Source organism: Sardina pilchardus, chromosome 14, assembly GCF_963854185.1.
Source record: "Sardina pilchardus chromosome 14, fSarPil1.1, whole genome shotgun sequence".
Taxonomy (NCBI): Eukaryota; Metazoa; Chordata; class Actinopteri; order Clupeiformes; family Clupeidae; genus Sardina; species Sardina pilchardus.
In genome coordinates this window covers 12,274,498-12,346,586 of record NC_085007.1, presented here as the reverse complement: position 1 = coordinate 12,346,586, position 72,089 = coordinate 12,274,498, and the positions used below count along the sequence as shown (strand labels likewise).

General features: G+C 40.1%; 2 protein-coding genes across 2 annotated transcripts; both read right to left on the bottom strand.

The window, feature by feature from the left end:
• Positions 1-16,395: 16,395 nt before the first annotated feature.
• Positions 16,396-32,758, bottom strand: LOC134100445 (myosin heavy chain, fast skeletal muscle-like). The gene is made up of 40 exons (XM_062553638.1): positions 32,731-32,758; positions 32,510-32,556; positions 30,159-30,374; positions 29,925-30,068; positions 29,688-29,844; positions 29,560-29,587; positions 29,307-29,427; positions 29,115-29,207; positions 28,777-28,840; positions 28,583-28,681; positions 28,397-28,500; positions 28,181-28,319; positions 26,747-26,865; positions 26,433-26,582; positions 26,182-26,352; positions 25,796-26,096; positions 25,627-25,694; positions 24,951-25,038; positions 24,745-24,862; positions 24,518-24,641; positions 24,277-24,413; positions 21,913-22,168; positions 21,559-21,801; positions 21,289-21,465; positions 21,060-21,205; positions 20,865-20,955; positions 20,396-20,785; positions 20,058-20,303; positions 19,761-19,957; positions 19,486-19,669; positions 19,235-19,400; positions 18,685-18,809; positions 18,283-18,591; positions 17,967-18,170; positions 17,750-17,875; positions 17,481-17,651; positions 17,291-17,395; positions 17,118-17,213; positions 16,738-16,869; positions 16,396-16,620 (listed from the first exon to the last, which is right to left on the bottom strand). The coding sequence occupies exons 3-40, from the start codon at positions 30,360-30,362 to the stop codon at positions 16,597-16,599; spliced, it is 5,817 nt and encodes a 1,938-aa protein (XP_062409622.1). The 5' UTR covers positions 30,363-30,374; positions 32,510-32,556; positions 32,731-32,758; the 3' UTR covers positions 16,396-16,596.
• A 15,616-nt stretch (positions 32,759-48,374) lies between these two features.
• Positions 48,375-62,536, bottom strand: LOC134100441 (myosin heavy chain, fast skeletal muscle-like). Its single transcript, XM_062553635.1, has 40 exons — positions 62,488-62,536; positions 62,308-62,354; positions 60,926-61,141; positions 60,671-60,814; positions 60,427-60,583; positions 60,286-60,313; positions 60,016-60,139; positions 59,835-59,927; positions 59,514-59,577; positions 59,320-59,418; positions 59,135-59,238; positions 58,874-59,012; positions 58,448-58,566; positions 58,110-58,259; positions 57,859-58,029; positions 57,473-57,773; positions 57,295-57,365; positions 57,122-57,209; positions 56,911-57,028; positions 56,703-56,826; positions 56,422-56,558; positions 55,738-55,993; positions 55,386-55,628; positions 55,131-55,307; positions 54,901-55,046; positions 54,707-54,797; positions 54,238-54,627; positions 53,896-54,141; positions 53,605-53,801; positions 53,324-53,507; positions 53,073-53,238; positions 52,849-52,973; positions 52,447-52,755; positions 52,130-52,333; positions 51,918-52,043; positions 51,638-51,808; positions 51,449-51,553; positions 51,271-51,366; positions 48,561-48,692; positions 48,375-48,473 (listed from the first exon to the last, which is right to left on the bottom strand). The coding sequence occupies exons 3-40, from the start codon at positions 61,127-61,129 to the stop codon at positions 48,453-48,455; spliced, it is 5,820 nt and encodes a 1,939-aa protein (XP_062409619.1). The 5' UTR covers positions 61,130-61,141; positions 62,308-62,354; positions 62,488-62,536; the 3' UTR covers positions 48,375-48,452.
• Positions 62,537-72,089: the final 9,553 nt, after the last annotated feature.

Below are 72,089 nucleotides of genomic sequence, written 5' to 3'. Positions count from 1 at the left end.
CCGACTGCGCTAAATTTTGACACATGTCTTGCTAATGCCATGTGTGAGTGCAGTGCTAAGTTTGGTCGTTTTTGGACTAAAAATTATTAAAGATATCGTTAAATTAAGCAATATAAAACTCTACCGCAATCCCACAATTCCCCCGCTCTCCACACGCTATCCACTCCCCACACTCTGGTTTACTCCAGCATAGAAAAAAAGCCCATTTCGCTGACAAACTCACCAACGGACCGTTTCAAGATGTTCATGTTGGATGCTGAGTCCAACACGCATGCACCCATGTTGGTAAGCATGCTGTTACGGTACGGCCAGATCTTTCCGACACTTCACTTTGTCGTGTCGCAACCCGCTATTTCCCTATGGGTGACGTCAAGCGACTTTAACGGACCCGCAAAGCATTCCGGGAAGGCAGCGCTGCATTTGAAAACCTGTCGCGCGACAGAAAAGCTGGCCGATCCCCAGCTCTATGCAAATGAGTCCGTTGAACGCGAGCCGTCTGTCCAATGAAAGCACGAGGAGTAGGTTCGTCGTTGTAGTACAACAGTGCCCGTGAAACTTGGTTCCGTATACAAGTCAAATTCATGTTTAAACGAACTCTTCCACGACCAGCTAGTTGTCCATAAAATAAACGAAACTTGGATTTGGAGAAATACATTGACTGTTGGTGTTTCTGGTGAGGATTTGAGATTGCATTGAGTAGGCTAGTTTAAATAAAACAAGATTTCAAAATGGCTTGCATAGTTTGTGTAGGCTATTAATATTTTCGTATGCTGTTAAATACACGCCTAAAATGGTGTATATTTGTGAGAAACACTTTAGACAAGTTAAAACGAACTGCTTATGAACTGCTAACTGACAATTCAAACGAAACGCCCACTCACGACAAACGAGGGAAAGACGTGCGACACCTTCCGACACATGTAGTGCAAATGTGTCCACACCGTAACGGTACGGCCAGATCTTTCCGACACTTCACTTTGTCGTGTCGCAACCCGCTATTTCCCTATGGGTGACGTCAAGCGACTTTAACGGACCCGCAAAGCATTCCGGGAAGGCAGCGCTGCATTTGAAAACCTGTCGCGCGACAGAAAAGCTGGCCGATCCCCAGCTCTATGCAAATGAGTCCGTTGAACGCGAGCCGTCTGTCCAATGAAAGCACGAGGTAGTAGGTTCGTCGTTGTAGTACAACAGTGCCCGTGAAACTTGGTTCCGTATACAAGTCAAATTCATGTTTAAACGAACTCTTCCACGACCAGCTAGTTGTCCATAAAATAAACAAAACTTGGATTTGGAGAAATACATTGACTGTTGGTGTTTCTGGTGAGGATTTGAGATTGCATTGAGTAGTTTAAAAATAAAACAAGATTTCAAAATGGCTTGCATAGTTTGTGTAGGCTATTAATATTTTCGTATGCTGTTAAATACACGCCTAAAATGGTGTATATTTGTGAGAAACACTTTAGACAAGTTAAAACGAACTGCTTATGAACTGCTAACTGACAATTCAAACGAAACGCCCACTCACGACAAACGAGGGGAAGACGTGCGACACCTTCCGACACATATGTAGTGCAAATGTGTCCACACCGTTACAGTCACGTTGCATAGGCTAGGCCAGAGGGCTAGGCTACTCATCAACAACCGCGGTTGCCTAGCGCTTCTGTTGCCTGATCAGGCCGACACACCAACCTAATCTCACAGCTCATCGTAATAAATCATACCGTCACTATCGTTTAATTTTTTACGATCCAATCGTAAAAATAGTGCTATGGTAGGCCACCAGTGGGATAGGCACTGTCCCGAAGAAGGAGCTCGAGCCGCGGCATCACGCTGTTGCATCATGAGGTACGTAAAGAAACGTGATTACGTTTACGTTAGTCAATTCACCCCATGCGAACCGGTAAGTCTACCGCTTGCGAAAGGGTAATGTTGATAATTACGTGAATAGCCTATGCTGGCAGTTTGTGTTATTTGTGTATTATTTGATTGGAACATATATGCAGTATGTTTTATTCGTCAGTAGATGCATTATTATTTAAGATGTTTCAGGATTGTGCCTGATCATGTGGTGAGCTAACGTTACCTATGCTAGTCTGCCTCATGCCTCAGACCTCTGTCAAGCTAAGCAGTTAGGTAGTTTCATGAATGCATTATAATGCAAGCTGAATGGCATTTTTAGTTTGACAAAAATACATGTCATTTGCATGATTATCATCTTGAGAAAGCTACTCCAAGCAGGTCCAATGCTATGAATAGTCAAGTTAGGCTTTACTAAGACGTAACCTTGGCTAAGTTACCAAGAATTGGTATGTGATTTGCTCTTCAGCTAAAATTCCGTGTCTTGATTATTTACTTTTCCTCAAACTGAAACTTAAGTGTGCGTGCGCTTCCTTTGCACATAACTGTCTATGTGGTTATGTTGACAACTGACGTTGATGAGGTAGCATGTTGCGGTGAAGGTCATGAAGTGTTTAATCTAGGGCTGGGCACGTTAACGCTAATATCGCGTTAACTCATCAATCAATTAACGCCGATAATTATTTTATCGTACATTAACACAGTTTTTATTATTTATTTTATACTGTAAAAGTCTGTTGCTCACAGGCTGGTCACAGGCGTCTCTTCACGAACGAAGAACGAAGAACGAAGTAAGCATTGGGGGGGACAATAATGAGGTCTGTTGCGCGCGCAGAGCGCGCACCGAAATTTTTTTATATTAATAAATAAAGGGGGGCGAATTATAAGTCACACAAGAGATAAAAACCTATTGCTGAAGTTTTAATGGCCCTTTGTAAGATGCCGCTTTGAAAATATGTATTTCAGTCTTTTTCTTAACCTATTTTTGGAACTGGGAAGAACATCTGCACATACAGTACAGTAGGCTATTCAGAACACATTTCTTCCCTGAAAACGCACACAGCTATGTCTGTAGGACAACGTAAACTGACTCCCCCAATGCTTCCCTTTACATGGTTGCATAAACGTTGCTTAAATGAAAATATGTTTCTTCTTCTTGACTTTTCATATGCCATCTAAGTAAATGTTATGTCAGCTGACAGATGGATGCGCGTTTTGGGCACAATGAATGGGTTTGCCTTTATATTAGTTTAAATGGAGACGCAGGGAGAGCGCGCTGTGGCTATTGTTACCTGTATGCAGCCAGCTCAACAAAGTTACGTGGTTAGAAGAGTCCTGTATGCTGCATTGCCGTGACCATTTCCTTGTGGATTTTTTTCACTGGAATACAGCTCACGAACGCGAAAGCTGAGATTGCATTGCACATCAGTGTTGAAACGACTAGGCTACTCAACAAACTGTGAGATAAACATTGTTTTTCGTGTCTGGGAGATCTCGTTGTCGTTTTGGACTGTCAGATTCTTATGGTTATTGTTTGGACTTATGGACACTGAACGTTTTGGGGGGGGGGGGTCGTTTGTGCATTATGAAGCTTTGTGTTAATTAGTATGTCGGGGCTTCATCTCAGCGCGAAAGTTGCGCGCTAGGTGGCCACAAACTCATTGCTTAATTTGTGACACAATACAGTGTGTAGCCTATTCATAATTAATTTGTGTTTTTTCATCTGTTAGATTACTGCATGTGTGACGTAGTTTGTAAACAGGCATTCTGCCCGTTTATCTTAAGTCAACCGAGGCCTTCAATGCGGTTGCTCATATCCGCCCGTAACCTTATGCTATATGTGCGTCGTGACAGTGTCTAGATTATAATAAGAGGCACATTGTTATACATAACAAAGACATAACAAAGACACACCCTTCCCTCTAGATTGACACATTATATGACACAGGAGGGAGAGGGAGACACAAACACACATATACGGGAACACATGCAAGAGACACAGAACCTACAGAACAGTACAACAAGGGGGCTAATAGCCTCAGCGCTACAATGCCATTTGGATGTAGCTATTGGTTAAATTCAGTCTCTCTTCCACATAGTCATCAACAAGTTTTGGTAGCATATGCCTATAGTAAAAGGTTCGTAGCCTTTGCATGATTGAGGTGACAAAGTCTTTGTCATAAGGCACATCCAACTCTAGGTGCTGTGCTGGAGTCCAGGGGCCGGTTTCCCGAAGCCTTCTTAACGCTACCTAGTTCGTAACCTCTATCTTAAGCTCTATCTTAAAGGGATATTCCGCCATTTTTGGAAATACGCTCATTTTCCACCTCCCCTCGAGCAAAACAATCGATATTTACCTTGCTCCCGTTCATCCAGCCATTCTGTGAGTCTGGCGATACAACTTTTAGCTTCAGCCTAGCATAGATCATTGAATCGGATTAGACCGTTAGCTTCTCGCCTGCTAGCTTCATGTTTAAAAGTGACTAAGATTTCTGGTAATTTTCCCATTTAAAATGTGTCTCCTCTCAAGTTAGAAAGTGCAATAAGACCAACTGAAAATGAAACCTGGCGTTTTTCTAGGCTGATTTGACATGGAACTACACTCTCATCTGGCGTAATAATCAAGGCAACTTGCAAACTACTGGCACTACTACTGCTTGTTGTCTATGGGGACTATTTTCAGATGCTGCGTACGGTTTTTAAAGAGCACTTCTACTTCTACTCAAGTCACTTTTTTGATAGAGCACTTGTACTTCTACTCAAGTCTGGATCTCTGGTACTTTATACATCACTGCTTATGCTCAAGAGTTAATACAAATAAACTAGGAAGAACATTAGGGCCTGCAGTGCATTTCCATGCACTGTAATAATACATGCAGTGACAGCTGGTTGAGCCAATGCGATATTTCAACTCACGCATGCGATCTAACCTAACACACATCCACAAAAGGGCTCAGTGTTGCCAGATTGTTTTTACATCGTTCTGTGTGGGAAAAAAATAAGCTGAAGGCGGGCAAATAACATTTTGAGTTCTCTATGAGAAACGTCATTGGGCATTTTTTTTTCTGCTGAAGACGGCGGGGTGATTGGGCGGAAATCAGTCAACCCAATCTGGCAACACTGCAGACTCTGACAATGTCGAAAGTTCAAATAGTTTCAGTTGCGCTGGACGCTAGCCACGCCACTTTCTTGACTGGAAATTATCCAACTTTAGCCAAACGTATCATAACTGTCGCTGCCAGCTACGTTTTGGAGTCACACCAACTGGACTCGTTCAATTCACAGCGTGGATTAACTGCGTGAAACGAGATAATACATCGGGATTGTAACGTTTTCTGAGTGGGCTGGAGCCCTCAAGGTGGGAGGTAGGCTAGTGTTTTCAATTTGCTAGCGGCTAGCTAGCCAGTTATTTACTTTGTGAATGGTAAAAGATTAATCCGAGGAGCTATTATTTGTCGGGCTGGGTATGAATTTTTTTTTAATCCCACCTCCACCCCCCCACATTGGGGGACTTCTTTTCATTCTTTCCATCTTTTTTTTTTCTTTTTTTTTCTTTTTTTGTACATGAGTTTTTTGTGTTTTAATTATCTGCTGAAGCTTGAAAGAGATACAGAATAGCCATTACTAAATGGAATAAAATAAACAAAGAAACAAATAAGCAAACGAAAAGTGAAAAGAAAAGTCCTTCCATCCAAACCAAGCCCTACCCCAACCACATCCTCCCAACCGCCCACAATCCCACCTCTACTCCCACCACACACACACACAAACATCACGCCCCACCCCAATCTCCAAGAGACAACAGATTCCTGAATTAACACTAGGTTTTACGAGTATTCATTCGCTTCTACCTGTTCCATCCTTCCACTTGCTTTATTTTACTCCATCTTTCTGCATATTGCACTTCGTTGGTTTCATGTATCATACATTCGGTTTCGCAATAAGCTTTAATATAGTTTTTTAGTTTCCCTATACTCAATTCATGTATGTCTATTGTTTTAAAAATTAAGATTTTCCCTAACAAAATAATGATGTTCTGAATAGCGTGAGCTTCCGCTGAGAGATCACCCAGAAGTACTGTGAAAAGATCCAAACGCAATTTTACATCATACTTCAATAACCACCTTTCCACTTCAATCCAAAGCAAAGCAACTGGTGAGCAATACCAAAGTAAATGATCTGTGGTCTCCTCCTCCTCCTTACAGAATCGACAATTTGGTGACGACTCTTTCCCCCAAATCCATAAAAAAAAATTTGTAGCAAAGTACTTATAAATTAACTTATATTGAAAATATCTTGCTTTTGTATCTATTGTTGTTCCATACAATGTTTTGAAGACTTGATTCCATGATATTGGTATGTCTAACATTCTTTCCCAACTGTCAAAAATGTTATATGGTATTGCGACCAGTTTTTTAGCTTGTAGATAAAAATTATACAGTTCTTTATTAACCTTTGTTTTTTTGTTTAACCACTTGGTTTGTTTTATATCTGGTCTACACACTGAGCATGAACCTGCAATTGCGTTAACTTTTCTTTTCCATTGTTGTGGTAGGGCTCCAATTAATTGATTGTATTGTTGCAGAGTACATACTCGCCCATATACTTGCATTATTTGTGAGTATGACATAATACCCCCTCTACTTTTAAAATATCTTTTACGAACACTATACCTTTTCCAAACATATGCTCCAAGAACATTGTGGCTCCTCCACTCAGTATATTACAGTTAAGCCATAGCATTTGTTGTAAAATGTGGTCATTATTCTCTGGAGGGTGGTACTGAAAGTGCAGCCAGCTTTGCAGTGCCTCTGTCAAAAAGGAAGACAGTTCAGAAAAAACATCCTTCATTATAAAAAACTGTGACAGTTGTATTTGTATAAATGGAAATAGGTTTTTTTTAAACAAAGGGTGAGCCTTTCTTAATAATCTACTAGAGAACCATTCCTCATTGAAGTAAAATTTGGGTATAAGGGAGGCCTTTAATGATAGGTTCATAGCTCTCAAGTTCAGCAATTTTGTTCCACCTACATTATAATCATTATATAGATATGTGCGTTTGACTTTATCTTTCTTTCCATTCCATATGAATTTGAATATTTGATGTTCGTATTCTTTATAAAACGTTTCAGCTGGTGTTGGTAGAGCTAGCATCAGGTAAGTAAACTGTGACACAATCAGTGTATTTACTAGTGTTGTTTTACCACATATGGTTAGTTTGTTTCCATGCCAGGGCTGTACAATTTTAGAGAGCTTTTTCAATTTGATATTAAAGTTAAGGTTGGCTATTTCTTTCATATTCTCTGGTATATGAATACCTAATACATCAATGGCTCCATCCGTCCATTTCACTGGCATTTCACATGGTAATGTAAAGTTTGTATGTTTTAATGAACCTAATGTCATTATATGGCATTTTCCATAGTTAGGCTTCAATCCAGATATTTTTGTAAAGTGATCCGTATCATTTATGAGGTTTTGCAAGGATGTTATGTCTGGTCTAATCATAAAGGTCGTATCATCTGCATACATTAATAGTTTTGAATTTATACCATTTAATTGCAAACCTCTAATATTTCCATTAGATCGTATTTTCTCTGCCAATATTTCAATGGCTATAATGAATAAATACGGAGATAGAGGACACCCTTGTTTCACTCCTCTCTCCAGAGTGATAGATTTTGAAAGGTATCCATTATTAATCACTTTACTAGTAGCTCCCTTATACATTACCTTGACCCATGTTATTATAGAATCTCCAAAGCCAAAATATCTTAAACATCTATTAATAAATTCCCATTTCACTTTATCAAATGCTTTCTCAAAGTCAGCAAAGAAAACAAGACCTGCCTTTTCTTCTATATCGTAATGTTCTATTATTTCCAGTAACTGCCTTATACTGTTTGATATGTTCCTTCCCTCCCCCTGGGTATGAATATTTAACTATCTTCTTTACTGTTCTTTGCATATTGCATACCGTTTTACAGCAGGAACATCATTTGTCTCTTGATTTGTGCTATGCGTGGGGTACCGCTGCAACCTGGTAACTTGTTGGGGGGGGTGTGTGAGGGGGTGTGGTAATCGAGCTTTCAGATACAGGCAGACAGTAGTATCTTGTATTGTAAAGCAATCAAAGGCACCAGCTGCCACTGACATACATCAAAGTGTTAACTCAGAGTTACATACCCTGCCATACACATACAGTGGCCACTTAGCACTTCTCCTGACTCCCTAGCAATAATCCAGGCTTGGTACTCTTTTGTCAGTGTCTGGCTGGACTCAATTACTCCGTACACCACACACATTTCTCCATTTGTGTAATTTAACACACTTCTAACTTTGCCGGAGTGGAAATAGTTGTATGCGTCCAAGCTTCGGTAGGCTTTGAACGACTCCCGTGTGTATACACATTCACTCTCCACCAGGTATTGGTATATATTTACCTGGCTTACATCTGGTAGTTTTGTAAGATCATTTGAGAAATACTGGCGTCTCAGGACACAATCAAATGGGTCGGGTATTTGTATGTTGTTATTCGTCAGTTTTGCGGCATATCTGCGCTTTTCGTCTGTTGGTAAACCTAGAAAGTATTGGCTGGACATGTCTCTGTCGTTGTTGTTGTCTCTCCGTTGTAGTCTATGTTGACCGGAAGTTCAGTTTGGGCCATAGAACGTTGGTCGATTGTTTATGTTGTTACCGTTAAAACAGTCTATACACAGCGGCAGAAGATGTTCTTAAAAGCATCCCAATCCCAATTCCTGTACATGTAATTATATTTTTGGGTTGGCTGGTCAGTGGGTGACATGTCTGAAGAGTTGGCACAGCTGATCGTTGTCATCTGTATTGTAGGAGAAGAAAAAGAAGAAAAGAAAGGCAGCAACCTTTACGATAAGGAGTAGAAATGAGTATGGACACCTTATACCAAAGCGTGTCAGAAAGGTGTCCTCAGCTTGTAAGTCCTCAACCGTTGTGTCAATTTCTTTATGCTTTACTGAATGCCCCATAGTGTTTCAGGTTCATGCCTGCTGTCTATGTCATTTTCAGTTCCAAAATCCAGTGCACGGCACCATTCCCGTGAAAGATCTCATAAGTGTCTTTTAATTAAAGTAATAGTGAAAAAAACAACACGGCACACGTATTCTTTGAAGTAATCTCCAAATTTCTATTACAGAAAATGTGGTAATTCCAGATCTGCCTATGCCATGCAGTTCAGTTGATGAAGATATTGGTATGTACCTCTACCAGTGATATGCCTGAACACATTCATTGAACGAGTTTATGTTTTGGGTCAATGTTTACTGAATGTACCGTATTCCTGCCTGATGAATATTACTGTGAACTTGTTCATTCTGGTGCCTGTGAATGGCGCGCTCTCTCATTTTAACTTTGTTCAATAGAGTGCCAGATTTCTATAGTCTTTCAGGTGAAAACTCGGGTAAAACACACCGTAAACGGATGTTTACCTAATATATATCATAAACGGGTGTTGACCTAATATGTAGCGTTTTTTTACACCCAATCTGGCAACACCAGCCACCGGTGTCGCACCGCCACCTGTGTCATCAAAACAAAAAGCTTGCCTACTGCCCTAGCGGTTCGGTTGCCTGATCAGGTATGCCGACACACACATGTCGGTAGCATTCTGTTAAAATTTGCATTTAAAACAGCGGCTCTTGGCTCCATCTGGACATCGACTACGGGCATAACATTCATTCAAACATCACTCCGAGTTCATAGCACTGGCATATGGCCATAGTCATGCGGTTAACTTTAGGCTAATTTCCCAACTACAGCAAAAATGCACGGGTATGTAAATGTGTCTAATATTGCCATTAGCTGCAACTCAAATGCCTTTCCCCTTCATTTTTTTACTTTGGAAAGACAGTAAAAAGCTCCAACTGCACGGGCCTGATTCTACATCATCGCCAATCTAACATGATCTACCTGCATCAACGTCATTGGGTAACATGTTTCTTGGAAAACATTGTTTGCACTGCCCTGTCTATTTTAAAAGCGATAAGAACTGTGTGTGGCAGAAGTGCCCTTCGCCCTATTAAGAGTAGGCCTATGTGCAACTGAAATGATTTTATAAATGTTATTTTAAGATAAAAAAAAAAAAAACCTCTGACCCAGACCAGTAGTGAGAGTATCATTTGCCAGGCATAGTGGGGAAAATTTGTTTCAGTGCTGAACTGTTACATAGAGCATATGATCAGAATAATTATCAGGGTGATGATGCAGTTGACCTTGGTGATTTTGCAGTCTCGTCTGCATATATTCCTCCGCTTTTCCAGTTTCCCTTCAGAACACTCTTGGGACATTTTGTGGATCTGTTTGGAAAATGCTTACTTATCTAAAACTACAGGACATCAGCAGGGGAAATATCCAAGTGCACACCTTTGTGGTCAGCAGACATGGTGCTTAGTTTCAGACCAATGCTGAGCTCATTTATAAATACTCTCAAAACATTTCCTTTAGGCTTAAGTGATATAGCCTGGAATGCCAACCCCAACTTAAAGGGATAGTTCGGATTTTAAGACACGAAGTTGTATTGGTTCCCCGTCAGCAACGTAGTGCATCAGCACTGACTTACCCCCGACAGCGTCCTGTGAGCCGAGATCCAGCCGGTTTTTGATCGTTTTTGATGCCGGACTATTTTCTTCAGCAAGTTTCTGGGGTCACGAAAGTAAAGTGTTTTTCTTCTCAAAACCATATGCGTTCAACAGAGTGATATATTTGCTCCACAAAAATGTTGTCCAGCTGTCAGTAGCGCGCAGTGATAGGAATCGCGAAAAATAAGTAAGTGATAACGAGGTTTGAATTTTTCCTGGACAACGTTTTTGTGGTGCAAATATATCACTCTGTTGAACGCATATGGTTTTGAGAAGAAAAACACTTTACTTTCGTGACCCCAGAAACTTGCCGGACTACTTTCTTCAGCATCAAAAACGATCTAAAACCGGCTGGACCTCGGCTCGCAGGACGCTGTCGGGGGTAAGTCAGTGCTGATGCACTACGTTGCTGACAGGGAACCCATACAACTTCGTGTCTTAAAATCCGAACTATCCCTTTAATACCGCCCACAAAATTTGAGGTTGAGAAGTTCGGTCTGGACTTGTCCATTGAGAAATAATAGTTATGCCCGAACGAGAGCAGTTTGTACCAGTCACACTGTATGGATGAGCTTTTTCGATGATTGACAGATGAGCAATGGTGCCTTGTCTACCATGTCACCTGAGCATACTTCAGTTGATTTTGTTTACGCAAAAAAAGGTGTTGTTGCTAGAGAAGCTTTAGCCTACATTTAGATGTCACTGTCAAGTCTGTTGCTACAATATAGACTGTCAATTGACTTTGAAAAATGATCGAAAGCTAAATAAAGCTAAATCAAGTTTGTCCCAATGTCTTGTGATATAAAGTTTCAAAGTCCTCAACATTTTAGATGCTGCATTGGTGCCATATTCATCTCAAACTTTTTGAAATTCCGTTCATGAGGGTGATGAGTGCAGGTAACCAAGCTAAATTGATTAAAATCAGTCCTTGGTGAAATCCAGTACCTTGGGATGCAATTGTGTGATCCTGTAGTGGATATGAGTGAGTGATTGAGTGAGTGTGATGTTCCTTTGAATTTTTGTACAAAACTTTTGTACATGTTGAATTCATATGCACACCAACAATTTGGGAAATAAGTATTCAATATGAATAAGTAAATTAACATTGGAATGTGTCAGGAAGTGACAGGGGGTTTTCAAGCTCAAGTTTATTGTCATATACTCATACACAAACATTTATCAGTAATGAAGAAGTTATAAAGTAGAAAACAAGATTAAAGACTAAAGTAAAAACACTGAGGAGGTATGAGAATTTAACACATTGTGAGGAAGTGTAGTGACAGTTCAGCATCTTGGCTTGTGGATAGAAACTGAATCTGCTGGAAGTGGAACAGGTCTGAATTCTCTTGTGCCTTCGACCAGATGGCAGGAGGATGAAGAGACTGTGGCTGACCAGACTTTTGTGTTATTTAAAAGCAATCAAAAGATAAAGCAACCAGAATGTTGTAATTTATCAAAGGTTTGATGTAATATAATGGTTAAATTATCCAATACAGAAACAGTTTGTTACATTGTACAACACCTTAATTAGTTGTTGTTAATGTTGTGATTAAGATATGTATAATTTAATGAATAATATAATATCACTCAGTCACTGGTTCAGTCATTAGAACATGTGCACCATAAAAACCAAAATTAATATATGGTATAATGGTAGCAATAATTGCTATTGTTTAGATTATTTGATGTCTAATTATGATAGACGTCAAAGGGCCCCTATAAATATCCCTGGATAGCATTCACTCTCCTTGACATGTTGTCGATACTTTGTCAGCAGCCTGTTAAGACTTCTCCAAATGAATTGTTTGTTGCCAGTGTTACAGCCAGCTTTCAACCCTCCCCCTGAGCATACTACTGGCAGTGTCATGTTCCCAAGTAAGTCATTATAAATAGAGCCTACAGTATGTTTCTAATATAATCTTCCCCTCTGGACCAGTCATAAATGTTTTACATAAACTGAGCTGTGTCAATGTGGCGATAATGTTTCCTATGCATCTGACCAAACCAAATCATTGTTTATTGTTATAGTGTTATATGTTATGGGTCAAACAAAACACATTTACAGAGGAGCATCTAAATGGTGGCCTGAAAATACAAGAATACTGGCCTGTTAAAATACAGGAAAATACAAGAAATACTGTGCTGTTAAAACATAACATTGATATTAAGAAACAAACATCTACCATCGAGCTTTTCATTAAACATGCCAATATTAATATCGGCTAGTTGCCATGTTTAATTGAAGGCTTTTTCTGACATCACTCTCCCTCTGAGCCATTTTGTTAATAATTTGATATTCTGCAAACATGGATACTAAGATTGCAAAGTTATTAATCTGAAACAAGGCTTCATCATATAAACCCCATTACTGGATTAGATCAATTCAATTACATATTTTCAACGTGTAGCAACCTTTACACAAGTACTTATTGAAATATCTCTCAGACTGCCAAATTATTTCACTATGAATAATTTAAGGTATTTCAAAAGACATTTACTTACCCCTTGGATTGTAGAGCTGTTCTGTCATGACACTGCAGTGGCTGCCGGAGGCCTCCTAGCCAAATTGTAACTATATCACTAAGTCCCATATAAGGTAATATGGGGTGTGTCATGGTCCAGTTACACACACACACACACACACACACACACACACACACACACACACACACACACACACACACACACACACACACACACACACACACACACACACATGCTGACAGCTTTCATGACAACAACATTTTTGCTGTGGCTGCTGTATTTATTTATGGCAGCTGCAACAGTTGCAAAATCAGTGGCTGGGCTATCAGAATATAAATCTGGGTGAGACTCAATGTTATTACCTTAATAGGGCCATTGCAATGACCTGATCCTGTGTCCATACAGATTTTTAATACTTCAACTTTTTAAAATGCTCCTTTAATTATTGTATACCGCCATCTTTGTGAATTAGAATGTGTCTTTTTTATATTTCGAAATATGATTATTTCAGTTGCATGATGATACGTTTGAGAAGGTATGAGGACTTAAGTCTGTTGTGCTTGGAGTGTTTTGACTTAGTGCCTTGTTTAAAGGTCATATACAGTGGGGAGAACATGTATTTGATATCATGCTAAAGTTGCCTAAAAAGAAGATTATAAAATCATCATTTGACAATTGATCTTAAAGGGACACTAAACCGATTAGCATTAAGCTTTGTATCTTTAGAAAACCAGTCATGTTTTTGAATGGTCGTGCATCATTCCCTCAGTTTGCCTTAAGATGGGAGAAATACGGATTTAAATGAAACTCATGACTAGGACTTCCTGCTTTCAATGATATAAAAGGATTATTTTTACATCATTGAAAGCAGGAAGTCCAACGTTGAAATCTGTATTTCTCCCATCTCAAGGCAAACTGAGGGAATGATGCACGATTCAAAAACATGACTGGTTTTCTAAAGATACAAAGCTTAATGCTAATCGGGGAAGTGTCCCTTTAATGCCTTAATTAAAAAATGAGTAAAAATCAGACCGCTAAGGACACCACAAATGTATCATAAATAAATACATGTTCTTCCTTAAATGCTAGGGGGAAGGAAGTATTTGACCCCCTGTGTAACCCTATGGGAATTTCACGAGTTTTATTTTTAAAGGCCAGCTATTTCATGGATCCAGGATATTATGTATCCTGATAAAGTTCCCTTGGCCGTTGGAATTAAAATAGCCCCACATCATCACATAACCTTCACCATAGCTAGAGATTGGCATGGTGTTTTTTCCAGTAGGCCTATTTGCCTGTTTGATTTGCATTGAGCTCAATGAGCATCAATGTGACATTCCAGGGCTGTTGTATTTGAGAGGATGGGCTCAAATCCATTGACCGTGATAGTGGGGAGGGGTACTCACAGGTGTGCTAACGGATTTCAATGTTGGACTTCCTGCTAAGTGCTAATTTGTGGCTGAGCCGCTTTTGTGTGATTACAGTTTTTTTCAATTGCTTATTAACATTTTCAAAGCTCTATCTGTTTTTTTTTTCAAAGCTCTACATACAAATTCATTGCTCAAGTGAAATGCAAAAAGTGCCCCCTATCTTGCAAAATTAAACACAGCATTCAAAATATTGTAAACATATCTCAAAACATTTGTCTCACATCATAAACACATTTTCCATAGTATTATAAACGTATAAATGTTTACATCAACCAAATAAAGAGATTTACAGTAATGCATGACAAGTGTGTGTGTGTGTGTGTGTGTGTGTGTGTGTGTGTGTGTGTGTGAGAGTGAGTATTTAGCGCCTACCACATCTCAAATAAGACGTGGTCTGGCAAACAGACGTTAATTTTCTCGTATTTGAAAAAAATACCCAGATCCGTTCATTGGGCCCCACGGATGTCTATCAAATGCGTCTGTGCATAGCCTATCATGGTCTTTCTTTCTCCCCTGTTCTGTGATTGGTCACCAACATCAGGTGAAAATTTGAGTGTTAGTGTCCAGACTGCCTTAGCAGCGTGAATGAAATCACCGCGCAAGGCAGGATGGGAACACCCAGGCTACCTCCAGGCTGGCTCTGGCCACAATATTTCATCTACATCACATGATATACTGTAGGCTTATATAGGCATACATGAGGACAGAGTCTGTGGCACTGATGACTAAGTGTGGCATTTTCATTGGTTGTGTTTGAAATAGGAAATCAAGTTACTTCCTGATAATTTTTTATGAGTTATTCATACATTCGTGCATGAAATCACTAAGCATAAGTTGTTCTAATGCACCAGTACAGTGCCCACAATGTGCAGTTAGGAGTAGGCATGGTTGAATGCTTTGTGGTATAATGCAGTATACAAAATTACCTTAAAGAGGAACTATGCAGGATTGGCGATTTCATCTCTGGTTTCGGTTTTGTTTTTCATTTTCGCTCGTGTTATGCTTGCATTTCTCTACAGAGATTGTTTTACAGCTTTAGGGTGTATATTTATACATACTGTATATAGGCTATATAAAAATACATAAATTGCAAGCGTGGTTTGTCTTGTTCCTTGCGCGTCTCAGACTTCCAGATGTAAACAAGGAGCGATCGCCTCCTGCAGAAACTGCAAGGTTGCAATAGCGGATAGGGACACTGGGGGTGGGAGAAAATATTACTGTTTTCGATGAAACTGGTCAGTCAAGCAAAACAACGATTTCTGAGCGATTTTATGACTATGAAAAAGTTGCATAGGGTCTCTTTAATGAAACTAGATGCACCAGATAGCGGTACTAGCCTACAACTTCAAAAATCAAAGGAGAAACTTTTTCCAACAGTGTTATCAAGCATTGATTTAGGCTACCTATTCGCTAGTTTCAAAGAATTTATGAAAATTATGCAACTTAAAATGTTTCAACTTGACATGTGTGTGGTCCAAGAAATCTTGCTGCTATGTGTAATTTGTGTGTCCAGTGGTGTCATGTGCAGCGTGACGGGTGAGTGTTCTCGGGTTCGGTTCCCATGCGATGAATTTACAGTTAACATATGATTATATATATATTAATGGCATGTTTAGTTCTCTCTAATGAAAAGCATGTCCACTATGTTAAAGGGTCATGCACATTTAGTAGCTTGTTCAGTGACAGTAGGCTATGTCAGTGGGCTGTATCTGATGCAAGCCAGCCTATGGCCTAATTCTGTAGCCTTTATAGGTTACTATTACAGTTCTTTTCAATTGTTTACACACAATTTTTTAAACCGGGTTATTTTTAGCAAAATATAAGCACAGCTATCCAAACTCAACACTCAGTTTGCATAATTCCTAGATTGTTTGCAAAATTATACATTTCTATCAAAATATACACACCCAGGAAATCTTAAAGTGATGATAAATGCAAATAGGGAGGTCTAAACATGTTACAAATTCTGATCACAATCATTTCTGATTCTGATTAACAACAGTATACTCATATATTTTGAAGAGACTTTTATTATGTAGGGGTTACAGAATGGTCACAGTAATCAGGATATTAACACCCTGGAGTCTTATTAACCCCCTGGGGATCTAAAAAACTGTTCCAAACACACATCTGAATCTCTGTGGGATTTTGTCCTAGAAACATTAGTGACAACATTATTCCAAATGAATGACGGGTCAGAAGATTTCACAGGATTACTCTGCTGCAGCCTCCTTGCCCTTAGAAAGAGACATTGAGGAATGAAATGAAATGTGTGCAATTGAATGGAATGAAACGAGTGTGAACATATGATGTCATATGATACATTGAAATATGGCAAATTATACAGTACTTACCTTCCCAGAATCACGGCTCTTTGCTCTCAGCTTGTTGACCTGGGATTCAGCAATGTCAGCACGCTCCTCAGCCTCCTCCAGCTCATGCTGAACCTTCCTGAACTTGGACAGGTGGGAGTTGGATTGCTCCTCCTAATAATGAGCAAATATATTTAATAAGTGCTTCTGTTATGAAGCAAACCAATATTTTCTTTTATGTGTATGAAGATTAATTTAGAGTCCAGGTGATACAAACATTTTTTAGTGTTCATCCTTCTGTGGCATTCATTACAAATGTTCTTTTATTGAATTTTGTCCAGTGTTCTCAAATTATGCTATCATTTTTATTAATCCGAAAGGCAATACATTTGACCATATAAGCAACACAAGAAACTACTTACAGCTTCCTCAGCCTGTCTCTTGTAGGATTTGACCTTCAGCTGCAGCTTGTCAACTAGGTCCTGCAGTCTGCGAACATTTTTCTTGTCCTCCTCAGTCTGAAAAGAAAAACAACATGTCAGTCATTGTCCTCAAGATGAATTCTGTTCTGTTCATGGTTAAAGAAACTTCATACCTGGTAGGTGAGCTCCTTCACTCTCCTCTCATATTTACGGACCCCCTTGACAGCGTCAACACCACGTCGTTGTTCATTCTCAACCTCAGTTTCCAGCTCACGAACCTTTACATAAGCAAGAGTTTCATTTCGCAATGTCTTCATTTTATTTATTAGTTTTTGAATATCTTACACAAGTTTAGTCACTTACTCTGGACTCCAGTTTCTGGAGTTGTTTCTTGCCACCCTTCATAGCCAGATTCTCAGCCTCATCCAGGCGGTGCTGCAGATCCTTCACAGTGACCTCCAGGTTCTTCTTCATCCTCTCCAGATGAGAACTGGTGTCCTGCTCCTTCTTCAGCTCCTCTGCCATCATGGCAGCCTAAAATAATGGGACATTGTGTTTTAGATCACACTAGCTACATACAGTATTTAGCTCATCATTTACAATACTAAAGTTCAAAACAAAACATTGCTTACATCAGTGATGGCTTTCTTGGCCTTGTCCTCAGCATTTCTAGCCTCCTGGACAATATCATCAACCTCGCCTTGGACCTGAACCAAGTCACCCTCAAGCTTCTTCTTGGTGTTAATCAGACTTGTGTTCTAAAATTCACAAACCAGATCAGGTCAGGTCAGTTATAAACTGAAGGTGTACATTTCAAGTGCATTCATTTTTGAACACCCTTCCCTTTACCTGGGAGTGCAGGAGGCCAACACGCTCACTGGCATCAACCAGCTCTTGTTCAGCCACTTTGCGGCCTCTCTCTGTTTGCTCCAGGGCAGCTCTGAGCTCCTCAATCTCAGCCACCATCAGGGTGTTCCTGCGTTCCACCATGGCAACCTGCTCCTTCATGTCTTCCTGTCCTCTGACAGCATCATCAAGGTGCAGTTGGGCATCCTGATAAAATAACATGGAAGAATAAAGTGTGTGTCATACTACTTAATCGTATTGTATTTATGGTAATATAAGATCAGGCAGGATCCTTGTACTATATTATTGCATAATTAACCTTGAGTTGACCCTGCACATTTCGCAGTTGTTTCTGGGACTCAGACGCCTGGCGGTTAGCATGGCTCAGCTGAATCTCCATCTCATTGAGGTCTCCCTCCATCTTCTTCTTGACTCTCAGGGCATCATTTCTGCTTCTGACCTCAGAGTCCAGAGTGCTCTGCATGGAGTCAGTAATCCTCTGGGCGTTCCTCTTGATCTGCTCCATCTCCTCATCCTTTTCTGCGAGCTTCCTGTCAACCTCACCCTTAATCTGGTTGAGTTCAAGTTGGACACGAAGAATCTTGGACTCCTCATGCTCAAGAGTTCCCTAAACAAGAAAATTAAGAAATTTAAAATATAAACAACATCACCATTTCCATTCCTCACTATGTAAGAAAGCCTGTCTGAATGTCTACTGTACCTCAGCCTCCTCCAGGGCTGTTTGGATCTCAGATTTTTCAGTCTCAACAGTCTTCTTGGCCTTCTCCAGCTCATGGATGCTCTTTCCAGTCTCACCAAGCTGCTCAGTCAGGTCAGATATCTCCTCTGCAAAAATGCAGTTATATTACAGTTATGATATTATCTGGAAGTATTAAAAAAAAAAGGCAGATACTATTTGCACCTGGGTGCAAATAATCAACATTACTATTTACACCCGATGTCTAACATCCATGTACCCTGTCAATAGGCCTGGGAGAGCAGAGAGCAGAGCAATAGGCCAGCTCTACAGTAGGCTAGGCCTGACTTAGTTTTTAACAGTTTTAGCTGTTTTGCCATGTCTGGGTTACTTGGAAGTCATTATACAAATATTAGGCTAATGAGTGGTCATGTGGTAGCTTGATCAAAGGCAAGCTAGTTCAAAGAATTGTTTTCTGAGTTGTCTTCCAGGCAGCGCTGCCACTGTTGACTTAAAGGCAATCCTACTCCTAATGTAAGCGGGATACTGTATGCATTGGGTTATTTTGACTCACGTTGCAAATTCTTGTTCTCCCTCTTCAGGGTCTCCAGGTGGTCAAGAGACTCTTCATAGGAGTTCTTCATCTTAAACAGCTCTGTGCTGAGAGAACGTGCCTCTTTCTGGGCACCCTCCAACTCTGCCTGACCCTCCTCATACTTCTGCTTCCATTCTGCTAAGACCTTTGAGAAGCAGGTAGTCACTTCAGGTGAATTTCAGATTTGTGAACAGAAGTACTTTGGAATTACAAATATTGAACTGTATTACCTTGTCAAAGTTCCTTTGCTTCTTGTCAAGGTTGGCAGCTAGAGCATTGGCTCTCTCCACATCAATCATGAGATCCTCAACCTCACCCTGGAGTCTCTGCTTGGTCTTCTCTAGAGAGGCACATTTTGAGTTGACAGCCTCAATTTGCTCCTCAGCCTCCTGGAGACGCTGGGCAAGCTTTTTTCTGAAGGAAAAAGCATCACATTTAATGTTTTAGAGGGTTTTAATGGACAAAATAAATTTCCAAATTCCATTTCTGCATCTTTAACACATACTTTGACTCTTCAAGCTCCTCAGTGCGCTGGATGGCATCAGTTTCATACTTGGTCCTCCACTGAGCAACCTCGCTGTTGGCCTTGGACATGCCACGTTGAAGCTCAGCCTTTGCTTCCTGCTCCTCCTCAAACTGCTCCCTTAGAAGGTCGCAGTCATGACGAGCTGACTGAACAGCATGAGCCAGGGCATTCTTGGCCTGTTTGTTAACAAGTAAGGATGTTTAATTAATATAAAGCATTTCCATGATTGTGATTTATGTTATCCAATTTCTTCATTTCATGCATTGGTATTAGTACCTTGACTTCCTCTTCATTCAGTCTCTTCAGCTCCTCAACTTGCTGAGTGAAGGCCTGCTTGCTTCTGGTCAGCTGAGACACAAGAGCATCTTTCTCCTCCACCTGGCGGGCAAGCTCACCATTTTCAGTCTGAAGTCTTGCTCTCTGAGCGCTGAGGTCATTGACCTGTCGGACACCCTCATCACTCTTGGCCTTGGTTTCACTGAGTTGGTCTTCAAGGGTTCGGCACATCTTCTCCAGATTTGTCTGTTTATGATCATATCCATTAGTTATTAAATGTTAATTAAATTATTGTAAGTTTCTTTGTTGCTTTTATAGCATAAGGGTAAACATCTCACCTTAGATTTAGCAACAGCCTCCATATTGCTGGAGAGATCATCAATCTCCATCTTGTATTCACTCTTCTCCTTCTCAAGCTTCTGCTTAACACGTTGAAGGTTATCAATCTGCTCTCCCAGCTCAGCCACGCTGTCAGCCTGCTTCTTGCGGAGAGCTGATGCAGTGGCTTCATGCTGCAGGGTGGACTCCTCAAGGTCACGACGCAACTTCTGGAACTCAGCCTCACGCTTTTTGTTCATCTCAATTTGAGCAGCAGTGGCACCACCAGCTTCCTCAAGCCTTTCACTAATCTCTTCAAGTTCCCTGGAGAGGTCCGCTCTCTGCTTCTCAACCTTGGCACGAGCTGCACGCTCGGCCTCAATCTCCTCCTCTAGTTCCTCAATGCGGGCCTATTGCAAAAATATTATGTTAGTGAGGCAGAAAACTTCAAAAACGTGCAGAGTTTGAGTTGGTGGTGAATAATTAAACCTGAAGCTCCTTGATCTTCTTCTGCAGCTGAGCACCAAGTGATTGTTCATCTTCAATCTTACTCAGAAGTTGACTTGTTTCAAAGTCCTTCCTGATTAAAAAAAGATTGAAGAATAGGAAAGGAAGAATAATTTCTGTAGTTTTGCAGTATACATGGAATTGAACAGTGATATTTTGTAATAGATAACGCTTTACTTCTTTATCTTCTCTTCAGACTGCTGCTTGTCATTTTCCAGATCCATGATGTTTTCCTGGGCAAGCTTCAGGTCACCTTCAAGCTTTCTCTTGGCTCTCTCAAGGTCCATACGGAGCTTCTTTTCTTGCTCCAGGGAACCCTCAAGCTGCCAATTTGTGGGGTGAGTATGTGGTAAATGGTCATATTTCAAAGTAATAAGTTGTCAAATGTGTTTTTTTTTTTACTTACATCATCCACTTGCTGTTCAAGCTTAGTCTTGGATTTGGTCAGAGTGTTGACTTTGTCTTCCTCTGCTTGAAGATCATCAAGAGTCTGCTGGTGGGCCTCTTGGAGGGCTTTCTTCTCCTTTGTCAGCTTAGCAATGGACTCATCCTGAGAGGCCATCTCTTCAGTTAGGTTCTTGACCTGTACAGAGAACGTTTTACATTAGTAAAACTAAAAAAGTACGATATTTTATTTTACACAGACTACGTTGATCAGCCCTTCATAAATCCCAACCTTGTTCTCAGTGGCATGTTTCTCCTTCTCCACTTTAGCCAAGGTCAGCTCCAGATCATCAATGTCCTTCTTGAGCTCAGAGCACTCATCCTCCAGTTTCCTCTTCTTGGCAGTCAGCTCAGCATTGATTTCCTCTTCATCCTCCAGTCTCTCAGTTGTTTCTTTGAGCTTGGCCTCAAGCTGGATCTTACTTTTGATGAGACCCTCACACCTCTCCTCAGCATCATTGAGACCCTCATTTCCCTATTGTAAATATAAGATGGAAAGATGACAGATCATTTATATTGAAAACACAGTGCTGAGACTGGGTAGTGGCATGATTGAGAATATTGAAATGGTACAGTATACACTTACAGATGCCACTTGCAGTGCCAGGTCATTCCTCTCTTGCACCAGAGCCACCATTTTCTCCTCTAGCTCCTTCTTCCTGGCTGTTGTCTTTTCATGCTCCACTTTGAGTTTCTCATAGTTCTCCTTCAAGTTGGCTAGCTCCTTCTCAGTTTCAGCACTCTTGAGTAGGGGCTTGATCTTGTAGTAAACCTTCATCCAAGGCCATGTCTTGACATTCATGAATGAGCGTATATTGTACTGGATGGTGTAGATAGCCTCCCTACACAAGAAAGGTGGTGAAACATATCCTTAAATATTCTATGTAGAATTATGATTACATAAGATGAGCAGAAAGTATGGATGCAACCACATAAAACATCTCATAATACGATAATACCTTGGTAACAAGTCCACAACACGGTATTCATTGCAATATTGTTGGGATGTAATAATATTAATCTCTCAATGCAATGATACAGTATCAAGTCAATACTAGGTCATTAGGTGACATAATATGGATGCTGAGTTGGAAACTTGCTAGACAGAAAGTAGCCTAATGATGCGTTCATATAGGCTGGCCATCACCAGACCAAGCTCAATCTTTTAAGATAGAACATGGGGAGTCTGTGCAGAGGAAGAGGCATGACCAATGGGCATAGTTCAAATGGATAATTTTTTAAGCAATCAGACCAACGATCCGGGTGTCCCTGGTGGATAAGCTAGTTTGTGATTGGTTCCAGCTAACGTGGACAGGAAGCAGGAGAGATTAATGTGAGGTTTCCAGCCTGAACTTCAGGGCAAAATCCAATCGCCGGCAGATTGGGCTGGGTTTACCCAGCCTAGAGGGAAAACACATTATTGGAGGATAGGGTTGGGCGATGTCCCCTTAATTGGCATATGACGATGTGTACAGTAAAACATCGCAATGGACGATGATATATATTATTTTATAGGCTATATAAATATTATATAGGCTATATGGCCTGGTGAAAGTGGACAGCTAAGAGACATATACTGACTGGGCTACTGTGTGGAAGATCTGCTCCAAGAAAATCCTAGTAAGAGACCGACAGACAGCCAATCTAAACACCTGCTTACACCAACCAGCGGTATATTACGCATTCGCTGGGCCTCGCAAAAAACCTCGCGGTCACTCATCTAAAATCTTGAATAGCCCAGTCTGTACCTAACTCATATGTTACGCATCCCACGTTATTAGGCTACCGGCTTGCCGACTATGAGGGCAGCAGAAAGTGAAAGTAGGCTGCGATCGCGCAGTCAAGTCTTAAATAACAGTTGAAGTAGGCTAAACAACTTTTACAAATAGCCTAACGAATGGCCCGATTGCCACTCCGCTGCTGGGGCTTTTGCTAAAGGCAAATGCGTGAAATACAAGCATTACAGTGAAAGACGTAGGCTATAGCTCATCAAACTCTTCAGCAGACATGAGAAAGTACTTGTGGTGCTTCTCCTCATCTAACAGCTGCATCTTTTGTGTATTTAAGTGTGGAACACTCCCTGGCTCTTCCTTAGTTCAGTGGTCGCACATCCTATCACAGTTAATTTGTAGTGCGCCGGCGCTAATCTAAGATGGCGCGCATTCAGGACACAGACATTGGAGTATGCCTCTTATATGCGTCTAAAATTACGCACGTCAAATGTCCAGTGCCGCGTGCGCGTGACGTAGACGGAGGAGTGTGCTAGAGCCTTAAAAGTTTCTCTAATTGATGCATTTAACCGCAAGTTTTCCAACACAAAATAGACATGCGCTGTTTTCATATGGAGGCATACCTAATCAATAGCTAATAACACTTCTACTCCCCTGTGCTTGTGCGATACACCCACTTATAGCTGACCCTCCTATGAATGCATAGTTGCATACGCATGACAAGGAAAAACGCAAATAGCCGTTCTCAGCTCCCACGACAGGCAGCCTGCGCTTTTCCCTCAGTCCGGCCTACTGTAGATACCTCGCCATGTTTTTACGTGCACGTTACAAATCAAATACACCTGAAATGGGCGCAAAAACGTTAGCACATCTGGCACTCAGTCCGCTGGATCAGATGTTATTTTAATTCATGTGTCGGTCTGTTTATGACTTATGTTTGTCCGCTGGATCAGATGTTATTTTAATTCATGTGTCGGTCTGTTTATGACTTTGGTTTGAATCCATGATCTTCCGTGTCAAAAAAGAAAGGTATTATTAAAGATATCCGCAAAAGAACAAATTCGCGTCTGACCTGCCAAGTCTCTTTTCCCCACTAGTGAGGCCTGCCCCACACTTGGAGAACCACTGATTTAGAGGGACGCAAAGGCAGACTATACAGTTAATGCTACTCATACTACAGCAGTCTTTCAGACTTTTGAGTTCTTTTGATACACATTTACCTCCTTTCCATCATCTTTACAAACTCCCTCCTCATCAGGTATGCACGGCAGAGAGCCTGAGTCATTGTGACCAGGTTAGCCAGTTTCTCATCTCGCAACTCCTCAAGGGTACCAAGCAGACCAGCTTTGAAGAACACCTGAGGGAAAAAGGAAAATATAAGCGTGAATACTAGTACTGAATATAAGCATTGACACAGAAAACTGTGCATGAGAAACAAATGATAGATTGCATGAAACGTACCTTTGTGTGTCCAAACTTGTATTGTGTGTGATCAACATCAATGGACCCCAAGAGCTTCTCAGAGGCCTTCTTGTTATCAATGAACTGACCATCAGGGATGACACTGGCATTCAGCACTTTGTATCTGAACAGAATAAATAAATATATGTGAAGGATATTACTTTTTCCTCTTTGAAGACAGTATTGAATATGTGTAATACTTTACTGTATTGGCTGTCTCAGTTCACCTCTGCTTGAAGTCACCATAGAGAATTCTGCTTGGGAAACCCTTTCTGCAGATTCTGATACCCTCCAGCACACCATTGCACCTGAGCTGATGGATGACCAGGAAGTTCTGCATATAACCTGCATGACAAATACAAGTCATGAGATCTCATATTCCCAATGTGATAAATAATACCAATATCTTCATTGGCTACCAAACACCCTTTACCTGGTTTCTTAATTTCATTTGGAATCAGACAACGCACAAAGTGAGGATGGGTGCTCCTCAAGTTGGTCATCAGTTTGCCCAAGTTCTCCTGTTGAGATAAGAATGCAGTCAAAACATCCTCTCACCTTTCTTTAGATTGATTTGTTTGCTATTGGTTTAACACAACATGGGATCACATCATGTTATACTAATAACATTGCACAGACATTGCACTGTGCATACTTCAGAGGGCACTGTTCCTACCCATTTTGGCCTACCATCAAATGCTTGTTTCAAATAATCGCAATAATTGTGGCACGGAGTGACAGACGTAGAATACTGCTTCTTTCTTTCTGCCGGATCACAAGCGTCTCTGTATTGACCACATTTCAGCCCTCTAGGTCACTTGATATAGCTTAGAAACACAACTGAGCCATAGTACCAGGTCTTGTGAATCTGTGCAAAATACTGTGTAGATCTTGCATTTTGTAAAATACCCATAGGACTTTTAGTTGCCCAAAATGGATACTGACAATACAAGGTTTACTGTGTGGCAACCTCTCGGTGTAGAAGCATAATCCTGTTGTCAAATGAAAGGTTACACTGAAGTTTCGTGTAGACTATTTTGAAAATATAGGGGAATATTTACACAAGATGTGCCATGGAAGGCACACTGTCACATAATTAATATACATACCCTGAACTGTGATGACACAGTCTGCATGGAGCCACCCTTCTTCTTCTTCTTACCACCACCACTAGTGTCTGTTGACACACAAATTATTCAATAATTGAGATGCATATATATAAATGTATTCATGGGATAGTTTTGTATTAACTTAGACTTATAGAATGTTTTTTGTTACCCTCAACAACTGGAGGGTACAAAACAGGCAGGAGTTTTACTCCCGACTTCTGATACAGCTGCACAACAGAATCGTTCAGTGGATCCTTGTTCTTGTCCAGCCACCCAGCGACGTTGTAGTCCACAGTGCCAGCATAGTGCACCAGGGAGAAATGGGCCTCAGCGTGGCCTTTTTTGGGCTTGGGCTTCTCAAAGGCCTTAGTTTTGCCAAGATGCTGATCATACAGCTTGTTCTTGAAAGTGGTGTCAGACGCCTTGGGGAACATGCACTCCTCTTCAAGGATGGCAAAGATTCCCATTGGCTGTGAAGTGAGCATATTGTTAAAAGTGGGAATTATAAAATGATACGAATCTAGAGCATGGCTCATTTGACTGATTGAAACTGACCTTCTCAATGAGCTCAATGCAAGCAGCTAAGTCCATGCCGAAGTCAATGAACTCCCATTCAATGCCCTCTTTCTTGTACTCCTCTTGCTCCAGAACGAACATGTGGTGGTTGAAGAACTGTTGCAGTTTCTCATTGGTAAAGTTGATGCACAGCTGCTCCATGCTGTTGAACTGTGTTGGGGAAAATTTGTATATTAATTGCGAATGGAACTGTGAGAAATTAATAATGTTGGCGAAAGTTTTGTCCTCACATCAAAAATCTCAAAGCCAGCAATATCCAGCACACCAATGAAGAACTGCCTTGGCTGTTTAGTGTCCAACATCTGGTTGATGCGGATGACCATCCACAAGAACATCCTCTCATAGATTGACTTGGACAAGGCTGAAACTGAGTTATGGACCTAAAACAGAATATTAAAGCAATGAGTATGCTATGTTCAGACACCAAAAAGTCAAATGCTGGTCGTTTGCAATTCATTTCAGTTTTACTACAAGGAATTCTGTCCAGACGCTGCCAAATGGTTTGTCATCTTCAGTAAACCTGTTTTAGTGAATGAAATAATACCTGTGGCACAGTCTGACCCTTGGTGACAAACTCATTTCCAACTTTCACTCTTGGGTAGCACAAAGCCTTTAGCATGTCAGCAGAGTTCAGGCCCAGGAGGTAAGCGACTTTGTCAGCATCTAAAAAAATGGCCAAGGTGCAGCATTTCGGTGATTTGAGATGTACAGTAACACAAATGTTATACTACACACAAAACAAATTTGGGACAGCATTTGCAAGAAGTTTGTTTACCTCGATCTCCTCTCTCGAAATCAAAACAGTTGTCCAAGATAGTGCTAGGTTAAAGGCTATGTCTCACAAAAATGTTAGTCTAATGATAGACACTATCTCTTTGCTTTTTAAATATGAATATGAGTATATGTTGATATAATCACATGGCGATGTATCATTTTTTGGGCCTGGTGTAGCAGTGTTTGAGATTCAGTCAGAAATGTATAATTAAAGGAGAATTCCGGTGTGAAATTGAGCTTAACTGTACCGAAACATGTTAAGGTGTACTCACACGTGTTTTAGACGCACTTTCACTCACCCCCAGCATTCCGAACTCCTCCGTTTTCAGCCTAGCTTACAGTAGGCTTGAATCTATTAGATTGGGCATTACGTAGCCTATGCAGCTAAATCGCTATTTTTAAACCATTAAAAAGGTTCCAAGTAACTCCACACTGCATTGGTAGACTTGTGAGGGTCCTGACATTTAAAACGAGACACTGAGAACTTTGGAAATGCACAGGAAGTTTATTAAAAAAAGACTGTTTACAAGCAGTGCCTTCATAGAATCTCTCCGCTGGGCGCCATCTTGGAATCAAGTCGCGATAAGCCGACTGACGAGCACGAACGAACAGGAAGGACAGGGGAACATATTGCTAAAGTAATTCCATAGGAATTATATAGTTATACTGTCTACATGAGCATGATGAGTAACAAAGCTCAAAATGTTTGCAATATGACCCCCTGTCTTTCCTGTTCGTTTGTGCTCGTCAGTCGACTTATCGCGACTTCACCACAAGATGGCGCCCAGCGGAGAGATTCTATGAAGGCACTGCTTGAATAAACAGTCTTTTTTAATAAACTTCCTGTGCACTTCCAATGTTTTAAGTATCTCGTTTTAAATGTCAGGACCCTCAGAAGTCAACCACTGCAGTGTGGAGTTACTTGGAACCTTTTTAATGGTTTAAAAATAGCGATTTAGCTGCATAGGCTACGTAATGCCCAATCTAATAGATTCAAGCCTACTGTAAGCTAGGCTGAAAACGGAGGAGTTCGGAATGCTGGGGGTGAGTGAAAGTGCGTCTAAAACACGTGTGAGTACACCTTAACATGTTTCGGTACAGTTAAGCTCAATTTCACACCGGAATTCTCCTTTAATGAATCAATGCATCAATAGTACATTTTAGTTGTTACTAGAACTGACTGTTCCATTAGAGTGTAACCTACCCTCAGTGCCATCAGGCTCAGCCTGCTCCTCACGCTGCTTCTGTTTGAATTTCATGTTTCCATGATGGAGCACAGCACCAGTCAGCTTGTAAATGGTCATTTTCTCCTCATTACTGAAACCCAGGATATCAATGGCATCCTAGAATGATAAATTTGATTATTTTGGAGCTTTTTTAAAGTCATCAAAGAGAGAAAATACACTAGTGGAAGACATACATCAGTGGCATCCAGCTCCTCTTTGTCATCAATGCTGGCCACAGTGATCTGACCCTGACTGCACATCGGGAAGTCATAGGGGTTGGTTGTGATGAGGGACATTTCTGTAGGGATTAAAAAAAATGATTTTACAAATCGTATCACATGTATTGATTTTTGAAGGTTGGTTGAACATATTAACATTACCTATCAGCTCAGGCTTGTGGTTGGTCATCATCTGGTAGAAGATGTGGTAGCCTCTCTCATCAGGAAGCTGGAACGTCACTCTAGACTTCTCCAGCAGGTCTTTTATGCAGGAAAGGACACATTATCATTTGATACATTTAAGGTAATAATTAAACATTTCTTTCAACACAGATTCATTACTTTATAATACTTACAAGTCTCAATATCAGCACTAGCCAGTTTTCCAGTTGTGCCAAAGTGAATTCTGATGAATTTACCCTGTTTGAGATTACATTTTGATATTACATGTATTTATTTAGCAGATGCTGTTAGCCAAAGCAGGTTACATGTTACAAATGAAGAAAAATATACAAGTATTCAATACATATGAAAATATTCAGTAATAGATCTGAGAGTAACACTACATACTGCCTTTACTAATACAAAAAGTAAAAGATGATAGTTTACAGGTTTAAGTAGAAAATCAGTTGATTACAGAAGTTGATTACTATCTAAAACAGAGGTAAACGTTTAAATAAGAGACTAAACTTACGAAACGTGAAGAGTTGTCATTCCTCACAGTCTTGGCATTACCATAAGCCTCCAGCAGTGGGTTGGCAGCAATAATCTGGTCTTCAAGAGAGCCCTGCAGATCCATAGATACATATGTTGTTATCGTACATGTTCATATTAAGTTTATGACTGTTGCTATGTGATAATTGGCCTATAAATATGCTACAGATACCTTTATTTTTCCTGAGGTGGCGGCAGGCTCTTGCTTCTTCTTGTCACCGGACACTGCAATTGTTGCAAAGTACTGGATGACACGCTTGGTGTTCACAGTCTTACCAGCACCAGATTCTCCGCTGTATTAAACAGAAGACATTGCAGTTTACTACATCATAATTACAAACTGTGCCATAAGAGTATAATGTAGTCCTTTAGGAAAGATTTAGCCCTTTATGAAACCTGGAAAAAGTTGTAAGGGTGACACTTACGTGATCAAGACAGACTGATTCTCCCTGTCTGTGGGGCAAAATAGATATTGATATGAATGGTTTATTTATATAAATTAATCAAATATGCAATGTATTTTTCAGTGTTGGCTTTAAAATTGAAAGCATACCTTGGAGCATGAACTGATAGGCATTGTCAGAGACAGAGAAGATGTGGGGTGGGGCCTCCACGCGCTTCTTGCCTCTGTAGGCATTCACCACCTCTTGGTCATACACTGGGAGCCACTTGTAGGGGTTCACAGTGACACAAAAAAGTCCAGAGTAGGTCTAGAATGAAGGAAAGATTAGTTGTTAGTTATTCAAATGTTCTTTTTTCCCCTTAATTTGGTCAAAAGTGCAATGCTTACGTAGATCATCCATGCTGCATAACGCTCTTTGAGGTTATACAGGACAGAGGCTTCATTGAGGTGGGTCATCATGGCCATGTCCTCAATTTTGTCGAACTTGGGAGGATTCATGGGGAAGACTTCATCTTCTTTCACTGTCCTTTCCTAAAATCAATGTAGAAAACAGCTTTCAGAAAGAGATGTATTCAAGAAACTTTCTATGAAAATGTCATTTTAACAGCCTTTCCAAAGTACCTCCTTGGTTTCAAGCGTTTCAACAGTGGCTTTGCCACCTTCCTTCTTTTTGATTGTACCCTTAACGTACAAGTCCTCTTTGTCAACCACATAGCAAGCACTCTTTGCATCAAAGGGCTTGGTTTGGGCTTCAAGTCTCTCCTTCTCAGGCTTACGAAGGTAGATGGCAGCAGCGCCAAACGCAGCCATTTCACCGTCTCCCATGGTTGCTGGTTACTGCATTAATCATAAACATGAAGAACAGACTGTGTCAACATCATTTTTTTTTTTTTTTTTTTTTTAAATAATCAGACATGTATAGACACAGTCAAGCAAATAAAGCGGTTAACATTCAGGACAAACCCACAGTTGTTTTGATATCTAAATAATAATGGAACCAATTTATTTACTGCACTGAATATCAACCTTGTGCCGCATGAATTATGACAACCTGAGTCAAGATTATTTTTGCATGTGTTTTATATAGTTAAACATTGCCATAATATCCCAGCAACAAAATAGCAAAATTATTGTCTATAAACAGTAATTTTAAGATCAAAGTCAGTGTAACAATTAATGAAATATGATGAAAATGGGCAAAGAAAAGCTAAACACAGACATACAGTTTCTCGCAAAATGGAACTAATCACAAAAATATATATATATTTTAAATAGCCTGATCAATGTCGAAAGACAATGTCATTTTTAAAGGAAGGTTATTAACCATTCTTCTATTTTAGACCACTTAGATGAGAGGCCTTGGACTACTGGAACAGAAATGAAAAAAGTAATGTTTTTAATCATATTTCTCTTATAACTGCATAGTCGTAGAATAAGAGAATTGAGCTTGATGGTGTTTTGGGCCCCCAACGCCGTCTTCCAGGCAAGGCACCTAATCCTAAACAGCAACATTGGGGGCCCAAAACACCAAGAAACGAGAATTGACCAGCGATTAGTTTAGTTTAGTTAAGTTTATTTGTTAAGCACAAATTGAAGTATCTGTGCAAGGTGGGAACGAAGCCTAGAAGGCTTGTACAGAGTTCCACACCTATTGCCACATTAGGATTCACTTGTAACATGCAAACTAAACATTACACATGTTCCCTCAAAAAAAGGAAACATTGAACGCAAAATAGTTACTTTGATCAAATCAAAGCTAGGATCAAGACAAAAGAAGAAAAAGACAAATCTCAAAAATAGATATTGAGAGAGAAGAAAGGACACAGGCAAACATTGCTTCATATTACCAGTAAGTGTGTCTTCAACTGCTTTTTAAAAGCAGTGGAGGAAGAAATTGATCTAAGCTGTGGACTTAATTCACTCCACAGCTTTGGGCCTCTAAATGAAATGTTAAACTGGTGCCTAGATGTATGAGTGCGTGGAAGCAGTAGGTTGTTGTTCCTAGATCTTGTATGATATGTATGGGTGTCAGCTGTGGTAATAAATATGTTCTGGAGATTCCTGCTAAGGTCAACATGTTTGGACTTTTTTTGGTCAACTTGATTTTTGGTGTTACAATTACAACTGCTCACCACTGGGAGGAAGCGTGGTGTTAAGCAGTAGTGAAGTAGCTACTGAAGTGACTGATGTGCAGTTGCACTAGCCTGGAAATCTAGACTCGAAAATGGCCCAATTCGAGGGGCGGCACCAAGCGTGCATTTGAAAATACCACTGCACACAATTGGATAACACTACCACCAATGTTAACTGACTGATTCTGAACTTCGATGTTACCGCACTGTCATCATCTGTTTAGCTTGCTTCTGGCCCGCCGCCCGCCTATATCAGATACACTGATGTGATTATGCAGATCAGCTCCAAGGTAGTGAGCATCATTACTGATTGTCAGAGGGAGCAAATCAGCATTCACTGAGCAAATCTAAACTGTGCTCTCGCGAGAACTCTGGATATCCAGAGTGCAGTTACACCACTGCAACCCATGCATTTAAAGGAAAATGGCTTTTGAATAGCCGTCTACTTTAGTGACCACCATGTGGCACAGTGTTAATTAACTCTGATGATGACGTAACTTTCCCAAGTTTTACATTTCCCTTTTGAAGCTTTTTAGGCAGTCAGATATTAATGAATTACGGTGGAGGGTGGGGATGTTTAAGCGTCAGTTTACGTTCAAGATTCGCGAAGACACTAGTCACAGCCTAATTTGTGACATTATAGGCAATTATGGTGTAAGTATATTGCACATTGTCTGCAAAGATTGTATATGTTTATACAAGTAAGACTGTGGAAGGAACAACATTGTGCCATAGCAATAATCTGTAAATGTCCTTCGACATATTTACTTTACCAGAATGCAAGTAGCTTGTTTTTTAATTGTTGAGCTGTTGAAATAAATCCAATGTATGCTACCTTACCTTTCCCTGCCAAAGGAAGATGAAATTCCCACAGCTGTTATGAGTATCTAAAAATGATGAAAACATACAAAGACAAGTATTTTAGGATATCAATAGCCTACATGTGACGTAGTAATCTTAAATTCATTAGTTGCTTTACAGATGAAAAGATGCAGTTTGCCATGACACATTCTCTAACAGGAGCCATCTCCTATCCGTGTCAGTGTCTGTGGAAGACTTACTGTGCACTGGATCCCCCTAACCTCTTCTACAGCCCTCCCCCCCAGCCAGTCCTTATATATTGACCTTTTTCTGTCAACTAAGCAGAACTCTAATAAGGCAAGATGTGTTTGATTTATGTGGATATATTTAAACTTTACCTTTACCTCGACCTCACTGTCACTTACAAGGGCAAAATAGATGGTTTACCTCAAAGTTTGGGTCATAATTAAAATGTGCTATTTGGAGATGTTCATTATGATAAAAAATAAAAAAAATTGAAGAAAAATGTGGAATACAAAGTTAATGGATGGGGCACAATGAGCAATGTTGCTAATGAATATGTTTTCTTTTCACTATTAACATAAAATAGTTCAGTTGTCATATACTTTGATGGCAGTATTGAAAAACTGCAAATGTAAGCTGTTATCATATATTACAGTAAAATTATAGTGCAATGTCTGCCACACACATCAGTTTGTCAGTGTGTTTCTGCTTTTATGGCCAAGGGCTTGCTCATCTGTATTTAGATGTGTCTGGCAGTTGTGCGAGATTTCAGTGGTTTGTAAATATCAGTTTACTAAAGTTGAGTCCCATTGATTTGTAGGCTCCCTCTCCCTGAAATAAATTACTTGTAATTAATATCTCCATCAAATATTAATGTGCTGCATTTCATATGCCTACCATGCATTTCTAGCATGTGTCATTAGTTTTGTTTTGGCAGAGGTAAGTTTGGTGATTGAAATAGTAAAGTTTAGGGCAATGTTCCAAAAGTGAAGAGCAGAGCAGTTTTATATCTGGTGTTAAGTGACAGACTTCTTCTAAGCTCCCCAGATGCCTGGACATACTGCACTACCAAATGTGCAAAAGGGATGACACAGTTAAGAAATTAAACTTGAAATTAGGCATCACAAATAAGTAAGTATTTGTGTTTTATTTATTTAAATAATATAAGTATTAAACTTTAGTGTGACACGGCAGTCATGGACTAGATACAACCAGGAGGAAAATCGGACTTTTCTTTTGTTGGAGATAGAGAGCGTGGATTTCGGGCAACATCGGATCTTCACATCTTCCGTGACGTTCGTGGCTTGCGTTCGTGGCCTGGTCAACTTTGGTCTCATCCCAGCTGCCAGGCCTGCATCCATCCTGCCGTCTCCACCCGAACTCCCGTAAGTCTGTATTCTTCCCCCTCTATACACCTCCATTCATTCACTGATAGGCTAGGCAATAATTGTTCGTAATTGTCCATGGCAAAGTGGTAAAAGAGTCATTTGTGCGCACCAATGGAAAGTCTGTGTTAGGAATAGTAGGCCTATAGCCTACTATAATCACACGTCACCCTAGGTAGGCACGGCAATCAGTGATTCAATTAGGAAAACACAGCAAAAAGTACATAGCAATATAAACCAAATCACACACACAGTGAATCACAGCAATCCAAACAATATGCTATTCTTTACAGTCCCAACTGGCTGACATTACCACTGGCTCCTTCTTTGGAATACTAACTAGCATACCCAATTGGCCATAACTGTATGCTAGAACGCTTGAAGAGTGGAAGGCCATCAATGCTGATCTGAAGTGGTAGACAGCAACCGTCAACCAACTTGTCCTTCCACTGAGACAGTGTGTTTCTAAAGGCTTCAACAATACCAAAGTAATGATATAGACCATTGCAGCGCCCTATGACACAATATACTGTTCTGGTATATGAAAGCGTCCTGGCATCCTTAGGCAGATCTGTATGATGCACAGTTACAGTAAGATGGCCAAGAGAGCAGTGAGGGCAATATGTGAAATGTCATAAGTCAATGGCAATGCCCAGTTGGAAAGGCAACTTGTGAGGTTTTCAGATTCCTCACAGTCAGACATTTCTTCCATGATTGTCACCCTCATCGTCATCATGATCATTATCATAATAACCCATTTCCCCTGACACAGACCCAGCTGTTTCTCCCATATTTATATCGGCAGGTTCAACAACATCCTCAAGGTACTTGAGAGGAGGTGTCACCACACATACCCTCTTCAATTTCCCTTAACCTTTTGTTCAGGTTCACCCTGGCTCTCCTCCTCAATGCTGAATTGGAAACAAGTTGGTTGCATCTATTCATGTTTAAAGTAGATTGAGTGTAAAGATAAAAGATTGTGAAATTGAAATTAAGGAGTAGAAATAATGTCAATCACAAATATGTGTTATACCTTCATCTAACCAGTATAGTTGTGTAGTATAGGGCACTTCCGCCATGGACTGGTCGGGAATTGAACTGACAACTCTCTGGTTACAAGCTCGAAGCCCTAACCAGTAGGCCATGGCTTCCCCACAGGTATCATGTGTGCAGTATCTGAAAAAGAAATGGAATATGTGTTAGTGTACAATTCACAAAGCAACATTTGGAATATGGCTGGCAATCAAATTGTGTTTTCATGGTGCTAATAGTATTTATTTGTTGCCATTTACATCACTGAAGTCTTTGGTCTGAAAAGTCGAATTCTTTATGTATGCCTAAATGTTTGCTTATTTTTGGTAGTTATGTCAGTTGAATAATTCAATTTTAAGGTTTTCTCAGGAATGCTTTCACAGCTAACCTCTGACTACCCATAGTAGTTAGCACTGGATTATGACATTGAAAAGTGTGCATTTATCAGTGCAAAATACACTTGTTGTGAAGGGTAACAAGACTTTTGACCGTGTCAGTTTAACAATATTACACTTCCCGCAGCATTTTGGTTATATGTTCTGTCCTGGGGCCCCTACTCTTCATCATCTACCTCCTTCCCCTTGGCAATATCTTCCGCAAATGTAATATTAATTTCCACTGTTATGCGGATGACACCCAGCTCTACCTCTCCAGCAAACCTTCGTCCACTCTCCCACCCACCTCCCTTACTGATTGCATCTCTGAGATAAAAACCTGGTTCACCCAAAACTTCCTTAAACTAAACAGTAACAAAACTGAGGTCCTCCTCATTGGTACTAAATCCACTCTATCTAAAACCGACAGCTTTTCTCTTACTATTGATAACTCCTCTGTTTCACCCTCCCCTCAGGTTAAGAGTCTGGGTGTCATCCTTGACAGCACACTATCCTTTCAATCCCACATCATTTAACATCACTCGGTCTGCTTATTTCCCCCTAACATCAATCACCTCCGCCCCTCCCTAACCCCCCACACTGCCGCCATCCTTGTCCACAGTCTCGTCACTTCCCATCTGGAGTGTATGTGTTGATGCACTTTGCTGGAGTGGCTCTATGAATCTCTGGAGTCTAATCTAATCCCTGGGGATTTGAAAAACTGTTCCAAACATACATCTCAATCTCTGCTAGTTTTTGTCCTAGAAACATATATGTGACACCATTAGAAACCTTTAATCAACTAGTTTCCAAATATATATGTTTTAAAAGAGAATGTATCAATGGCACTTGTAAAAACAATAAAAGAAAATCCTAGGATTTCAGTCCTCTCACCTGCAGCAGGCCCATTCAAAAGGCCCATTCAACTTAATTTGCATTTGAAAGAGACACTCACTAAGTGACCCATTTAGTCTGACTTTTTTCCAATTAGTAGTAAAACTACATAACATTCTTTAATGTTCTTTTTACTTATACAGAGCCACCACCGTTGTTTTCAAGGTTTAAACTTCAAAAGTCTTAGCTCAATACATTTATAGTGTGTTTTTTACCTTTGAACTTTGACCTTTGAAAATCGTTTTTTTAAATAGCTGTGTTTATACTGAATTATAACAAAACGTAATTTCATTACATCCACTTTACTCTCTTACAATTATTGTGGAGGATCTCTGGAATATAACCATATGTGCCACTTTTGCATAGACGTTTTTAGTAGATGAAAAACGTACAAATCTCAAGCCTCAAAGTGCCTGAAAAGGCCCCCGGACCTCCAAGTGTTATATGCAATGAGTGCGTAAGTGTGATGTCACTTTTCCTTAGCAACTGAAATTTCTGTTCTGTTCTTTTTGTAGGCGAACTTAGACCTCTGAAGTTCGCCTACAAAAAGGATCCAAAGCTGCTATCTTTGCCCATATAAGGAGATCCGGGACTTAATTGAAGCTAACTGCCTATGGCAAGTTGCATGGTAAGTTAGCTCTGGGGTAGCAAAGATCAAAGTGTGCCGTCTTCACCTACCGAAGATCACAGTATCCACTAGACGACAGTGGACAAAACTGTGTAGTGAAAAACGTCTGCATTTCCAATGTCATCATCCCCGCAAGAGTTTAACAGGTGCGATAATTGAAAATCCCCATGTTATTTTCCCATAGAAAAAATCTCAAGATACCGGATCTCCTTATTTGGGCAAAGATGGTGGCTTTTTTGTAGGCGAACTTCAGAGGTCTATAGAGATCGCTAAGACATGTGACCAATGTCATCAAAACACAAAGAATTATGGGTAGGTTTGGCTCGCCTGATGCCAGCCCATGTAAACTAGTGTTCTGGGTCTATGATCTGACCAAAGCCATCGATATCTCAAAGTTGCGACAGCCGTTGACTTCCATGTTAAAGCCAGATTAGAGCGGTCACGTGGTTAGTGGGTAGACTCAGTAGTTCCCTCGGTCCCTGGTTTACCACGGGATTGACAGCAGCGATCGCATTAATATTTACGGTAAATACTCGATGAAAATTACTATAAACTGCATTTCCACATACCGGTACATATATTACTCAATGAAAATGCATTATTATGCACACGACTATAAGTCATGTAAAAAAGTCTTATTAGATATTCATTCATTCTCAATGGAATAGTTCCCGGATGTGCCGCCATTGTTTGTACACGGCACACGGGAGTCAATGGTAGTGTCGCAACTTTGAGATATCGATGGCTTTGGATCTGGCATGATAATAATGAAACCTAAGCGTGAAAAAATTGTGTGAAAAACAGAACATAATCTTGCGCTTCCTCACCGCTGTCCATGCCATTCCTCGCCTTTTTGTCAACTCTGAAACATGGCGTGTAGGCCTACTATTATATTATTTTTCCACACTGGAAAACGATAAAAGATAAGCTTCATGTTACTCTATAGAATTTTATAATAACACAGCAGGTAAACGGCATTTCAACAACTGCACTTCGTTATTCCCGCACGTCAGTAAAACAACTTAAGTTTTGGGCCACCTATACTGCGTTCATGCACCTCGGACCTTCGGAAATTTCTGACCTCCGATAGCGGAAAAATGACATGAACGCTAGGTCGGGTTGGATTTTTTGCTCGGAGACTCGTGCGGAAGTTTTGTGCCCCGAGGTGTCCGACTTGACGTCACTATCATATTCTCCAACCACGACGGCCTCCCTTGCAACAACACAAGAGGTGAATTTCACTGTCATTACGAATAGGCAGGGTAATATGTCACTAAATTAACAGCACAGATAGAAACACTCGCCCAAGACATTTTCCTTCTTGCTCAACCATACTAAGCAGTTGTAATAACGTATTTATGCGTTTCCTGTATTTATTTTCCGAACTGATCTCATGAACACAATTTTTTCGGAGGTCGGGACTTTTTAAAGGCAGGTCCTCCGAGGTTCCGAGCTGCATGAACGCAATACTATTCCCAAATGCGTTGCGTTTTACGTCACGTTCTCAATCTCTATTGAATGATCTGCTGACCTCATCATGTTTTGTTCATCTGATATAGGCTAACTAGTGCAGTGCCCTGCTGACCCCATCATGTTTTGTTCATCTGATATAACTAGTGCAGTGCCCGTTCAAACCAGGGGGTCAGGATTTGACTGATTAGCTTCGCCGATTAGCAAGGCACTTCCTCGTCGCCATTTTCCAGAAATACATCATGTCCGGTGCCGTTTTCCCTGCGTTTTCCTCATGCTGATTGGTGGCTGTTCCACTCTCAACTCATGCACGAGCTTAGTGTGGGCACAAGCTCTCCTTTTGTACCTTACGTCAATCAGTAACCTGGCACTTAATTGGCTAAGTAAAACGGCACCGGAAACAAGCCCTTTGAAACACCATGTTGAAGCCTGAAAAAATCGTTCAATTTTGGTAATTTTCACTAGCCTAGCATTCCCATTGAAATGAATGGGGGCGGGACTTGTTCACTTTCTCCAGTTCTTATAATACCTCCATGGTTCAAACAATGTTTAAGAAACGTGTTGCACAATGACGTTGATGCATGTAGATCATGATAGATTGGCGATGATGTAGCCTAGAATCAGACCCGCAGTTAGTAGCAGTTCTTACTGACTTTGCAATGTGAGAAAGTGAAGGGGAAAGGCGTTTGAGTTGCAGCTAATGGCAATATTAGACACGTTACATAGCCTACCCGTGCGTTTTTGCTGTTGTTGGGAAATTAAAGCTACGACATGGCCATGCCAGTGCTATTAACTCGGAAGTGATGTTTGAATGAATGTTATACCCATAGCCGATGTCCTCCAGATAGAGTCAAGAACGGCTGTTTTAAATGCAAATTTTAACAGAATGCTACCGACGTGTGTGTGTCGGCATACCATCAGGCAACCGAACCGCTACGGCAGTAGGCAAGCGCGGTTGTTGATGTAGTAGGCCTAGGCTAGCCTATGCAACGTTACATGACTTTAACAGCCTTCTTACCAACATGGGTGCATGTGTGTCGGACCCAGCATATGTTTATCCAAGATCAACAATCTTGACGGTCCGTTGTTTAAGTGAGACATCGTCATTTCCATGAATGGCAACAGGTGAGTTTGTCAGAGAAATGGGCTTTTTTTGTTTCTATGCTGGAGTGAGAGTGAGATGAGAAGGGGAGTGGCTAGTGCGGAGAGCGGTAGAATTGTGGGATTGCGGTAGAAGTGTATTTTGCTTAATTTAACAATATCTTTGTCATTTGTTGTCCGAACACTACCAAACTTTGCACTGCACGCACGCATGTCATTAGCAATACATGTGCCAAATGTTAGGGCAGTCGGATGAGTGGTTCGAGAGTTATGTGTGCCACAGACAGACAGAGTGACACACAGACAGACGTTCCTTGCATAATATAGATAATAATAATAATAATAGATAGATAGATAGATAGATAGATAGATAGATAGATAGATGCAAAGGACATATGCTGAGATAAATACAGCTTTTTGAAACGGGTTCCCTATTCAATTGCTCTTCATCATATTATTTACCATCTGTTATATCTACTGTATCTATAGGCATAAGAGCAGTGTAGGCCTAAAGGTGTAAAAAGAAATCACATTTGCAGGTGATTAGAATGTCGCCAATTAAAGGTTCCATATGACTGTTATAATGAACTCAAGCTAGCTGTTTGAATGGCAGTCAATGTAAGTTCTAGATCTCCACTAGAATCCGTATTTCTCCCATCTCAAGGCAAACTGAGGGAATGATGCACGACCATTCAAAAACATGACTGGTTTTCTAAAGATACAAAGCTTAATGCTAATCGGTAGTGTCCCTTTAAATAACTGTTGGGGTGTCCTTTTTTACCTGGTGTACCTGTCTGTATGGACACATACCCATAAATCCAGTGGCACTACGCTTAATATGGCAATAACATTTAATCTCATTGAGATTTAAATTCCGGGGGCCCAGATTTGGAACTGTTGCAGCTGCCATAAATAAATGTAGCAGCCACAGCAAAAATGTTGTTGTCAAAGCTGCCATGTTCAGCTATTACCTTGTATGGAACAGGGTCTTAGTGATAGTTACAATTTGGCTCTGAGCTGCTGGCAGCCAATGTAATGTCAAAAGGGGACAGCTTTACGATCCAAGGGGTAAGGAAATGTGTTTTGAAATATCATTGATTATATACTTGCATGCACACTATGGTGAAAAAATGGGCAGTCTGTAGGACATTTCAGTACTTTACAGTGTAAAAATTGCTACACGTTGAAAATTGATCTAATCCAGTAATGGGGTTTATATGATGAAGTCTTGTATCAGATTATTAACTTTCAAACTTTGCAGTTTTACTAACTTAATGTTTGCAGATTAAATTATTATGACCGCCGCGCAGCAAATAGCATAGACAGGTCATTTGCTCAACTTTTTGGGCCTAGTTTTCTGTCAAAGTTTTCTCAATGGATTCCTGGTCAGAACCCCTATTGAAACAGATTAAGACTTGGGGCATGTTAAATTTTGTCCAAAAATTCAAGATGGCCGCCGTACGGGCAATTCCATATCAGTTGGAACAGGTCCGACACCATGGTCCTCAGTTTTTCCTGATTTTTGGTCAAAATGTTTCTCCATATCTCATTAGAGGAAAACCAAAATTTTAGCTTGGTATCTTGTTTAGTTTCTGAGATATGGCTCTTCAAATGTGGATAGACGTGTCCTTAAAAAAGGCTGAAAATGCCTGTATTTAATGAGCACCACTTTTTTTTAAACCCCTCTCCTGTCTTAAGCCTACCATATTATTTTCTAAAAATTTGAACATTGGGGCAGTACTCTGTTTAGTTGTCCAATATCACAAAGGAATTGTAGTCCTTCCCACCATTGAAGACTTATTCATCGAAACAAACCCATATTTTTTTTTAAAGCAATGAAAAACTAAAAAACCTGTTTTTGTTCTCTTATGGTCATGAATGGATAGCACTCACATTTTTAAAACTTTACATATATATAGTCCATGAGTAAGAGAACATGTTGAAAAAAAATTGAGATGGTAAGTTTTCGTATTTCGAGGCTATGGGCCTTCAAAGATGGCCAAAATGGTGTTTTTTCCAAAAAATGCCAATTTCATTGCCTTTTTTCAAGGACAAGATGAAATGCAAATCCAACATTTCTTTTTTCCTGCAATAGTATGCCACTTTGTAGACCATGTGAATGTGGTAGATCCGACCTGTCCATTTTAATATCCCATCAGTACATGTCTGAAGTTAGAAAAAAATAAAAATTGTCGGCTGAAGGAGGTGTTGGTTTGATTTTTATGAACCTCCTAGAAGGACATTATGGGGTTTAACCCCATTTTTTATGTTTGAGGGATCAGATTGCCATCCTGTAAACAGGATAAAAATGTTATATCCCATTTTTACTCTTTATTGATCCCTTAGAATATGTCCAAAAGTTGTCAAAAATGAAAAAGGTGACTAAATTGAGGGGCCAAGTGGATCAAGTCACACAAGGCTAAAAATGTAATATAAGACAGATGAGATACTGAGGGAGAACACTGTGAAATGTATAACCCCTGTTATGATGGCCTTTGACCCACTGTGTCCCTAACTGAGGTTAAGGGGTAAAAAACCACCAACCACCGATCCGGTGGTCTCCAACTTTTTCATATCTCTTGATAGAAAATTTATAGAGACTTAAAACTCATATATGTTGTTCATCTCTTCAAAGCGTTTTTTTGAGACCATCCATGACTTCCTGTGATAACCGGAAGTTGGTTTAAAGCAGGAAGTAAACTTTAAAAAGGCTGTATCTCTGGGAAAAAAACAAAAAGCTGTTGGGTCCAAAATCATGGTTTGAGAGATTGTGTAGGAGTATGTTTCAGACCATTTGGAGTTGAGTGGTACCCACTTTGTATGACATAAAAAAAATCGCCCTTAGGGTTTAACTTGACCAAAAAGTGTAGGCCTCAATAGCTTTTTTGTTTTTGTTTTTTTCCCAGAGATACAGCCTTTTTAAAGTGTACTTCCTGTTTTAAACCAACTTCCGGTTATCACAGGAAGTCATGGATGGTCTCAAAAAGCCGCTTTGAAGAGATGAACAACATGTATGAGTTTCAAGTCTCAAATTTTCTATCAAGAGATATGAAAAAGTTGGAGACCACCGGATCGGTAGTTGGTGGTTTTTAGCCCTTAACCTCAGTTAACACAGTGGGTTCAAAGGCCATCGTAACGGGGGTTATACATTTCACAGTGTTCTCCCTCAGTATCTCATCTGTCTTATATTAAATTTTTAGCCTTGTGTGACTTAATCCACTTGGCCATTTTAAGCCCCTCAATTTAGTCGCCTTTTTCATTTTTGACAACTTTTGGACATATTCTAAGGGGTCAATAAAGAGTAAAAATGGGATATAACATTTTTATCCTGTTCATAGGATGGCATTCCGATCCCTCAAACAGAAAAACATGGGTTTAAACCCCATATTGTCCTTCTAAGAGGTTCATAAAAATCGAACCAACACCTCCTTCAGCCAAGACAATTTTTCATTTTTTCTAACTTCAGACATGTACTGAGGGGATATTAAAATGGACAGGTCGGATCTACCACATTCACATGGTCTACAAAGTGGCATACTATTGCAGGAGAAATGAACTGTTGGATTTGCATTTCATCTTGTCCTTGAAAGAAGGCAATGAAATTGGCATTATTAGGAAAAAACACCATTTTGGCCATCTTTGAAGGCCCATAGCCTCGAAATACGAAAACTTACCATCTCAATTTTTTTTCAACATGTTCTCTTACTCATGGACTATATATATGTAAAGTTTTAAAAATGTGAGTGCTATCCATTCATGACCATAAGAGAACAAAAACAGTTTTTTTGTTTTTCATTGCTTTAAAAAAATATGGGTTTGTTTCGATGAATAAGTCTTCAATGGTGGGAAGGACTATAATTCCTTTGTGATATTGGACAACTAAACAGGGTACTGCCCCAGTGTTCAAATTTTTAGAAAATAATATGGTAGGCTTAAGACAGGAGAGGGGTTTAAAAAAAAGTAGTGCTCATTAAATACAGGCATTTTCAGCCTTTTTTTTAGGACACGTCTATCCACATTTGAAGAGCCATATCTCAGAAACTAAACAAGATACCAAGCTAAAATGTTGGTTTTCCTCTAATGAGACATGGAGGAACATTTTGACCAAAAATCAGGAAAAACTGAGGACCATGGTGTCAGACCTGTTCCAACTGATATGGAATTGCCCATACGGCGGCCATCTTGAATTTTTGGACAAAATTTAACATGCCCCAAGTCTTAATCTGTTTCAATAGGGGTTCTGACCAGGAATCCATTGAGAAAACTTTGACAGAAAACTAGGCCCAAAAAGTTGAGCAAATGACCTGTCTCAACTGGCCTTCAAGTGGCTGGACACAGTTTTATGTGAATGTCTTGAGAACCGTAAGAGCTAGGAGGACCTCCTTTTTTTGTATGTTGGTCTAAAGGGGCCATGTTAACCCATCCCTTGGTGGCATGGTAAGTTGGCACTCAGATGTACGGAGTGTTGCAACATCAATGTTAAAACACAACTTTGAATGTGAACATGTGCAATGGAACCACTGATACTTCGTACCTGCTCAATACCTAACACATTCATGATGGGAACAAAGCATGGTTTATCTCAAAGCATAATATGAGAAACAGCTCCAAATTCTGGTCTCTGAGCAGTTCTGTTTAAGAAACTCGTGTGAAAACGTTTGCCAACACTGTTAGCTGTATGATAATCTGTTCTAATGTTCTTGCAAAGGCTCATGGGAACACAATGAAATGGTGACACCAAGACATTCCATGTGTGCCTTACTGGTTCAGTACTTCTTCACATTGATCTAACATGATTCTGTTGGAAAAAATTCATTGCTGTGGCAAAATACAGTATGTCAGTTCAACGTAATAACATTGTGTTTGATAGAAAAACTAAAGATAATTTAATTTCATGTTTTGTGGATCAATAAATGTGAAAGCTGTAAAACCTCTTCATTCCCCCTATTATGCCCCTACCTTACGTGCTTCAATTAGAAAAATGGATTACTCAATTGGAATGAATATTTGAGCATGATAAGGTTGGGTTTCATTCAAAACTAGAATGTTTTATGTAATTGTAACGTAAAATTGTTTGATAAATTGGACAGCCCTGACTTTTCCTATTTTACTTCATTCACCTCAAGGGAAATTGTAGGCATCCAGTAGCTTGCCCTATCATAACAAACACATAAACATATCACATACAGTACATAACAATCTCTCACTGAACTGAACTGCACACAGAACTGTACAAATTTAAATAGATGTAGTGACCATGATAAGGTGCTGTGGTAGAGTGTGCAATGGTGGTAAGTCAACAGTGCAGGGATTGCTTGTTATGACCACTGCGCAGCGAAACAGCGGTTATATAGGTTTAATCAGATTTCAACCATTTTCTGTCTAGAGACTTGCTGGGCATGTGGCCCCACAAGGATAGCATGGAACCATTTTTTTGTTGTTGTTTAAAGTCATTTTTTGACTTAACTCACACGCATTGCAAAGTTACTAAGATTGCAAAATATGAATGTATTTTTATAAGACTTCATCATATAAACCCTATTACAGGATTACATCAATGTAATTTCAAATGTTCAAGAACTTGTTGAAATGTACCTCAGACTCTGCCAAATTATTTCCCTAGTGTGCATGCAAGAACAGTATGTAATAATCAGAGATATTTCAAAATACATTTTCTTACCCCTTGGATTGTAAAGCTGTCCTGTTATGATGTTATGTTGGCTGCCAGCAGCTCCTAGCCAGATTGTAACTATATCACTAAGACCCTGTCCCATACAAGGTCATATGAGGTGTGTCTCATCCAGTTACTGGTTCACACACACCTCTTAACCTGAAAGCTCTGACAACAACATTTTTGCTGTGGCTGCTATATTTATTTCTGACCGCTGCAACAATTGCAACATAAGTGGCTTGGCCATCAGAATTTAAATTTTGGTGATGTGAACTGTTACTGCCATATTAAGCAAAGAGCCATTGAAGTTAACCGGACATGTGTACTGTCCACACATTTTTTTGTTTTAATTAAAATGATCTATCAGGATCCACACCTGAACTTTTAGTTTTGTTTCCCCCTACCTGCCAATGTTATGTTAGATCTTTGTTAGGTTGATCTAGTAATGTGCTGTTGTTGTGTGCCAAGGGCCACACCCATGATCATATTCCACAGTCAAAAACATAAAAGTAATTTCACTTAGACAAAAAAAGTCTACATCATGTCGTTTCTCTGGGTCCGTCCACAAAATTTCATCTACATCGTATGCAATATCTCCTTATCCAAGGCACCAGGGAAAATATCTTCTGGAATGCCGTATCCAAACCTGACACGATGACTTGTCCATAACACTTTGACAGGCAAAAATCAAATAGAAGAATAGCGGCGGTCATAATAATAGCCATACGTGTGTATAATTTTGTAGGAGTGTTTTGGAAAATGAGTGTAAGCATTGAGTTGTGTTTAAAGTTCTGCAAAAAGAGTGCTGTGCTGTGAATTGTGCCTACAGTTTTGCAAAGTGTGTGTTGCAAAATGGCAAACTGAGCGCAAAGCTTAGATTTGCTAACTCAATGAGTGGTTTTGCTATATGTATTAATACTTTTAGAAATTGTGCTACAAGAATCACGATTAGCGCTTAAGCATTAAAAAAAAAAAAACTGTAAGTGAACCCAAGTGGCACAGAAATTATCCTTGCTATTGACTTTTCATCTGGGTATTATATATTTCAAAATTTCCAAATGTCATTTGGTGCATTTATGGCACACAAGTGCCCATAAAGGCCCCAGCCATAAATGAGGCTGATTATGTGAACAGGAAAGGCCATCACAGTATAAATGTTCAGGTAGGTGTACACAGGCTACAGTATATTGGCCATTTCCCATATCTTCATGATATTTGTTCATGCTGTCGATCTTGAATTTTTTATCATTAAGTGATATGTGATGCTTCATGATCATGAATGTGGAGGCAAAATGGCCTGGTTTGGTCCACGATGCCAGGATGTATCGTGAATCCAATTTGAGCTAAAAGTTTCAACAGGGTGCATTGCATTATGAACATACTGTATCATAGACCTCATATAATTGTTGTGCTTGTGCAAGATAGCTCAAAGTTTGTATTTGGTTGCAGGGCAATTCGATGAGTACTGTATCTCCTTGGGGATCGAGGTTATCCATGCCTTCCAATGCTCATCACCCCGTACCCTAATCCACTCCTGGACCACAGACAACATTGGGTATGGAATTAGCTCTTTTGGCTATTTTTGCAAAATCACTTGAAATCCTATTCCTAACCCACTTACAGCCACTGAGTTGGAAGCACTGAAATGGAAATCAAACACTTCAATCATCTGTGGAACGGGCAGGGCTCGAAAAACTCCAGCCAATTATATTCTTAACCCGTTGGCATCATTTCACAGCTCGTTTGTCAATCTAACGGTCTTACTCCTCTTCCTCCTCCCCCTTCCCCCGTGCGTGCGACCCTTTCGTGCACATACTCAAAGCCGGTGCACCGTGAGGAAGTGCTAAAACGAAACCAACTAGGCCTACTGCACGTCCCCCATGTCAGCCGTTGGTGTATGTGTCACTTCATTTCTATACAAACTAAGACAGCGGATTCCTACAGAAACTCAAGCACCCACGCAATAAATAAGCTATGTAGAAAATGTTTATTTTACGTGACTCGAAGAGTGTTGTAAACCTGAAACCAAAACGTAACCCGCTTGGAGCTCCAGTAAGCACTAACCTAATGAGAAATAAAACAATGAAATGAGAATAGCAATCAAATAAGTCACTCAGTTAATTAAATAATAACAATAACTATAGCATGGTAAGGCTAAATTTAAGGACAATAGCAGAATAAATGTCAAATTCTAACAATGGACAAATTATAACAAAACAATACTAATATACAAACCATAACACATAACAAACGCTCAAAAGACTAAGTGCATATTAAACAAATATGCCTTAAGACCCCTCTTGAAAGATCCAAAACTGTTGCTGGAACGGAGAGCACTGATATAATACTGGTATAAGCCCTGATAAGAACCAAACCAGATTCTGTTCAAATACACACACCTACTGTCTGTATGGCTACTGAAAAATGTAAGGTTAATTAATCAAATGTTATTTTGGTGCATTAAAAAGTTGTTAGAATTTCCGAACAAAAGGGGCGGTAGCCTAATTGGTGCTTTCACGATAATGTAGGCTATAAAATCTTCTGCCTTCGGGGATTTGTAGAACTATTGCCTACAACCCTTTGAAGGTGACTGGCTGGCATTTCATTTTATAAAGCTCAAGCACAGCTAGGCTCGCTCTCGCACATCTGAATTCAGTCCATGTTCTTCGAATGGAGGGTGGGACTTGAGTTGTGTATTTTCAAAATCTTCTGGCCGTTTTGCAAATTCCACCTATTCAACCTTTGACTACAACTTTTTCTTTTTGGTCGTAGTGTTATCCAGCTAAGATAAACCATCATGACACCCTCAAACATCAAGGTTATCAAGGATATACTCAATGTGAGTGTTGAATACACCATGTAAAGGTTCCGCACAGTACAGTGCAGGACCCACGATGTACAGTGCCCACAATGTGAGGTTAGGAGTAGGCATGGTCTGATGCTTACTGGTATAATGCATTTTACAAATGACCTGCCATGTTTGGTCCATTATGAAATAATCTGGTGTTACTATTATAATCAGTATAATGCATTAAAGCAACAGTTCATGATATATTAGACAAGATTGCTAGTCATACTTGTTTGTGAACTATTATAATCAGTATTATAATTACTTATGATTGCATTATAAGGGGTTATACTGTAAATGTATGCCTAACTCATTATAACAGTGACCTTCATTGAAGGTATTACCTCATTGTTTATTTCAGGAAATCTTGAAGTGATTTTAAAATAAAATCAAACAAGGAGGTTGAAACATGTTATAAATTCAATTATTACAATTATTTTAATTTAAAACAATAGACTCACATATTCTGAAAATACCCTTTATTATGTCGGAGTTATAGAATGGCCAAAGTATGGCCAGGATATTAATCCAAATGGTCAGAAGATTTCACAGGATTTACTCTGCAGCCTCCTTGCCCTGAGAAAGAAATTGAGGAATGAAATTAAATTGAGTATAAACATATGATGGCGAATGATACATTGAAATATGGTAAATTTGATTTACCTTTCCAGAATCACGGCTCTTAGCTCTCAGCTTGTTAACCTGGGATTCAGCAATGTCAGCACGCTCCTCAGCTTCTTCCAGCTCATGCTGAACCTTCCTGAACTTAGACAGGTGGGCATTGGATTGCTCCTCCTAATAATGACAAAATATATTTGAGTGCAGAGGTTTCTGTTTTGAAGCAAACCTATAACCTATTGTTTTGTGTCTATGAAGATTCATTTAGGTCCAGGTGATAGCAGTTATTTTATAAAGTTTACTTTGGATTGAAAGGAATTTGGTTGTTAAGTCAGTCATGGGCCCAACAGCTTATTTTGTGAGAAGACGTTTATTAGCGCAGCCAGACAGTTTTTTTTTTTTAATACTTTTTTGATCCCGTGAGGGAAAATAGTTTCTCTGCATTTAACCCAATTTAACCGAATTAGTGAACGCACACAGCACACACACAGTGAGGTGAATCACGCACTAACCCAGAGCAGTGAGCTGCCTGCCCAACCAGCGGCGCTCGGGCAGTGAGGGGTTAGGTGCCTTGCTCAAGGGCACTTCAGCCACTTCAGGTGGACTGCTCAAGGATCAAACCGGCAACCCTCCGGCTACAAGCCCGAAGCCCTAACCAGTACACCACGGCTGCCCAAGTTTTTGCAACTTGTAAACTTTGTCATCTTCACCTCTGTTTAGCGAGCTTTACCCGCTAAGCTTTAACAGAGTAAATACTGTAGCTGTGCAGCCAGAGTATATATTTAAGGGTAACGTCCAGGCTTCCGCAAAAAATATTATTTTAGTAGATTGAGGAAACAAGTGAGGAGTAGAGTGGCAATTTTCTTAGAGGCTTCTTTGAATAGCAGAAAAAATACTTTATTTTACTTTCTATGAAGAAAAATGAGCGGCTCTGAAAGCTGTTGGACAGACAAGATCGATTTATTATCCCATTATTAAGGTTTTGCATCTACGAACGTCATAATGCCTTAATGTCATGTGACCGTTTGTTTACAACTGGAGTGGTAGGCAGAACCGTTTATATCAGCGGGGTTACATTATGTTACACATAGGCCTACTGTAGTTACTACGGATACAAATATCTCAGAAATGTATTTTTTAAGATCGAAACAGATTGAGAGATGGCAACTACTTGCGTAGCAGTTGGATGCTAGCTATAGTAGGAAGAAAATCGTTTTCCATCTGTCATCGTTAAGAGAGGAAACGGGTAAAGGGTATGGAAGGACACGCAGAATGTTATCAAAGAAAATAAATGTGCAGGTGAATGGCTTAGTGAATTAGTTATTTATATCTTAATGTATTATGCTGCCCATATTATCGTACCAGCAGGCAGAACAAGAGAGCTAGCTAACACTGTTTGTCAGAAGTTTTCCAATGAAATGGCAATGCTTGACTGTTCTTGTGTTTATTTGTGTCAAGTTTTCAACAATACGGTTTCACTCAAAGTAGGCCTACGGACACGTAAAACTGTTCAAGAATACCAAAAAGATACATAAGGATACATTCAACAAACTGCATAGTTTCAAAACACAGATTGCTAGCCTACTTATTCTTAAAGGTATACTATGCAGGATTGGCGATTTCGTCGCCGGTTTCGCTTTCACTTTTCATTTTCGCTCGTTTTATGCTTGCATATTTCTCTGCAGAGCTTCCCCTACAGCTTTAGCGTGTATATTTGACAAAACTCCTCAATCGGTCAGTCTGCCGTGCCTTTTCATGAGACTTTACATGACACTTCCTGGAGTAGAGCATGGGTGCGTGCCCGGTGTCTCCTGAAGTTGCAAGTGTGGTTTTACCGCTACAGACCATTAGAGCGGCCAAAAAAAACACCGTTCGACCGGTAATGACCCATTTAATCATATATAACACTATGGAACGAATTGATTAACTGAAAAACGTTGCATAGTATACCTTTAACATGACTCGGAATAGCCAACGAGAGCTAGCATCATTTAGCTATAACTGAAAAATAATAGCCAAGTTAGTTACAGAAGTAGGCTTACGACAATCAAAGATATCTCATGAGAAATATTCCCCTAACACTAACAGTCTACTAACAGACAAGTAATGTCCAAAGCTGAAACAGGGATTTTTTGAAAACGTCTTCATCCGAGATAAAATCATGGTAGACCGAACTATAAATCAAGAAGTAAATACAGAAAAAGTAGCACTTCTTTTCAGTTACCCAAAATGACCGCATGGTGGAAGCAAATGCAAAGAAATTTAAATTAAGGCTTTTACAAGAATTACAAATAAGATAAATTTTTAGAAGGCAGAACATGTACAGTATGGGGAGGGTGTGTTCACTACTGTACATATTATCACACTGAATCACAAAATTCGTGGAAAAGTAAACGTCTTTTTGACTCATCATGTTTCTAAAAACAAGGTGTAAATGTGCCGGCTACTTGTGCCAGTTACATGAGGCGGCAGTGTGCTTAGGCTTATCGCCATATCTAGCCTGTTAATCAAATTAATGTATGAAAAAGTTAGGCTAGCCAACAAAGGTTCAGTGCGTTGACTAGTCAGGTTGACTACCAGTTGACTACCGATGGAAAATAGAATCGCGTGACCAAAACGTCACAAGCAAAACCTTAATTGCATCATCACTTAATTCTTCTTCTTTTTAGTCCAGTGTTCTCAAATTAAGCTATCATTTTTATGAATACAAAAGGCAAGACATTTGACCATATAGACAACGCAAGAAACTACTTACAGCTTCCTCAGCCTGTCTCTTGTAGGCTTTGACCTTCATTTGCAGCTTGTCAACTAGGTCCTGCAATCTGTTGACATTTTTCTTGTCCTCCTCAGTCTGAAAGGAATAACAATCTGTTCATTGTTGTTGTCCTCCTCAAGTTAAATGTTGTCCCATGGTGCTTAAATAATCATTGTACCTGGTAGGTCAGCTCCTTCACTCTCCTCTCGTATTTGCGAACTCCTTTGACGGCATCAACACCACGTCGTTGTTCATTTTCAACCTCACTTTCCAGCTCACGAACCTTTACATAAGCAAAGGTTTAATTTCATAATGTTTTCATTTCATTTATTATCTTCTGAATATCTCATCCAAGTTTATCACTTACCCTGGACTCCAGTTTCTGGAGTTGTTTCTTGCCACCTTTCATGGCCAGATTCTCAGCCTCATCCAGGCGGTGCTGCAGATCCTTCACAGTGACCTCCAGGTTCTTCTTCATCCTCTCCAGATGAGAACTGGTGTCCTGCTCCTTCTTCAGCTCCTCTGCCATCATGGCAGCCTAAATAATGAGACATTGTCTTTTAGATTACACTAGCTAACTACAAACAGTATTTAGCTAATCATTTACAGTACTAAACACACAAAGTACAAAACAAAACATTGCTTACATCAGTGATGGCTTTCTTGGCCTTGTCCTCAGCATTTCTAGCCTCCTGGACAATATCATCAACCTCACCTTGGACTTGAACCAAGTCAGACTCAAGCTTCTTCTTGGTGTTAATCAGACTTGTGTTCTAAAATTCACAAACCAGATCATGTCAGTTATAAACTGAAGGTGTACATTTCAAGTGCATTCATTTTTGAACACCCTTCCCTTTACCTGGGAGTGCAGGAGGCCTACACGCTCACTGGCATCAACCAGCTCTTGTTCAGCCACTTTGCGGCCTCTCTCTGTCTGCTCCAGGGCAGCTCTGAGCTCCTCAATCTCAGCCACCATCAGGGTGTTCCTGCGCTCCACCATGGCAACCTGCTCCTTCATGTCATCCTGTCCTCTGACAGCATCATCAAGGTGCAGTTGGGCATCCTGATAAAAATAACATGGAAGAATAAAGTGTGTGTCATACTACTTAATTGTATTGTATTTATGGCAATATAAGATCAGGCAGGATCCTTGTACTATATTATTGCATAATTAACCTTGAGTTGACCCTGCACATTTCGCAGTTGTTTCTGGGACTCAGAAGCCTGGCGGTTAGCATGGCTCAGCTGAATCTCCATCTCATTAAGGTCTCCCTCCATCTTCTTCTTGACTCTCAGGGCATCATTTCTGCTTCTGACCTCAGAGTCCAGAGTGCTCTGCATGGAGTCAGTAATCCTCTGGGCGTTCCTCTTGATCTGCTCCATCTCCTCATCCTTTTCTGCGAGCTTCCTGTCAACCTCACCCTTAATCTGGTTGAGTTCAAGTTGGACACGAAGAATCTTGGACTCCTCATGCTCAAGAGTTCCCTAAACAAGAAAATTAAGAAATTTAAAATATAAACAACATCACCATTTCCATTCCTCACCATGTAGGAAAGCCTGTCTGAATGTCTACTGTACCTCAGCCTCCTCCAGGGCTGTTTGGATCTCAGATTTTTCAGTCTCAACAGTCTTCTTGGACTTCTCCAGCTCATGGATGCTCTTTCCAGTCTCACCAAGCTGCTCAGTCAGGTCAGATATCTCCTCTGCAAAAATGCAGTTATATTACTGCAATCATATATTCTGGAAGTATTAAAAAAGAAATGTAAGCGGGATACTGTATGTATTGGGTTATTTTGACTCACGTTGCAAATTCTTGTTCTCCCTCTTCATGGTCTCAAGGTGGTCAAGAGACTCTTCATAGGAGTTCTTCATCTTAAACAGCTCAGTGCTGAGAGAACGTGCCTCTTTCTGGGCACCCTCCAACTCTGCCTGACCCTCCTCATATTTCTGCTTCCATTCTGCCAAGACCTTTGAGAAGCAGGTAGTCACTTCAGGTGAATTTCAGATTTGTCAACAGAAGTACTTTGGAATTACAATTATTGAACTGTATTACCTTGTCAAAGTTCCTTTGCTTCTTGTCAAGGTTGGCAGCTAGACCATTGGCTCTCTCCACATCAATCATGAGGTCCTCAACCTCACCCTGGAGTCTCTGCTTGGTCTTATCTAGAGAGGCACATTTTGAGTTGACAGCCTCGATTTGCTCCTCAGCCTCCTGGAGACGCTGGGCAAGCTTTTTTCTGGAAAAAAAGGAAAAAGCATCACATTTAATGTTGTAGAGGGTTTTAATGGACAAAATACATTTCCAAATTCCATTTCTGCATCTTTAGCACATACTTGGACTCTTCAAGCTCCTCAGTGCGCTGGATGGCATCAGTTTCATACTTGGTCCTCCACTGAGCAACCTCGCTGTTGGCCTTGGACATGCCACGTTGAAGCTCAGCCTTTGCTTCCTGCTCCTCCTCAAACTGCTCCCTTAGAAGGTCGCAGTCATGACGTGCTGACTGCACAGCATGAGCCAGGGCATTCTTGGCCTGTTTGTTAACAAGTAAGGATGTTTAATTAAAGCATTCCATGAATGTGATTTATGTTATCCAATTTCTTCATTTCATGCATTGGTATTAGTACCTTGACTTCCTCTTCATTCAGTCTCTTCAGCTCCTCAACTTGCTGAGTGAAGGCCTGCTTGCTTCTGGTCAGCTGAGACACAAGAGCATCTTTCTCCTCCACCTGGCGGGCAAGCTCACCATTTTCAGTCTGAAGTCTTGCTCTCTGAGCGCTGAGGTCATTGACCTGTCGGGCACCCTCATCACTCTTGGCCTTGGTTTCACTGAGTTGGTCTTCAAGGGTTCGGCACATCTTCTCCAGATTTGTCTGTTCATGATAATGTCCGTTTGTAGCAAAAAGTTAATTAAATTATTGTAAGTTGATTTGTTTACAAGATAGCCTGAGGGTTAACGTCTCACCAACCTTAGATTTAGCAACAGCCTCCATATTGCTGGAGAGATCATCAATCTCCATCTTGTATTCACTCTTCTCCTTCTCAAGCTTCTGCTTAACACGTTGGAGGTTGTCAATCTGCTCTCCCAGCTCAGCCACGCTGTCAGCTTGCTTCTTGCGGAGAGCTGATGCAGTGGCTTCATGCTGCAGGGTGGACTCTTCAAGGTCACGACGCAACTTCTGGAACTCAGCCTCACGCTTTTTATTCATCTCAATTTGAGCAGCAGTGGCACCACCAGCTTCCTCAAGCCTTTCACTAATCTCTTCAAGTTCCCTGGAGAGATCCGCTCTCTGCTTCTCAACCTTGGCACGAGCTGCACGCTCGGACTCAATCTCTTCCTCCAGTTCCTCAATGCGGGCCTATTCCAAAAATATTATGTTAGTAAGACAGAAAACTGCAAAAACGTGCAGAGTTTGAGTTGGTGGTGAACAATTAAACCTGAAGCTCCTTGATCTTCTTCTGCAGCTGAGCACCAAGTGATTGTTCATCTTCAATCTTACTCAGAAGTTGACTTGTTTCAAAGTCCTTCCTGATTAAAAAAGATTGAAGAATAGGAAAGGAAGAATCATTTCTGTAGTTCTGCAGTATACATGGAATTGAACAGTGATACTTTGTAATAGATAACGCTTTACTTCTTTATCTTCTCTTCAGACTGTTGCTTGTCATTTTCCAGATCCATGATGTTCTCCTGGGCAAGCTTCAGGTCACCTTCAAGCTTTCTCTTGGCTCTCTCAAGGTCCATACGGAGCTTCTTTTCTTGCTCCAGGGAACCCTCAAGCTGCCAATTTGTGGGGTGAGTATGTGGTAAATGGTCATATTTCAAAGTAATAAGTTGTCAAATGTTGCTGATTTTTGTACTTACATCATCCACTTGCTGTTCAAGCTTAGTCTTGGACTTGGTCAGAGTGTTGACTTTGTCTTCCTCTGCTTGAAGATCATCAAGAGTCTGCTGGTGGGCCTCTTGGAGGGCTTTCTTCTCCTTTGTCAGCTTAGCAATGGACTCATCCTGAGAGGCCATCTCTTCAGTTAGGTTCTTGACCTGTACAGAGAAAGTTTTACATTAGTAAAAAATTAAGATATTTTATTTTACCTTGATCAGCCCTTCATCAATCCCAACCTTGTTCTCAGTGGCATGTTTCTCCTTCTCCACTTTAGCCAAGGTCAGCTCCAGATCATCAATGTCCTTCTTGAGCTCAGAGCACTCATCCTCCAGTTTCCTCTTCTTGGCAGTCAGCTCAGCATTGATTTCCTCTTCATCCTCCAGTCTCTCAGTTGTTTCTTTGAGCTTGGCCTCGAGCTGGATCTTACTTTTGATGAGACCCTCACACCTCTCCTCAGCATCATTTAGACCCTCATTTCCCTATTGTAAATATAAGATGGAAACATGACAGATAATTTATATTGAAAAGAGTGCTGAGACTGGGTAGTGGCATGGTTGAGAATATTGAAATGGTACAGTATACACTTACAGATGCCACTTGCAGTGCCAGGTCATTCCTTTCTTGCACCAGAGCCACCATTTTCTCCTCTAGCTCCTTCTTCTTGGCTGTTGTCTTTTCATGGTCCACTTTGAGTTTCTCATAGTTCTCCTTCAGGCTGGCCAGCTCCTTCTCAGTTTCAGCACTCTTCAGCAGAGGTTTGATCTTGTAGTACACCTTCATCCATGGCCAAGTCTTGACATTCATGAATGAGCGTATATTGTACTGGATGGTGTAGATAGCCTCCCTGCACAAGAAGGGTGGTGAAACGTACCCTTAAATATTCTATGTAGAATTATGATGATATGAAATGGGTAGAAAGGAGGGATGTAATCACATATATCTCCCAATATGGCATGATATCCATTGTAATATTTTTGGGAAGTAACAATGTCAATATTTCAATGTGACTTGTTCAATACAGTAACAAGTTAACAATACTTATTGCAATATTTTTAAAAAGGGAAAATTAAGACTTAAAGCGTTTAAGCGATCACTACCAGATAACCACAGTTTCGCACTGTGGGGGGTAATGGATGACCAATATGAATGCATGCCAAGATGTATACCAACTTACATTTGCTGTTAGGCCTTAATAGGTCATTAGATGACATAATATGAATGCTAAGATGCCTTGTACCGTTGCATCCCTAATTCTTTTGATACACAAATTACCTTCTTTCCATCATCTTCACAAACTCCCTCCTCATCAGGTATGCACGGCAGAGAGCCTGAGTCATTGTGACCAAGGTTGCCAGTTTCTCATCTCGCAACTCTTCAAGGGTACCCAGCAGACCAGCTTTGAAGAACACCTGAGGGATAAAGGAAAATATATGCGTGAATACAAGCATTGAATATAAGCATTGCCACAGAAAAACCTGTGCTCTAGTTTGTATTCATGAGAAGCAGATAATAGATTGCATGAAACTGCTCCTTTGTGTGTCCAAAACAACTACCTTTGTGTGTCCAAACTTGTATTGAGTATGATCAACATCAATGGAGCCCAAGAGCTTCTCAGAGGCCTTCTTGTTATCAATGAACTGACCCTCAGGGATGACACTGGCATTCAGGACTTTGTATCTGGACAGAACAAACAGAACATAGAACATTACTTTTTCTTCTCTAAATGCAGTAATGAATACTTCATTGGCTTTCTCAGTTCACCTCTGCTTGAAGTCACCATAGAGGATTCTGCTGGGGAAACCCTTTCTGCAGATTCTGATACCCTCCAGCACACCATTGCACCTGAGCTGATGGATGACCAGGAAATTCTGCATATAACCTGCATGTCAGATACAGGTCGTGAGATCTCATATTCTCAGTGTAATACATACTGTACATAGTACACCTTTATTGACTACCAAAGACCCTTTACCTGGTTTCTTAATTTCATTTGGAATCAGACAACGCACAAAGTGAGGATGGGTGCTCCTCAAGTTGGTCATCAGTTTGCCCAAGTTCTCCTGTTGAGATAAAAATGCAATCAAAACATCCCCTCACCTCTCTTTAGGATCATTAATTTGTTTATTATTGGTTTAATATACATACCCTGAACTGTGATGATACAGTCTGCATGGAGCCACCCTTCTTCTTCTTCTTACCACCACCACCACCAGTCTCTGGTGACACACAACGTATTCAGTAATTGTGTAATATGAGTTAAATATTTAACAATTTATACATGGGATATTTTTTGCAATAGCTTGTAGACTAATATAGTTGTTACCCTCAACGACAGGTGGGTACAAGACAGGCAGGAGTTTTACTCCAGACTTCTGGTACAGCTGCACAACAGAATCGTTCAGTGGATCCTTGTTCTTGTCCAGCCACCCAGCAACATTGTAGTCCACAGTGCCGGCATAGTGCACCAGAGAGAAGTGAGCCTCAGCACAGCCTTTTTTGGGCTTGGGCTTCTCAAAGGCCTTCGTTTTGCCAAGATGCTGGTCATACAGCTTGTTCTTGAAAGTGGTGTCAGACGCCTTGGGGAACATGCACTCCTCTTCAAGGATGGCAAAGATTCCCATTGGCTGTGAAGTGAGCTCAGTTTTAAAAGTGGGAATTATAAAATGATACAAATGTAGCACTTAGCTCATATGATTGATTGAAACTGACCTTCTCAATGAGTTCAATGCAAGCAGCTAAATCCATGCCAAAGTCAATGAACTCCCATTCAATGCCCTCTTTCTTGTACTCCTCTTGCTCCAGAACGAACATGTGGTGGTTGAAGAACTGTTGCAGCTTCTCATTGGTGAAGTTGATGCAAAGCTGCTCCATGCTGTTGAACTGTGTTGGGAAAATGTTGTATATTATTTGCAAATGGACTTATGAGAAATTAACAATGTTGGTGAAAGTTTTGTTCTCACATCAAAAATCTCAAAGCCAGCAATATCCAGCACACCAATGAAGAACTGCCTTGGCTGTTTAGTGTCCAACATCTGGTTGATACGGATGACCATCCACAAGAACATCCTCTCATAGATGGACTTGGATAAGGCCGAGACTGAGTTATTGACCTGAAACAGAATATTAAAGCAATGTTAATGCTATGTTCAGAGACCATAAAGTCAAATGTTATACGATAAAACCAGGTAATTTCAATGCAGTTCATTACAATTGCAATTACTCAGTACAATTAAATCTGTACTGACGCTGCCAAGTAGTTTGAAATCTTCAGTGAATTTTTTTATAAATAAAATAATACCTGTGGCACAGTCTGACCCTTGGTGACAAATTCATTTCCAACTTTCACTCTTGGGTAGCACAGAGCCTTCAGCATGTCAGCGGAGTTCAGGCCCAAGAGATAAGCGACTTTGTCAGCATCTAAAACAGTGCCACGGTGTTGCATTTTGGTGATTTGAAATGAATAGCAACCAATTTCATACTCCACGCTACAAACTAATTTGGAACAGCATATGAAACAAGTTTGTCCACTTCTTAAGTGAAAATAGATACTTTATGAATCCAAATGGAAAATGTTAACATGTTGTAGCAGCAGCAACATTGCTGCTTAACAATCAGTCATCCCAGGTTCACTGTCTGAGTCTGCCAGTTCCAATCATATTTCACCATTGACAGTCCGTGTCATGATTACTAGAACTGACTGGTTCAGTGGAGTGCTATAACCTACCCTCTGTGCCATCAGGCTCAGCCTGCTCCTCACGTTGCTTCTGCTTGAATTTCATGTTACCATGATGGAGCACAGCACCAGTCAGCTTGTAAATTGTCATTTTCTCCTCATTAGTGAAACCCAAGATATCAATGGCATCCTGGAATGATACATTATTTGATTAGTTTAAAACAGCTTGTAAATTGTGACTTTCTCCTCATTAGAGAAACCCAAGATACCGATGGCATCTAAGGGGTTAAAACACGTTATTGAACGACTTACGTCTGTGGCATCCAGCTCCTCTTTGTCATCAATGCTGGCCACAGTGATCTGACCCTGACTGCACATTGGGAAGTCATAGGGGTTGGTTGTGATGAGGGACATTTCTGTAGGGGAAAAAAGTGATTTTACAAATCCATAATTACATGTGTTGAGTTTTGAATGATGGTTGAAAATATAAACCATACCTATCAGCTCAGGCTTGTGGTTGGTCATCATCTGGTAGAAGATGTGGTAGCCTCTCTCATCAGGAAGCTGGAATGTCACTCTAGACTTCTCCAGCAAGTCTTTTTATGCAGGGAAAGATGCATTTTCATTTGATACATTTACAGTAAGGCAATAATGAAACATTTATCTAAACACAAAGATGAATTATACTTACAAGTCTCAATATCAGCACTAGCCAGTTTTCCAGTTGTGCCAAAGTGAATTCTGATGAATTTACCCTGTTTGAGATTACATTTTGACATTGCATTTTTTCATGTAGCTGATGCTTTTAACCAAAGCAGGTTACAAGTGAGGAAAGATATTCAAGTATTCAAACACTGCCTTCACTAATACAAAAAGTAAGAAATTATAGTGAAAAGGTTTAAGTAGAGACAAGAGGATTTTTTTCTGAAAAAAAAAAGAAACAATACAAAAATACTGATAAATATTCAATGAGGTAACAGAGGTAAGAGTTTAAATGAAAGACTAAACTTACAAAACGTGAAGAGTTGTCATTCCTCACAGTCTTGGCATTACCATAAGCTTCCAGCAGTGGGTTGGCTGCAATAATCTGGTCTTCAAGAGAGCCCTGCAAGTCCATAGATATATTATTATTGAAGTTAGTGATTGTGTTGCTATGTGATAATTAACCTATAAATATGTAGGACATCCTATACCTTCATTTTTCCACTGCTGGCTGCTGGAGCCTCTGCTGCCTTCTTCCCACCAGACACTGCAATTGTTGCAAAGTATTGGATGACACGCTTGGTGTTCACAGTCTTGCCAGCACCAGATTCTCCTCTGTATTAAACAGAAGATATTGTAATGTTCTATAGCACAATTACAAAGAGACAAAGAGTATGAAGATAATGTCTCTAGATTTAAAATCTAATATTTGCCCCTCTTTTAAAACTATAAAATGTTGTATGGGATTCATTGACACTTACGTGATCAGAACAGACTGATTCTCCCTGTCTGTGGAGCAAAATAGAGATTAACATGAATGGTTTATTTTACATAATTGAATCAATTATATATAATGTATTAATATCATTCAGCGTTGGCTTTAACAGAAACACAAAGCATACCTTGAAGCATGAACTGATATGCGTTGTCAGAGACAGAGAAGATGTGGGGTGGGGCCTCCACACGCTTCTTGCCTCTGTAGGCATTCACCACTTCTTGATCGTATACTGGGAGCCACTTGTAGGGGTTCACAGTGACACAGAAAAGTCCTGAGTAGGTCTAGAATGAAGAAATAAAGAGGATTGGTTTCTCAGCTTTTCATTTTTTCTTTTCTTTTCTTAATTTGGTCAAAAGTGTAATGCTTACGTAGATCATCCATGCTGCATAACGCTCTTTGAGGTTATACAGGACAGAGGCTTCATTGAGGTGGGTCATCATGGCCATGTCCTCAATTTTGTCAAACTTGGGAGGATTCATGGGGAAGACTTCATCTTCCTTCACTGTCCTTTCCTAAAACCAATGTAGAAAACAGCTTTAACAAAGAGATGTATTCAAGAAATGTTCTCTGAAAACTTTCAACGAAATGTCATCACCAGAATAATTTAATAAAGAATAAAGTACCTCCTTGGTTTCAAGCGTTTCAACAGTGGCTTTGCCACCTTCCTTCTTTTTAACTGTTGCCTTAACGTACAACTCCTCTTTGTCACAGACATAGCAAGCACTCTTTGCATCAAAGGGCTTGGTTTGGGCTTCAATTCTCTCCTTCTCAGGCTTACGAAGGTAGATGGCAGCAGCGCCAAACGCAGCCATTTCACCGTCCCCCATGATTGCTGGTTACTGCATCAATCATAAACATGAAGAGCAGACAGTTTCAACATAAAATTCTCTATACAATCAGACATGTACAGACACAGTATTGCAAATAACGGTGGTAATGGTTGACATTCATTAGGGGACAAAACCACAGTTGTTTGCCTGACCTCCATATGGACCTTATCAACACATAGGGTACTCAAACAGCAATGTGTTAAAACGTGAAATATGTCTAATTGATGTTTAATTATTAATTAAACAAATGTATTTACTGCATTATTATCCTGAAATCTAATCCCATTCCTAATCATAATATACACCCAAAATGTACAGTTGTGCTTATACGTTTATGAACCCATGCTGACATTTACTAGAAATGTCAAAAATGTAAAAAATCATCCAAAAGTAAAAAAAGATTTGCAGAGGCACTACGAGATTTTTAGGAAATACTGTATAAAAAGCCTTTAATACATGGCAAACACTGGATTACAAGCACATGGGCCTACGCGTTGCGGCCATATTGGCCTTCATCAGGGCATCTATATTTTTGCTTTTGGATTCTCACCTTACCCGTAGCAGAAGAGCACCTGAGTACTATTTTATAAACTCCTGAGTGCTCTAAGCCCTTTTGTGTTTTCTCTTTAAAAAAATAATCTTTTGAAAAATGTATTGTAATGTCTTAATTGGGAAAATGATGAAAAATTCAACCTTTAAGAACACAAATTTTAAATAAATAAATTCCAATAGAAGCAGGCAGACTTTTAATGTTTAAAGGCTAGTACAGCTCCAAAATACTGTACTGTACATCCTGTTACAGTTCCCTTGGCCTCGGGTATTAAAATTGTCCCACATCATCACCTTCACCATACCTAGATTGGCATAGTTTTATTTCAGCTAGACTAATAGCTGGTTTGATTTGTAAAGAGAGATGATCTTGGGAAGTACATGTACCCCATGCCAATATCTACAGTATGTATGGTGAAGGGTGTGATGTTTTGATGCTACTTCCCCAAATAATTCCAATTGTAATGTTTAAATGTAAGCTTCCATTCATGATCTGTGAAGGCACTAGAGACATTAATATATTTACACATAAATATTATGTGTCAATATTTACTCAACTAGAAGTTTGTTTCAATCGTGTAGTTGTTCAGATGAATTCGATGTACTGTAAGTCAGATGTACCTTACCTTTTCCTCCCAAAAGAAGTTGGAATTTATACAGTTGTTATGAGTATCTAGAAATGATAAACATACAAAGACAAGTAATTTAGTATCAGTAAATATAACGTAGTAATCTTAAATTCATTAGCTGCTTTACAGATGAATAGATATGCAGTTTGCCATGACACATTCTCTAACAGGACCCACCTCCTTTCTGTGTCAGTGTCGGGAAGACTGACTGTGCACTGGATCCCCCTAACCTCCTCTACAGCCCTCCCCCCCAGCTAGTCCTTATATATTGACCTTTTTCTGTCAACTAAGCAGAACTCTAATAAGGCAAGATGTGTTTGATGAATGTGTTTGGATGTGTTTAAATAGTACCTTCACCTTAAAAGGACATAATGGATGGTTTACTAAAGGGTTATAATCAAAATATGTTGTGCCCTGTTTGTGACTTGTGAAATAATTTAACCGTATTTTAACTGATTCATTTACGAAATACATTAGGAAAACATTTGATATCTGGAGATGCTCATTATGATACAAATCTATAGCCGAGTTATTTTTAACTGAGCAAAACAATATGGAATAAGAAGTTAATGGAAGGGGCAAATTGAATTTGTTTTCACTATCAACACAAATAGTTCAGTTGGCATAAACTTTGATGGCAGTATTATACAAATGCAATTGTCATCATATATCATATAAAGTGCAATGGTTGCCCCATACAGTTACTTGTCCAAGCATTGTTGCTTTTATGGCCAAAGGCTTTCTTGTCTGTTTTTAGATGTTTCCCCAGGGCAATGGGATATCACCTGGTAAAATAAAGGATACAGTACATTAAAAAAAAGAAAAAAAAGTGTGTGGCAGCTTTATATTTTAAGACATTTGTACATGTCAGCTTACTAAATGTTGTTTTGCATTGATTTAGAGTCCCTGAAATAAACTGCATGTAATTCATACCTCCATCAAATATGAATGTGCTGCACTCTATAAATGCTCGCCATGCACACATAGCATGTATCACTAGTTATGTTTTGGCAGTAAAGTTTAGGGCAATGTTCCAAAAGTGTAGATCGTGGCAGTTTCATTGCTGGTGTTAAGTGACAGAGCTCCTCTGAGCTCCTCTAAGCTCCCTAGATGCCTGGACATACTGCACTACTAAATGTACAAAATATACAACACAGTAAAGAAATTAAAGGTTTTACAAATAATAAGACACTGATTTTTTTCTGTATTCTTCATAAAACTGTGACTATTGAAATACTTGTGACCTTTTTCCAGGCTAGCCGTTGCCTTATAAGGATGTTTTTTTTATGGCAACTCGTCAAGTATTTGCAACTAGCCACCATCTCCATATTTGAAACACCATGGTGTCATATTTATTGGGAGACTGTTTATGTTCCATTCAGTTTGAAGGATGATTGTATTTTCCCAGTGTGTTCTAAACCATAAATTCTCTGCCCGCACTCGTCAGAAAGACGTGATTGGTTTAGACCCTTGTCAGTCAAATAATTTATGTCTGCCAATGGGAAAGCATCCGCCCTCTGCGGTACGTTTGTCTCAAAATGATTCAATCAAAAGAAAAAACACTTCAAAACTTTTTTTCACCTCCAAAAGGAAAACATTTTCAATCAAAGAAAAAAAAGGGTTCAAATGCAATTCTTTGGGTCTCAAATAGTTTTGGCATTCAAAAACTTTTTTCAATGACTGAAATAGTTTTTTTTAGTTCTATTGAAGTTGGGGTTTTGATTGATTTGTTTTTTTCTTTGAATCAACATCAAATGTCCTACCCATATTATGGCCCAAACAAAAAAAAAAAAACATTACTTCAATCAAAAAAGGTGCTTTAAACAAAAAAACTTTCACTTCTATCACAAAATAACATTTTCAATCAAAGAAAAAAGGTGTTCATAGGCATTTTTTTTAGTCTCTTTTTTAGTTTAGTTTTTATGCATTCAAATACTTCTTTTCTTTGACAGAAGAGAATGTTTTTTTGATTGAAGATATATTTTTTGATTGAAGCACACTTTTTATGATTGAATAATAAAGACACAAATCTACCTCCATACGAGGTGAATAGTTATAGCCTCGCAAGTTTGCCTGACTGATGATGATACCCCTTTTCCACCGCCACGAACCAGGTGCTGGTTCCGGGCTGGTGCTAGTGCCAGTTCGGTGCTAGTGCTACCCAAAGCCATCGATATCGAAAGGGGGTTGGGAGTACCCTGGAAATCCAGAGTTCTCGCGAGAGCACAATTTGAATTGTGTCCGCAAGATCTCTGGCCATGAGCAATGATTTACGTTAGGTTTACTGCAACCATCTGCGGTAACCAATCAAATCGGTGTATCTGATATAGCTGGGCCAGGGGCGAGCTAGACTGGTGACAACAGCGCTACAACTTTCGTTTTTGGTCATAGTGTTATCCAATTGCGTCAAAGTCCAGAATCAGTCAGAGTTAACATTGGTTGTGTTATCCAATTGCGTGCAGTGAGATTTTCAAATGCATGCTTGGTGCCACCCCTCGAGTTTTGGCATTTTCATTATTCATGGCCAGAACCTTCTGAAAGATTCCAGGGTCTGGTTTACTACCAGGCTAGGTGGGGAGCAAAAGGCAACTCAAATCTTTGCAGTGCTGGAGCGAAGCCATCAGGGCTCGTGTCAGCTTCTGAGGTGTGAGAGAGAGACACACACACACACACACAGGACAACGTTAGTAGGGATTGCGGTCCCTGCCACTGACCTCTTCACCCAGCCCTCTTTGTTGTCCTAATGGGTTGTCCCGGAAGTCCTGGCCCTTTTTCTTCTGTTCTAGTCGGTTGCAGCACACTCACGTCCAGGAAGTTCCACTTCAACAAGGCTTACGAGGTTCAATGATCTCCAACAGGCAAACAGACAGATTACTTTTTGAAAAGGGTGGCCGTAGGCCCTACCCTGAGACTGTTTTCTTACAGCTGGAGCTGGTCATATCTCACAGTAAATACTAATGAACTGGCTCTCGGCTGCGGCTAGAAGGTCATATAGTTATCCCTTTTCCCTGCTTACAAATGCACCACGTTTTATTTTGTCTCACCATACTTGGTCGTGTAACTACTCGTGTAACTGTATTTTAATAGGGAAAACATGGAGGTGTTTGGTCGCTTCTAACTTCATCTCTGTTTGGATCCTAATGAATGCATTGGGCTAGCTTAATGCTATCAAAGTTGTGCCGCGCGCCAGAGCCAGTGAGTGCACGCATTGAAACGTGAGAGGTATCAACTCGTCTTAATTAAGGAAATAACATAGTTTAATATGAAAAAACGGTGAAGTGTTCCTTTAACCAATAATAAAGCTCAACCACACTTCTGCAGTATGAATAGGGTCCCTACACATACAATGTTACATAGAGCATATGATCAGAATAACTAGGCTAGATGTACCACAAAGCAGTACAAAATGTGCCCCCTGCTCAGTCCTGCACATTCTCTCCGCAAAAATAAATCACGCTTACCAATTTATTTCCTCATCTCATACTCCATCTCATCCCCTACTGCAACTTTTATGTACGTAAATTGGTGTGTGCATGTGTGATTCTCTGTCTGTGAGTTTTTGCTTGTTAGTGTGTGTGTGTGTGTGTGTGTGGGGGGGGGGGGGGGTAATGGGATAGGGCCTACGTGTATGTGTGAGTGTGTATGTGCCTGCATGTATGTGCATGTAATCTTTATATGTGTTTATGCATCTGTACAGTCGCTAAATGTAGGGGAGCGCCTGGACGAATGAAACGGAGGACAAATGAAACATTGCGATTTTCTCCTCAGCCGTTCAAAATTGAAACGTCAAAATTTGTCACCAAGCACAGCACGCAAGCCTTGCCAGACCAGGGAAAAATCATGTTGATACTGTATGTCACGCTGATCTTGAGTTAGACCCGACAAAGCGTTTTGACGTGCGCCAAGTAAATGTTCTATTACGCCGATTTTTTCAAATATCAAGTTGTATTTATGGCGTCATGTAATGCTATCATGTTCAAACAATAGATGAATTGGTAGTGTAACTTATCCTACTGTATGCAATGTCAAAGTTAGTTAGTTTAGGAGAAAAACGGGTTTTGCTGCGAGAAGTCACTGTCGGGACAAATGAAACATGACGTCGTCTTCCGGTTGACCTTGTATTTTTAAACAAATATGTTAGGCTGATCAAGTGCTCGTCACTCAACATGACTTAAATCTGTGAAATAATTAAGTTAAATCAGTATATTAATGATATAGCTATATAGATATAGCTATGACTCCCACCGACCTCATTAGTCCAAATGTGCATTTGAATGCAGCAAATATTATTTGATAATTACTTAAATATTGCGAGAATTCTCCTAAAAATTTAACAGCACTTACAAAACATGTCCCTTGACAGGTATTACATGAAAACGTGAATAATGTTTACAGTTTCTTTAGATTTGATAATGTTTCATTTGTCCTACCCCAGCGTTTAAACTGTCCCTGCCACTCGGGACATTTGAAACAAATGACCACTTCTGTTCAAACTTAAATTACACCACAATCGTCATACATATCCTACCAAATATCACAAGATTTTAAGAGACCACATATGTGAGTTGCTGATCACACAAATTTTTTTTTATTTTTGTAACGTCGTCTTTGAAAACAATGTTTAACTGAAAATTGTTTCATCCGTCCAGGCGCTCCCCTACACATATTAATTTATTCTATGGCCCCCAATAACTAAATTACACTTAACCATGGCATACATTCAGAGGGTGTCATAATGATCCTACACTTCAAATTCCATGCAGTTTTGAACCTGTCAACCAAAGATACCTGCGATTACAATGCCTAATTTTTGCTTTTTCATTTTTAACTAGGTGGCACTATACATGAAATCAGTGGTTATGGGATGGATTGATATTGGCCCTTAACTCATTGGCTGCTAGCCATTTTAAGTGCAGAGCGCTCCATACTGCCAGACATTTTACAGCATTTTGACCGTTTTTCCAAGATCCACTGAACAGTGAGCTTTATGACTATGTAAACACCAAGGTATCTAATGAAAGAGTAGACTCTCTTCTTTCACCAGGAAAAAACGGTTTGTTTCTATCGTTTTCCGTTCTTTAGCAATCGTCAGTAGAACATGAGTTGGTTTTGCTAAAAACACCTGTTTTTGACCAAAACATGGAGAAAACGATCTCTTTGTGAAAATCAACTTTTTAACGTTAGCGTTTCAGTAGTAGGCCTATGTCAACCACGATTGCACTGTTATCTCGTCAGTCTCGTCAAGGTTGCTAGGGACTCTGATGGTCGCTGTAGACTCTGAACAGGGGTGCGTTTCCCGTACAACTACGTAGGTTAGCTTTTTACCAACATGGTACGATGCATCGTTCAACTAACCAACATCCAAGTTACGTGTAGTGTCATAGACAAAGTGAGGGTGGTGCATAGACAGAACAAGAAATATAGTGCAGTGTATACAGTATACAGTTGGTTTACAGAAGGTGGATTAGACTAATATAAAAGAAAATAATATGTGCAGTGTATTAGCAGTAGAGCAGAATAAATGTAGTAAAATGTGGAGCATGTGATCACACACAAGTATTTTAAATGAACAGATACAATGTTGTATCTATGATTATTATTTATTATTCATTCAGTTATGAAGTTGTGTGTTGGATCACAACCACAAAATGACTGTTCATATATCACAAATATCAGGCATACAATTACTCAAAGCGTTGAAGGATCTGTGTCAGCTGTACCAACATAGCGCGCGCGCACACACACACACACACACACACACACACACACTGTTACTGTTACTGTTACTGTATGTGTTACTGTTGTTGCCTTTCTATAGTAGCAAAGTCTATACTGTTGTTTTCAAAAGCATATCTACAGTATATTCCCTGGGTGCACTGACATTTCAACACCTACTTTATTCCATCAAACTCCTATGATAACACAAGCATGTTAACTAAATAGGCCTGAATTCTGAAACCTAGACATGTAACTAGGATACTGCATATTGTTTGAAGTAGAATAAGCCATGTAGTACAACATGAGATGGGCCCCCAGAAAACAACACAACAGTGTTTAAGAAATGGATGATGTTACTCCTGTAATGAAACATCTCTGATGTCCCCTTGCCTCCTCCATATAGCTCATAATGATCATTCACAGTCCTGAGACATTAATGTATGGACTACATACATATGACATGACGAGTCATGCCTTGTTTTTTAGAACAGGTGTGTGAAATCAATGAAGGGTAATTGCAATACAGTGGAATACATATTGATCATTATGTACATCACGCTACTGGCAGCTTTTTGGAGGTGTTAGGGCATGGCCTTGGGCTAAGCAAGGCATCAGTCAGTAGAGCTGTGACAGCGGTCAAACAGATCCTGTAGCTCACTGACAGGATGACCTTCCCGACTACACCAGACGACATCACCCAAGTCAGTGGTGGGGTTTATGCCATTACTGCATGACATGGCCCTTCAGGATGACGTCCCACTGCCAGATGATGATGATGGTGGAAGAGGTCATTCCAACAGCTATAGTGCAAACCTTCCTGATGGCCTGGAAGCATGCTGGGAAAAAGTTGCTAACATGTTTGGACCCCTGTTTCACATATGTTCCTCATGAGGCATGACATCAAAATATAGGTCACAAAGCAAAAGCAAGAAGTTAAATTAGTGAAATTCATGTCATGTTTTCACACTAACCACTGCACAACTGTTACTGTACACACAACTATACACAATATGCTCACTTATCCAACGAGCCTCAAATAAAGTATACAATTACTTGAAAGTTGCTCTTTAAAGTTCTCCAAGCAAGAGGCTACTCAAGTTGACAGCTGTGTATAGCCTATGTTGTAGCTACATCATTTAATCATTTAAAATAATTGACCTATGTTCAAATGTCAAAAACGTACAGTGATTAAAAGACTACCTTCTACACTTTAAGTGGATAATAAGACACCAATAAACCACCATCATTCCACAAGCATACTCCACCAGTAGCTTCCACATGGGTCTTGAACCTGCAACTTCGACAACGTGAAAGCTCACTCTCTATTCATTACGCCACTGCACGGTGTTCATTCAACGAGATAGATTACATAAGGTGCCTCTCATGCCGCGTTTATACGTCCTCCCTCGCTCCTCGGGCCTCGATCCTCACTGATCTACATAAAGAATGATGGAGCGGCAACAATGGGATAGTCTAGCCCTTCTTCTATCTTTCTTTATGTAGATCAGTGAGGATCGAGGCCCGAGGAGCGAGGGAGGACAACGTATAAACGCTGCATGAGAGGCACCCATAGATTACACAGTCATGCTCCATCCAAAGACTCTTAACATACCACGACTACAATGTAACGTTAACATACGATTACAATGTAACGTTAACTTTTCATAACAATTACAGGCTCACATGACATTTACGTTAGCATTCAAAAGGTCTATCACCAGTAAATATAACGTAAGGGGTATCCGCCGTTCATTCCGACATACCAGCACTCCGACATTGACGTCCAATTGTCGTAGTGGAGGCATGTCTCTTTATGGGAAAAAGTCCCACCACTCCGACATTTTTTTTTTTCATGGTCGCAGTGGATGTATTTAACTTTTTTTTCAAACAACGTGCCATTCCGACATGAGGTCATTAATAGGGTATTAATGTCATAACTATATCCAATTGTGTAAAATATAGATTCACATTTAAAATGTCATTGTGAAGACTTCTTGATATATTATGTGTCTGTTGCGTGCGCGACTCGGGGAAGTGAGAGCAGTTCTGTATGGCAAGTTGTCATTATTCGCGGATTAAGTGGAGCTGAATTAAGTTATTATTTTATTATTTTATATATTATTATAACACAAAAGGATCGATGTGTTTGATATCGATGGAAAGCTCTGTTTCTCCTCTTTCATTTGATATGCGTGTCATGTCTGTACGATGCCTGGTCCCGGAGTAATTTAAGCGAGAGCAGTGGCTGCGTGGGTGAACGCAGAGCAATATAGACTAATATGATATACTTTGATTTAAATTCATGATTATAGTTTGTGTTCATACTTGATCGTACAGACACGTGTCTAGTCTCGTTGGAAAGCCCCGGTTCTGCCCTTTCATGCAATATAGGTCTCATCTCGATGTGACTAATAATAGCGGAGCAATGTAACAGAGAATAATGGGTGTGTTTTTTGATGCACTTTGCGCCCGTCGGGCTCATAGGGTCCGTTAAATTGACTTGGAAAAAAATAGGATTTGTAAACTGTCGGAATGGGGGTACTAAAATGTGTCGGATTGGCAGCATGTCGAAATAGCAGCATGTCGAAAAAGAGGCATGTCTAAATGGAAGCATGTCGTAGTGGTGACATGTCTGAGTGGCAGCATGTAACCAACGTAAGGTATTCGAAAGAAACCACGCTAACACATTAGCATTAGGCTACATACAAATTCACGAATAATAACACAGTTAACTGCGGTCGCAGTACCTCACCACGCACTGTTGTCGTGTAGTAGGCTAACTCCATAACATTTCACTTTCCACTGTACCCCATAATGTCCTCCAGTAATGTTGTGCGCGTATAGCCTCCGGCAATATAACCTACAACAGTAAATATTAGTGGGATCGTTGGCTATCATGATGGCTACATGTCCATCTGTCCGCTGCATGTCATGTACTTACTAACCTCAAGGGCCGACTTACCACAGGTCTAGAGGTGTAGTTGGAACTACACAACTTTACGATGGTGGTCACGAACGTTCGTTGCTACTATGCTTTTGGGAAACACCCACGAAGGTCAACGATGCATCATACTATGTAAGTTCCGCCACCATAGTTCAGACTAACGTTTTGGGAAACAGTTGTGTCGTACTTACATAGTTTCAACTATGTTAGTTGCTATGTTAGTTAGCAACTATGCTTTTGGGAAACGCACCCCAGGACGGTAGACTTGGCAAGTTAGCACTAGCAAAGTTGTTGTTAGTCTATATAGCAATATCCAATGTAAATGGATCATACCGTTCACATGTTTTCCATCCTTGATGTAAGAAGTAAGCATATTTATTCGCTGGACCACGTGCAAAATAGATCCACTGTGGTCGATCTTCAGTATGTTAGCTTGCGGTATGTCTCTGCATGTTGGCTCTACAGGCAGATACTAATCATCCAAATGGCACTGCTGCCATCTAGCGGTTCGGATCGCTAGTACAGTCTGTTTACAAGCCTGAAACTGCCAGATCGTTCCCAAGCCCACCCATGAGCCCTCCCCAAGGTATGTGTCTAAATTGACGTTTAAAGACGTCAATGGCAGTGAATAAGTTAAGACCAACATACAAAAAAAGGTGGTTCTTCTAGGTTCTATATTCTCGAGATATTCACCAAAAACTGTGTCCGCTCTACTCTCCTTTCGGGGGGTCCAGTCCGATGGATCAAAACGAAAAACAATGGTTCGGTGCAACCCTTATGGGGCTACATGCCCAACAAGTTTCGTGCACTCCGGTCTTTCATCCCGGGAATCCTTGACGGAAATTTGCACATGCAGAAAAAGAAGGGAAAAAAACTTAGTTAAACCTATAATAATAAGGGTGACCTTGCAGTTGACCTTGGTGATTTTGCAGTCTTGTCTGCATTCATCCTCTTCATGTTTGCTAAGCTATCTTCAGAACACTTATTGATATTGTGTGGTCTTGTTTGGAAAATGCTTATTAAACTACAGAACATGTGCAGGGCAAATGCATGCTCTATGTCCCAGTGCTAAGCAGATATATTTCAAAATAGATACCAGAGACCCTGGTGCTTAGTT

Bases quoted from the DNA above. Each gene is read 5' to 3' on its own strand.
- LOC134100445 (XM_062553638.1), bottom strand. From the start codon at position 30,362: ATGGGAGACGGTGAAATGGCTGCGTTTGGCGCTGCTGCCATCTACCTT. The intron at 21,802-21,912 runs GTAAGTGTATAC...TATTTACAATAG, and splicing joins TGGCACTGCAAGTGGCATCT to GGAAATGAGGGTCTCAATGA. The intron at 17,652-17,749 runs GTAAGCAATGTT...CCATTATTTTAG, and splicing joins CCAAGAAAGCCATCACTGAT to GCTGCCATGATGGCAGAGGA.
- LOC134100441 (XM_062553635.1), bottom strand. From the start codon at position 61,129: ATGGGGGACGGTGAAATGGCTGCGTTTGGCGCTGCTGCCATCTACCTT. The intron at 53,508-53,604 runs GTATGTGCTAAA...CTTTTTTTCCAG, and splicing joins GAGGAGCTTGAAGAGTCCAA to AAAAAAGCTTGCCCAGCGTC. The intron at 52,974-53,072 runs GTGAGTCAAAAT...GCATTTTTGCAG, and splicing joins GGAGAACAAGAATTTGCAAC to AGGAGATATCTGACCTGACT.